At 40.2% G+C, this 72,015-nt stretch overlaps 1 protein-coding gene and 1 pseudogene across 7 annotated transcripts; one reads left to right on the top strand and one right to left on the bottom strand.

Annotated features, from left to right (window-relative positions):
- The first annotated feature begins 11,314 nt into the window (after nt 1–11,314).
- On the top strand, nt 11,315–42,312 carry LOC122452585 (complement receptor type 1-like). Of its 7 annotated transcripts, none has more exons than XR_006272759.1 (5): nt 11,316–11,381; nt 20,709–20,888; nt 23,795–23,984; nt 30,173–30,352; nt 42,045–42,312. XR_006272759.1 is itself a non-coding variant. In XM_043486359.1 (5 exons), the coding sequence occupies exons 2-5, from the start codon at nt 15,447–15,449 to the stop codon at nt 42,053–42,055; spliced, it is 405 nt and encodes a 134-aa protein (XP_043342294.1). In that variant the 5' UTR covers nt 11,322–11,381; nt 15,411–15,446; the 3' UTR covers nt 42,056–42,312. The 7 variants fall into 7 exon arrangements, 2 of the variants coding, with proteins under 2 accessions (XP_043342294.1, XP_043342295.1); XR_006272757.1 differs by having other exon boundaries at nt 23,795–24,088; XR_006272760.1 differs by lacking the exon at nt 42,045–42,312 and adding an exon at nt 34,147–34,212 and having other exon boundaries at nt 23,795–24,088.
- LOC122452283 lies at nt 35,612–38,394 on the bottom strand (annotated as a pseudogene).
- Nucleotides 42,313–72,015: the final 29,703 nt, after the last annotated feature.

The raw sequence follows: 72,015 nt of genomic DNA, 5'->3' as shown, positions 1-72,015 counted from the left end.
ATTCGAGCTTCAATATCAGCATCAGTCCTTTCAATGAATATTCAAGACTGATTTCCTTTAGGATGGACTGACTTGATCTCTTTGCAGTCCAAGGGATTCTCAAGAGTCTTCTCCAACACCACAGTTCAAAAGCATCAGTTTTTCAGTGCTTAGCCTTCTTGATGGTCCAGCTTTCACATCCATACATGACTACATGAAAAATCATAGCTTTGACTCTACGGACTTTTGTCGGCAAAGTAATGTCACTACTTTTTAATACACTATATAGGTTTGTCATAGCTTTTCTTCCAAGGAGCATGCATCTTTTAATTTCATGGCTGCAGTCACTGTCGGAGATTTTGGAGCCCAAGAAAATAAAGTCTGTCACTATTTCCATTGTTTCCCCATCTACTTGCCATGAAGTAATGGGAAGAAAGTAGGGATAACCACTAAACCATTCAGGTATGACCTAAATCAAATCCCTTATGACTGTACAGTGGAAGTGAGAAATAGATTTAAGGGACTAGATCTGATAGACAGAGAGCCTGATGAACTATGGACAGAGGTTCATGACATTGTACAGGAGACAGGGATCAAGACAATCCCCATGGAAAAGAAATGCAAAAAGGCAAAATGGTTGTCTGAGGAGGGCTTACAAATAGCTGTGAAATGAAGAGAAGCGAAAAGCAAAGGAGAAAAGGAAAAAATATTTGCATCTGAATGCAGAGTTCCAAAGAATAGCCAGGAGAGATAAGAAAGCCATCCTCAGTGATCAATCCAAAGAAATAGAGGAAAACAACAGAATGGGAAAGACTAGAGATCTCTTCAAGAAAATTAGAGATACCAAGGGAACATTTCATGCAAAAATGGGCTCAATAAAGGACAGAAATGGTATGGACCTAACAAGCAGAAGATATTAAGAGGTGGCAAGAATACACAGAAGAACTGTACAAAACAGATCTTCATGACCCAGATAATCACGATGGTGTGATCACTCACCTAGAGCCAGACATCCTGGAATGTGAAGTCAAGCGGGCCTTAGGAAATATCACTATGAACAAAGCTAGTGGAGGTGATGGAATTCCAGTTGAGCTATTTCAAATCCTGAAAGATGATGCTGTGAAAGTGCTGCACTCAATATGTCAGCAAATTTGGAAAACTCAGCAGTGGCCACAGGACTGGAAAAGATCAGTTTTCATTCCAATCCCTAAGAAAGGCAATCCCAAAGAATGTTCAAACTACCGCACAATTGCACTCATCTCACATGCTAATACAGTAATGCTCAAAATTCTCCAAGCCAGTCTTCAGCAATACGTGAACCGAGAACTTCCAGATGTTCAAACTGGTACTAGAAAAGGCAGAGGAACCAGAGATCAAATTGCCAATATCCGCTGGATCATTGAAAAATCAAGAGAGTTCCAGAAAAACATCTATTTCTATTTTATTGACTATGCCAAAGCCTTCGACTGTGTGGATCACAATAAACTGTGGAAAATCCTGAAAGAGATGGGAATACCAGACCACCTGACCTGCCTCTTGAGAAACCTGTATGCAGGTCAGAAAGCAACAGTTAGAACTGGACATGGAACAACAGACTGGTTCCAAATAGGAAAAGGAGTACGTCAAGGCTATATACTGTCAACCTGCTTATTTAACTTATATGCAGAGTACATCATGAGAAAAGCTGGATTGGAAGAAGCACAAGCTGGAATCAAGATTGCCAGGAGAAATATCAATAACCTCAGATATGCAGATGACACCACCCTTATGGCAGAGAGTGAAGAGGAACTAAAAAGCCTCTTGATGAAATACAGAGGAGAGTGAAAAGTTGGTTAAGCTACATTCAAGAACTAAATCACTGGTATCTGGTCCATCCCTTATGGAAAATGAGATGGGAGACAGTGGAAACAGTGTCAGACTTTATTTTTGGGGCCTCCAAAATACTGAAGATGGTGATCTGCAAGCCATGAAATTAAAAGATGCTTAACTCTTGAAGAAAGTTATGACCAACCTAGATAGCATATTAAAAAGCAAAGACATTACTTTGCCAACAAAGGTCCGTCTGGTCAAGGCTATGGTTTTTCCAGTGGTCATGTATGGATGTGAGAGTTGGACTGTGAAGAAAACTGAGCACCGAAAAATTGATTCTTTTGAACTGTGGTGTTGGAGAAGACTCTTGAGTGTCCCTTGGACTGCAAGGAGATCCAACCAGTCCATCCTAAAGGAGATCAGTCCTGGGCATGACTGATGCTGAAGCTGAAACTCCAATACTTTGGCCACCTCATGTGAAGAGTTGACTTATTGGAAAAGACCATGATGCTCGGAGGGATTGGGGGCAGGAGGAGAAGGGGATGACAGAGGATGAGATGGCTGGATGGCATAACCGACTCAATGGGCATGAGTTTGAATAAACTCTGGGAGTTTGTGATGGACAGGGAGGTCTGGCGTGCTGCGATTCATGGGGTCGCAAAGAGTCAGACATGACTCAGCAACTGAACCGAACTGAACTGAACTGAATGGGACCAGATGCCATGGTCTTAGGTGTGTTGTTTTTTTTTTTTTTTTAATTGGTGGTTAATTAGTTTACAATACTGTGATAGTTTTTGACATACATCAGCATGAATCAGTTATGGGTGCACATGTATCCCGCATCCTGAACTTGCCTCCCACCACCTCCACACCCCATCCATCTGGGTTGCCCTAGAGCAGCAGCTTTGAGTGCCCTGCTTCATGCATTGAACTTGCACTGGTCATCTATTTTACATAGGGTAATGTACACGTTTCAATGCTATCCCCTCCAATCATCCCACCCTCACCTTCTCCCACATAGTCCACAAGTCTGTTCTTCACATCTTTGTTTCTTTTGCTATATAGGGTCATCACTACTGTTATTCTAAATTCCATATATATGAGTTAATATACTGTATTGGTGTTTCTCTTTTTGATTTACTTCACTCTGTATAATAGGCTCCAGTTTCATCCACCTTATTAGAACTTACTCAAATGCATTCTTTTTTATAGTTGAGTGATATTCCATTATGTATATGTACCACAACTTCCTTATCTATTCATCTGCCAATGAACATCTAGGTTGCTTCCATGTCGTAGCTATTGCAAATAGTGCTGTAATGAACATTGGAGTGCATGTGTCTCTTTCTATTCTGGTTTCCTTAGTGTTTATGACCAACAGTGGGATTGCTGGGTTGTATAACAGTTCTATTTCCAGTTTTCAAAGGATTCTCCACACTGTTCTCCATAGTGTATGGACTAGTTTGCATTCCCACCAATAGTGTAAGAGAGTCTCCTTGCCATGCAGCATCTCCAGGATTTATTGTTTATAGATTTTTTGATGGCAACCATTCTGACTGGTGTGAGATGGTACCTCATTGTGGTTTAATTTGCATTTCTCCAATAATGAGTGATGCTAGTATCTTTTCATGTGTTTATTATGCATTTGTATCTCTTCTTTGAGGGAGTGTCTGTTTAGTTCCTTGACCCACTTTTTATTAGGGTCATTCATTTTTCTGGTATTGAGCTGCTTGTATATTTTGGAGATTAATTCTTTGTCAGGTTGTTTCTTTTTCTTTTTTTTTTTTAAATTTTTTATTAGTTGGAGGCTAATTACCTCACAACATTTCAGTGGGTTTTGTCATACATTGATATGAATCAGCCATAGATTTACACGTATTCCCCATCCCAATTCCCCCTCCCACCTCCCTCTCCACCCGATTCCTCTGGGTCTTCCCAGTGCACCAGGCCCGAGCACTTGTCTCATGCATCCCACCTGGGCTGGTGATCTGTTTCACCATAGATAGTATACATGCTGTTCTTTTGAAATATCCCACCCTCACATTCTACCACAGAGTTCAAAAGTCTGTTCTGTATTTCTGTGTCTCTTTTTCTGTTTTGCATATAGGGTTATCGTTACCATCTTTCTAAATTCCATATATATACGTTAGTATGCTGTAATATTCTTTATCTTTCTGGCTTACTTCACTCTGTATAAGGGGCTCCAGTTTCATCCATCTCATTAGGACTGGTTCAAATGAATTCTTTTTAACGGCTGAGTAATATTCCATGGTGTATATGTACCACAGCTTCCTTATCCATTCATCTGCTGATGGGCATCTAGGTTGCTTCCATGTCCTGGCTATTATAAACAGGTTGTTTCATTTGCTATTATTTTCTCCCATTCTGAAGGCTGTCTTTTCACCATTCTTAAAGTTTCCTTCATTGTTCAAAAGCTTTTTAGCTTAATTATGCCCCATTTGTTTATTTTGGCTTTTATTTCTATTATTCTGAATGGTGGGTCATAGAGGATCTTGATGAGATTTATGTCAGGGAGTGTTCTGTCTATGTTTTCCTCTAAGAATTTTATAGTTTCTGGTCTTACATTTAGATCTTTCATCCATTTTTAGTTTATTTTTGTGTATGGTGTTAGAGAGTGTTCTAGTTTCTTTCTTCTCAGGTGGTTGACCAGTTTTCCCAGCACCACTTGTTAAAGAGATTGTCTTCTTGCCATTGTGTATTTTTGCCTCCTTTGTCAAAGACAAGTTGCCCTTAGGTGCATGGATTATCTCTGGGCTTTCTCTTATGTTCCATTGATCTAAATTTCTGGCTTTGTGCCAGTGCCATACTGTCTTGATGACTATAGCTTTGTAGTATAATTTTAAGTCAGAAAGGCTGATTCCTCAAGTTTTGTTCTTCTTTCTCAAGATTGCTTTGGCTATTCGAGGTTTCTGTGTTTCCATACAAACTGTGAAATAATTTGTTCTAGTTCTGTGAAAAATACCATTGTTAGCTTGGTAAGGCTTGTGTTGAATCTATAGATTGCGTTGTATAGAATACTCATTTTTCACTATATTGATACTTCCAGTCCATGAACATGATATATTTCTAAATCTATCTGTGTCATCTTTAATTTCTTTCATCAGTGTTTTATACTTTTCTGTGTACATTTTATATCCTGCAACATTACTGTATTCATTGATTATCTCAAGTAGTTTTCAGTGGTATCTTTAGGATTTTCTATGTAGGGGGTCATGTCAAATGGTGAGAGTTTTTCTTCTTTTCCAACTTGGATTCTTTTTATTTATTTTTCTTCTCTGATTGCTGTGGTTAGGAATTCCAAAACTATGTTGAAGAGTAGTGGTGAGACTGGGCATCCATGTCTTGTTCCTGATTTTAGAGGAAATATTTTCAGTTTGTTGCCACTGAGGATAATGTTTGCTGTGGGTTTGTCACACATGGCTTCTATTATGTTGAGGCATGTTCCTTAAAATTGCTAACATCTGTTGGATAAATGAAAAAGCAAGAGAGTTCCAGAAAACATCTATTTATGTTTTATTGACTATGCCAAAGCCTTTGACTGTGTGGATCACAACAAACTGTAGAAAATTCTTCAAGAGATGGAAATACCGGACTACCTGGCCTGCCTCTTGAAAAATCTGTATGCAGGTCAGGAAGCGACAGTTAGAACTAGACATGGAACAACAGATTGGTTCCAAATTGGGGAAGGAGTATATCAAGACCGTATATTGTCACCCTGCTTATTTAACTTATATGCAGAGTTTATCATGAGAAATGCTGGGTTGGATGAAGCACAAGCTGGAATCAAGATTGCCAGGAGAAATATCAATAACTTCAGATATGCAGATGACACCACCCTTATGGCAGAAAGCGAGAAAGAACTAAATAGTCTCTTGATGAAAGTGAAAGAGGAGAGTGAAAAAGTTGGCTTAAACTCAATATTCAGAAAATTAAGATCATGGCACCCAGTCCCATCACTTCATGGCAAATAGATGGGGAAACAGTAAGAGACTTTATTTTTTGGTCTCCAGAATCACTGCAGATGGTGACTGCAGCCATGAAATTAAAAGGCGATTACTCCTTGAAAGGAAAATTATGATCAATCTAGACAGCATATTAAAAAGCAGAGATATTACTTTGCCAACAAAGGTCCACCTAGTCAAGGCTATGGTTTTTCCAGTCGTCATGTATGGATGTGAGAGTTTGTCTATAAAGAAAGCTGAGAGCCAAAGAATTGATGCTTTTGAACTGTGGTGTTTCTCCCTTGGACAGCAAGAAGATCCAACTAGTCCATCGTAAAGGAAATCAGTCCTGAATATTCATTGGAAGGATTGATGCTGAAGCTGAAACTGTAATACCTTGGCCACTTGATGTGAAGAACTGACTCATTGGGAAAGACCCTGATACTGGGAAAGATTGAAGATGGGAGGAGAATGGGACAAAAGAGGATGAGATGGTTGGATGGCACCACTGACTCAATGGACAAGAGTTTGAATAAACTCCAGAAGTTGGTGGTGGACAGAGAGGCCTGGCATGGATAGGGAGGCCTGGCATGGTGTAGTCCATGGGGTCACAAAGAATCAGATATGACTGAGCGACTGAACTGAACTGAACTGGTGTTCCTTCTATGCCTGCTTTCTGGAGAGTTTTTGGTCATAAATGGGTGTTGAATTTTGTCAGAGGTTTTCTCTGCATCTAGTGAGATAATCATATGGTTTTTATCTTTCAATTTGTTAGTATGGTGTATCACAGTGATTTGGGAATATCGAAGAATCCTTGCATCCCTGTGTAAAATCCCACTTGGTCATGATGTATGATCTTTTTAATATGCTGTGGATTCTGTTTGCTAGAATTTTGCTGAGGATTTTTGCATCTTTGTTCACCAGTGATATTTGCCTGTAGTTTTCTTTCTTTGGTAGCAACTTTGATTGGCATTAGGATGATGGTGGCCTTGTAGAATGAGGTTGGGAGGTCACCTTCCTCTGCGATTTTCTGGAAGAGTTTGATTAGGATAGGTGTTAGCTTTTCTCTGAATTTTTGGTAGAATTCACTTGTGAAGCAATCTGGTCCTGGGCTTTTGTTTGTTGGAAGATCCTTTGTTACAGTTTCTATTTCTGTGCTTGTGGTAAACTTGTTAAGATTTTCTATTTCTTCCTGGTTCAATTTTGGAAGGTTATACTTTTCTAAGAATTTGTCCATTTCTTCCAAGTTGTCCATTTTATTGGCATATAATTGCTTATAGTAATCTCTTATGGGGAGAAGGAATTGGCAACCCACTCCAGTTTTCTTCCATGGAGAATCCCAGGAATGGAGGAGCCTGGTGGGCTGCTGTGTATGGGGTCACACAGAGTCGGACATGACTGAAGTAACTTAGCAGCAGCAGCAGCAGCTGAGGTCTCTTATGGTCTTTTGTATTTCTGTGTTTTCTGTTGTGATTTCTGCATTTTTATTTCTAATTTTATTGATTTGATTCTTCTCCCTTTTTTTCTTGATGAGTCCAGCTGATGGTTTGTCTATTTTATTTATCTTCTCAAAGAACCGGCTTTTAGTTTTGTTGATTTTTACTATAGTCTTCTTCATTTCTTTTTCATTTGTTTCTGCTGTGATTTTTATGATTTCTTTCCTTCAACTAACTTTGGGGTTCTTGTGTTCTTCTTTTTCTAGTTGTTGTAGGTGTAAAGTTAGGTTGTTTATTTGATTTTCTCTTGTTTCTTGAGATATGCTTGTATTGCTATGACCCTCTCTCTTAGCACTGCTTTTATTGAATCTGATAGGTTTGGGGTTGTCGTGTTTTGATTTTCATTTGCTTCTATGCATATTTTGATTTCCTTCTGACTTCTTCCATGATCTGTTGGTTATTCAGAAGTGTGTTGTTTAGCCTCCATATGTTTGTGTTTTTAATAGTATTATTTTTTTTCCTATTCAGTTCAGTTCAGTTGCTCAGTCATGTCCGACTCTTTGTGACCCCATGAATCACAGCACGCCAGGCCTCCCTGTCCATCTCCAGCTCCTGGAGTTTACTCAAACTCATGTCCATTGAGTCGGTGATGCCATCCAGCCATCTCATCCTCTGTCGTCCCCTTCTCCTCCTGGCTCCAATCCCTCTCAGCATCAGGGTCTTTTCCAGTGAGTCAACTCTTCGCATGAGGTGGCCAAAGTATTGGAGTTTCAGCTTCAGCATCAGTCCTTCCAATGAACACCCAGGACTGATCTCCTTTAGGGTGGACTGGTTGAATCTCCTTGCAGTTGAAGGGACTCTCAAGAGTCTTCTCCAACACCACAGTTCAAAAGCATCAATTCTTCGGTGCTCAGCTTTCTTCACAGTCCAAATTTCACATCCATACATGACCACTGGAAAAATGATAGCCTTGACTAGATGAATTTGTTGGCAAAGTAACATTTCTGCTTTTTGTTATGCTATCTAGGTTGGTCATAACTTTCCTTCCAGGGAGTAAGCATCTTTTAATTTCATGGCTGCAGTCACCGTCTGCAGTGATTTTGGAGCCCAAAAATATGAAGTCTGACACTGTTTCCAGTGTTTCCCCATCTATTTGCCATGAAACAATGGGACTGGATGCCATGATCTTAGTTTTCTGAATGTTGAGCTTTAAGCCAACTTTTTCACTCTCCTCTTTCACTTTAATCAAGAGGCTCTTTAGTTCCACTTCACTTTCTGCTATAAGGGTGGTGTCATCTGCATATCTGAGGTTATTGCTATTTCTCCTGGCAATCTTGATTCCAGCTTGTGCTTCTTCCAGCCCAGCATTTCTCATGATGTACTCTGTATACAAGTTAAATAAGCAGGTTGACAGTATACAGACTTGACATACTCCTTTTCCTATTTAGAACCAGTCTGTTGGTCCATATCCAGTTCTAACTGTTGCTTCCTGACCTGCATACAGGTTTCTCAAGAGGCAGGTCGGGTGGTCTGGTATTCCCATCTCTTTCAGGATTTTCCACAGTTTATTGTGATCCACACAGTTGAAGGCTTTGGCATAGTCAATAAAATAGAAATAGATGTTTTTCTGGAACTCTCTTGATTTTTCAATGATCCAGCGGATATTGGCAATTTGATCTCTGGTTCCTCTGCCTTTTCTAAAACCAGCTTAAACATCTGAAAGTTCATAGTTCACATATTGCTGAAGCCTGGCTTGGAGAAATTTGAGCATTCCTTTACTAGTGTGTGAGATGAGTGCAATTGTGTGGTAGTTTGAGCATCCTTTGGCATTGCTTTTCTTTGGGATTGGGATGAAAACTGATCTTTTCCAGTCCTGTGGCCACTGCTGAGTTTTCCAAATTTGCTGACATATTGAGTGCAGCACTTTCACAGCATCATCTTTCAGGATTTGAAATAGCTCAACTGGAATTCCATCACCTCCACTAGCTTTGTTCATAGTGATATTTCCTAAGGCCCGCTTGACTTCACATTCCAGGATGTCTGGCTCTAGGTGAGTGATCACACCATTGTGATTATCTGGGTCATGAAGATCTGTTTTGTACAGTTCTTCTGTGTTTTCTTGCCACCTCTTCTTAATATCTTCTGTTTCTGTTAGGTCCATACCATTTCTGCCCTTTATTGAGCCCATTTTTGCATGAAATGTTCCCTTGGTATCTCTAATTTTCTTGAAGAGATCTCTAGTCTTTCCCATTCTGTTGTTTTCCTCTATTTGTTTACATTGATCACTTCCATTTTTTCCTGTTGTTGACATCTAATCTTACCACATTATGATCAGAAAAGATGTTTGATATTATTTTAGGTTTTTTTTTTAAATTTACCAACGTTAGATTTATGGCCCTGGATATGATCTATCCTGGAGAATGTTTTGTGTGCCCTTGAGAAAAAGGTGGAATCCATTTTTTTTTTTTTTTTAAGAGGGTGAAAAGGCCGGTAGATATCAATTAGGTCTAACTGGTCCATTGTATCATTTAAAGCTTGTGTTTCCTTGCTAATTTTCTATTTGGTTGATCTATCCATAGGTGTGAGTAGAGTATTAAAGTCTCCCACTATTATTGTGTTACTGTAATTTTCCCTTTAATACTTGTTAGCATTTGCCTTACATATTGTGGTGCTCCTGTGTTGGGTGCATATATCTTTATAATTGTTATATCTTCTTCTTGAATTGATCCTTTGATCATCATGTAGTCTTTCTTTGTCTCTCAACATGGTCTTTATTTCAAAGTCTATTTTATCTGATATGAGTATTGCTACCCCTGCATTCTTTTGGTCTCATTTGCATGAAATATCTTTTTCCAGCCCCTTACTTTCAGTCTGTATGTGTCACTAGGTTTGAGGTGGGTCTCTTGTAGACAGCATATATAGCGGTCTTGTTTTTGTATGCATTCAGCCAGTCTTTGCATTTTGGCTGGAGCACTTAACCCATTTACATTTAAGGTAATTATTAATAAGTATGATCCCATTACCATTTACTTTGTTATTTTGGGTTTGTTTTTATAAACCTTTATTCTTTCCTGTCTAGAGAAGATCCTTTAGCATCTGTTGAAGAGCTGGTTTGGTGGTGCTGAATTCTCTCAACTTTTACTTGTCTGTAAAGCTTTTGATTTCTCCTTCATATCTGAATGAGATCCTTGCTGGGTAGAGTAATCTTGGTTGTAGATTTTTCTCTTTCATCACTTTAAGTATGTCCTGCCATTCCCTTCTGGCCTGAACAGTTTCTATTGAAAGATAAGCTGTTATCCTTATGGGGATTCCCTTGTGTGTTATTTGTTGCATTTCCCTTGCTGTTTTTAATATTTGCTCTTTGTGCTTAATTTTTGTTAGTTTGATTAATATGTGTCTCGGAGTGTTTTGGCTTTGGTTTATCTGTTTGATACTCTCTGGGTTTCTTGGATTTGGTTGGCTATTTCCTTCTACATTTTAGGGAAGTTTTCAACTGTTATCTCCTCACATATGTTCTCATGCCCTTCCTTTTTGTCTTCTTCTGGGACACCTATGATTCAAATGTTGGGGCATTTAATATTGTCCCAGAGGTCTCTGAGGTTGTCCTCATTTCTTTTAATTCTTTCTTTCTTTTTCTTCTCTGCTTCATTTATTTCCACCATTCTATCTTCCATGTCACTTATCCTCTCTTCTGCCTCAGTTATTTTACTATTGGCTCCCTCCAGAGTGCTTTTAATCTCAGCTATTGCATTATTCATTATTGATTGAATCTTCTTAATTTCTTCTAGGTCCTTGTTAAATATTTTTGCATCTTCTCAATCCTTGTCTCTAGTCTGTTTATCTGTAACTCCATTTTGTTTTTAAGATTTTGGATCATCTTTAATATCATTGTTCTGAATTCTTTTTCAGGTAAACTCCCTATCTCCTGCTCTTTGCTTTGGTTTGTTGGGTTTTTATCATGTTCCTTCACCTGCTGAATATTTCTCTGCCCTTTCACTTTGTTTAGATTGCTGTGTTTGCAATACCCTTCCTGCAGGCTGGGAGTTCATGGTTACTCTTAATTGTGGACTCTGTTCCCTGTGGGTGGAGTTGGACCAGTGGTGTGTCAACACTTCCTGTTTGGAGGAGCTTTCATCTGTGTTCTGGTGGGTGGAGGTGGATCTCTTCTCTCCGGAGTGCAATGAAATATACAATGGTGAGTTTTGGGGTATCTATGTGTTTGACATGGCTTTGGGCAGCCTTTCTCTTAATGTTCAGGGTTGTGTTCCTGCTTTGCTGAAGAATTAGCATGTGTGTCTTGCACTGGAACTTGTTGGCTCTTGGGTGGAGCTTGGTTTCAATGTAGGCATGGAGACTTTTGGGTGAGCTCTTGTCTATTAATGTCCCCTGGAGTCAGGAGTTCTCTGATGTCCTAAAGTTCTGGAGTTAAGCCTCCTTTCTCTGTTTCAGTCTTTTTCTTACAGTAGCCTTAAGATCACTCCTTTTGAAGAGATTGGGATGCCTTTCTGGGTGCCTGTTGTCCTCCACCAGTGTTCAGAAGTTGTTTTGTGGAAGTTGCTCAACATTCAAATGATCTTTTGATTAATTTTTGGGGAGAAAGTGGTCTCCTCATCCTATTCCTCTGTCATCTTGGGATTGATCCCGATCTTAGTTTTTTGAATGTTTAGTTTTGTGCCAGCTTTTTCACTCTCCTCTTCACCTCTATCTACATATCTTTCATCTGCATATCTGAGGTTATTGATATTTTCTGCTGGCAATCTTGATTCCAGCTTGTGTTTCATCCAGCGTGGCATGTCACATGATGTACTCTGCATATAAGTTAAATAAACAGTGTGCCAGTATATAGCCTTGATGTACTACTTTCCCAATTTGGAAGCAGCCTGTTGTTACATGTCCAATTCTAACTGTTGCTTCTTGACCTGCATACAGGTCTCTCAAGAGACAGGTAAAGTGGTCTGGTATCCCCATCTCTTGAAGAATTTTCCAGTTTGTTGTGATCCACACAGTCAAAGCCTTTAGTGTAGTCTAATTTAGTAGCTTAAAATGAATTTTTTTTTTCCTCACAGTTCAGAAGACAGAAGTTTAAAATCAAGATGTCAGCAAGATTGATTTCTTTTCCTGGGAGAAAGAAAAAATTGTCCTATCCTTCTTTCCTACCTGTGGTGGCTGATGCAATCCTTGGCATTTCTTCACTTACAGATGCATTTCTCCACTATTTGCTTCCATTGCACATGCTTTCCTCCATGTATATCTACCCTTCTCTTCTCTTACAAGCTCTTTTTAGATTGAAGATCCACTCTGTTAATCCAAGTTGATCTCATTTCAAGATCCTTTACTTAATTATGTCTTCAAAGATTCTTTTCCAAACAGATTCTCATTCACAAGTTCCATGGATTAGGACATGAAATATCTTTTTAGGGAGTTGCCATTCAAACCACTACAATCACTGAATATGACTAGATTTGTCTATCTCTATTATTTTGCCTTCCTGCTGAATTTACTCTTTTATCATAATGAAATGCCCCTCTTTACCTTTCATAATATTTCTTTCCTTAAAATATATTTTTATAATATTAATATAGAAACATCAACATTCTTTCTTTTCTGATTTTGCATTACACATGTTTCAAATACTTTACTTTCATCCTTTCTTTGTCTTACATTTAAAATTTACCAGGGGATTGCCTGGAAGTTCAGTGTTTAGGACTGTTTACTCTCACTGCTGAGAGCCTGAGTTCAATCCCTGGTCAGGGAACTAAGTAAGAGCTTGCAAGCTGCCCAGCACGACCAAAAAATAAATTAAAATAAAATAAAATTTATTTCTTGTAGACATCATATTCTCAGATTTTGTTGTTTCATTCACTCTGAAAATCTTTGCCTTAAATTGAAATGTTTAGAATAATTCAAATTAATATAGTTACTTATATAGTGAGGTTTAAGTCTAGCATCTTGTTATTTATTTTTTGTTTCTTAAGTTTTTCCTTTATTCTTCCTTTCTAACTTTTTAATCATTTTTATTACCCTATTTTTTCTCCTCAAGTAAATTTTATTTGTTATTTTATATTATTTGTATATTTTATTTATTATCCTAGAGACTGCAATATAGATCCTTGATTTATTATAATTGAATTTATCTTAATTATAACCTGTTATAATTATATAATCTAATTTATTATAAATAATGATTTTACCACATCTCAAACAATGCAAGAACCCATAGCAGTTTTAACTCCATTTATGTCCTCCTGCCATTTCCTACTATTTTTTACATACATTTTGTATCTCACAAGACATTATAGTTGCTGCTTTTATAAAAGTGGTATTTATTTATATTTATCCACATGTTAACTCTGTTATACTTCTTCCATATTGCATTTCTATCAGTTCTATCTGAGACTATTTCCCTTCAGCCTAAAGAATAATTTTTAAGCATTTCTGTATTATAAGTCTTCTGGCAATACATGTTTTAAACATTTTTGTAAGTATGATTCCTTTGAAAGTTATCCTCTCTGTTTTCTGACTACTTTTAAAATTGTTTCTGATTTTTTACAATATTAATAATGCATCTAGGTAGGGATTTCTTTGCATTTGTTTTTTTGTGTTTGTATTGTGTTTCAAATTTGTGGTTCAATGTCTTTCATCAGTTTTGGAAAAATCTCTATCATTACTTCTTCACATGTTGTTTATGCACTGTTATCTCTCTCCCTTCATTGTGGGATGCCTTATTTTTCTATCTTAAACATGTGCTTATCCTTATTTTTCTATTCTACAAGACTGTTACTCTCCTGTCTGTATTTATGTTTCTTTTGTTGTTCTGTGTTTCTGATGTTTTCTTCTATCCTAATTTCCAATGATTAAAATTTTAACTATATCTAAACTGCCACAAATCTTATCCAAATTCAGAATTTCAGTAATTGCATTTTGTAATTGCAGGATTTTTATTAGGTTTTTTCAAAATTTGCCCTGTCACTTAAATTGTTTTTAATTGTTACCAAAAATTTCCATTTTGTGTATTTTATCCTTTATTAGTAATAGCAATATATATATATACACATATATATGTATATATATATATATTAATCTGATAACAAAAATTCCAATATCTGGTGTCCTGATGGGTCAATTTCCATTGTCAGTGACTATGCTAGGTCTTGTTCTTATTATTTTACTCCTTCAAGTACCTGGTTACCTTTAATTGTGTATCAGGAATTATATTTGCAAGCTTTTCTGTAGAAATAAATTCAAGGTTTTAGATGACTAATTTTCTTCCTGAGAGGGATTTTATTGCTGCTATTATTTCTGCCAGGTACCTGGCAACCCTAGCAATCTGAGACTTTAATTCAATTTCAAAAACTAATTTTCCTGGGCCACCATTGCTTGAAGAATAATGCCAATAATCTTGAGTCACAGAGCCTGGTTTTTTGAAGTCTCAATACATATCAGGAGATATTAATAAAATTTCTAATTTGAAGGCCCTGAACTGCAATTTTTGTCCTTTGACTCAAAGTGAAAGTGAAAGTTGCTCAGTCGTGTCTGACTCTTTGGGATACAGTCCAATGAATTCTCTGGGCCAGAATACTGGAGTGGGTAGCCTTTCCTTTCTCTATGGGATCGTCCCAACCCAGAGATTAAACCCAGGTCTCCCACACTGCAGGCGAATTCTTACTGGCTAAGCCACAAGGGAAGTCCACAAGTACTGGAGTGGGTAGCCTATCCCTTCTCCAGCAGATCTTCCCAACCCAGGAATGGAACTGGGGTCTCCTAAATTGCAGGTGGATTCTTTACCAACTGAGCTTTCAGGGAAGCCCTGATATCAGGAAAGCCTTTGAATAAATGAGCCTATCAAATGCCCCCTCCTGAATCAACTAGTTTTCCCAAGGGAAAAGCAGCCCAAGTGCTTGATTCTTTCCTGGATTTTCTCCCTCTATGAGACCATAGTCCCTCATTTGTTAGCACCCTGATACATATTTTATATTTCTCAAGCATTTGTAGTTTTTCTCTGGGGGTAAGTGGGAAATGGGTGGAAAGATATTTGATGTCAATTATTGAAATTACCAGAAGCAGAAACTTCCTTAAGAATTTTCATTTTTAGTTTTGTTTTAGAAATTTGGCCAATGTTACTTATTCCAGTTATATAGTGTTAGAAAAATACAATTGTTTCCATGTCCTGTTATGTGCTATGTCCTACTTTTACATTTAAAAGTGTATCTGACATTTCTTGCAGGCTACTCTATGATCACTTTTACGTGGGTATACTATTATGATGTCAAACTTAGGTTTGATAAAATTAATTGGTAAGTTTTGTCCTTTATTTCTTGTGAAACATCAAAATTACATTTAGAAGTATATACTACATGAAACTATGATATAAGTTCTTTGTGAACTTTTTTTCTATTTTTACAAGTTTCTTGGTCTATACTAGCTTTGTATATCTACTTTAGTGAATATTGCTAATTTATATTTCTATTTGCATCATTTAGATTTTCAAAATATTTAACATAGTCTACAACTTCATAAATATTCTCATGCTTACCCAAATATACTCAAATTGTATTTAGGCATGACCATGTAAATTACAACTTTGTAAAAGCTTATCTAGGTTAGCAAAGATTCAAATATAATAATAAAGGTAAAATAAAGATAGTTACAATTTAGTGACTCATTTGATTTCTCTCAATAGTCATTCACTGCTTTCTATTTCCCTAGTCATTATTTGTGGGCCACTCCCAGCCATTACCAATGGAGATTTTAATAGCACCAACAGGGAATATTTTAAGTATGAAACAGTGGTGACCTATCACTGCAACCTTGGGGAGAGAAGGCAAAAGCTGTTTGACCTCATGGGTGAACCGTCAATATATTGCAGCAGCAAAGACAATCAAGTAGGCATCTGGAGCAGACCTCCCCGTCAGTATATTATATCTAATAAATGCACACCTCTAGTCATTGAAAATGTAATAAACATGTCTGAGAACAAAAGTTTTTTTTTTTTTTTTTCTTATATGAAACCGTGAGTTTTATGTGTTAGTCTGGCTTTACCAAGAAAGGACTCTCCATTGTTCATTTCCAGGCCCAAAACGTGGGAGCTAGAGCTGACCAGTTGCTCAAGGGTTGAGTCTGACTAAGGGCATGAAGGTGCCTACAAATGACACAAGTTGTAGGAGAAGGATATTTGTGTTTGTCCTGGGGGGGTGGAGGGGAGATGTGTAGTGAGCAGTGTGTAAGAGTACATTTTCTTGGGAGGAAACATGAAATAAAGCATGTATATGCATATGTGTACATGTTCAAACTCAGAAGCAAAGATAAATCAGGGCAAAGAATGCACAAGCTCCTTGCAATTTTTATACACAAATTTTCTGCACATATCACCACTGATACTCTCTATAATCTTTCAGTTACTCCATTTTTTAAGTTGAAATAATCTTTTAAAAAAAATTCATTAGTTACTCTTGAGTACTGTAACTGCTAATACATAATGAGTCCTCTTGTTAAGCACCATTATATATAGTCTATGTGAAGTGAAAGTGAAAGTCGCTCAGTTGTGTCCAATTCTTTGCGAACCCATGGACTGTACAATCCAGGGAATTTTCTGTCAGAATACTGAAGTGGGTAGCCTTTCCTTTCTCCAGGGGATCTTCCCAACCCAGGGATCAAACCCAGCTCTCCTGCATTGCAGGCAGATTCTTTACCAACTGAGCTATCAGGTCAGCCCTTGCACTTAATTCTTAAAATAAAGGCATAAGGTAGTTATATTCTTTTCATGTTTTACAGAGAAAGTGAGTCTTAGAGAGGTTAGATAACTGTTCAAGATTATTTAGATAGTAACTATGGAGCTGACTGTGGCTCAGATCATGAACTCCTTATTGCCATATTCAGACTTAAATTGAAGAGAGTGGGTAAAGCCACCGGGCCATTCAAGTATGACCTAAATCAAATCCATTATGTCTATAGAGTGCAAGTGAGATATAGATTTAAGGGACTAGATCTGATAGAGTGACTGATGAACTATGGACAGATGTTCATGACACTGTACAAGAGACAGGTCTCAAGACCATTCCCAAGAAAAAGAAATGCAAAAAAGCAAAATGGCTGTCTGAGAAGGCCTTACAAATAGCTGTGAAAAGAAGAGAAGTGAAAAGCAAAGAAGAAAAGGAAAGATATACCCATTTGAATGCAGAGTTCCAAAGAATAGCAAGGAGAGATAAGAAAGCCATCCTCAGTAATAAATGCAAAGAAATAGAGGAAAACAATAGAATGGGAAAGACTAGAGATCTCTTCAAGAAAATCAGAGATACCAAGAGAATATTTCAAGCAAAGATGGGCTCAATAAAGGACAGAAATGGTATGGACATAACAGAAACAGAAGATATTAAGAAGAGGTGGCAAGAAAACACAGAAGAACTGTACAAAAAAGATCTTCACGACCCAGATAATCACAAAGGTGTGATCACTCACACTTACCTAGAGCCAGACATCCTGGAATGTGAAGTCAAGTGGGCCTTAGAAAGCATCACTATGAACAAAGCTAGTGGAGGTGATGGAATTCCAGTTGAGCTATTTCAAATCCTGAAAGATGATGCTGTGAAAGTGCTGCACTCAATATACCAGCAAATTTGGAAAACTCAGCAGTGGCCACAGGACTGGAAAAGGTCAGTTTTCATCCCAATCCCAAAGAAAAGCAATGCCAAAGGATGCTCAAACTACCACACAATTGCACTCATCTTACACACTAGTAAAGTAATGCTCAAAATTCTCCGAGCCAGGCTTCATCAATACATGAACCATGAACTTCCAGATGGTCAAGCTGGTTTTAGAAAAGGCAGAGGAACCAGAAATCAAGTTGCCAACATCTGATGGATCATTGAAAAAGCAAGAGAGTTTCAGAAAATCATCTATTTCTGCTTTATTGACTATGCCAAAGCCTTTACCTGTGTGGATCACAATAAACTGTGGAAAATTCTGAAGGAGATGGGAATACCAGAGCACCTGATTTCCCTCTTGAGAAACCTGTATGCAGGTCAGGAAGCAACAGTTAGAACTGGACATGGACCAACAGACTGGTTCCAAATAGGAAAAGGAGTACATCAAGTCTGTATGTTGTCACCCTGCTTATTTAACTTATATGCAGAGTAAATCATGAGAAATACTGGGCTGGAGGAAGCACAAGTTGGAATCAAGATTGCCAGAAGAAATATCAATAACCTCAAATATGCAGATGACGACACCCTTATTGCAGAAAGTGAAGAACTAAAGAGCCTCTTGATGAAAGTGAAAGAGGAGAGTGAAAAAGTTGACTTAAAGCTCAACATTCAGAAAACTAAGATCATGGCATCCGGTCCCATCACTTCAGGGCAAATAGATGGGGAAACAGTGGCTGACTTTATTTTTCTGGGTTCAAAATCACTGCAGATGGTGCTTACAGCCATGAAATTAAAAGATGCTTGCTCCTTGAAAGAAAAGTTATGACCAACCTAAATGGCATATTGAAAAGCAGAGACATTACTTTGTCAACAAAGGTCAGTCTAGTCAAAGCTGTGGTTTTTCCAGTAGTCATGTATGGATGTAAGAGTTGGACTATAAAGAAAGCTGAGTGCCAAAGAATTGATTCTTTTGAACTGTGGTTTCGTAGATGACTCTTGAGAGTCCCTTGGGCTGCAAGGAGATCCAACCAGTCCATCCTAAAGCAGATCAGTCCTGGGTGTTCATTGGAAGGACTGATGTTGAAGCTGAGACTTCAATACTTTGGCCACCTGATGCAATGAGCCGACTCATTGGAAAAGACCCTGATGCTGGGAGGGATTGGGGGCAGGAGGAGAAGGGGATGACAGAGGATGAGATGTTGGGTGGCCTCACCGACTCGATGGACATGGGTTTGGGTGGACTCCGGGAGTTGGTGATGGACAGGGAGGCCTGGCATGCTGCGGTTCATGGGTTCGCAAATAGTTGGACATGACTGAGTGACTGAACTGAAGTGAACTATGGGGAGGACCAGAACCCAAGTCTACCTGATTCTAGAGTTGGGAAAATAAAAAAAAAAAAAAACTAGTTTATATATTTCAAAGAGTGAGGGGTTTAGTGCAGGTAATAAGTGTTAAAACGGCAGGAAGAGCTAAAGGAGGCAGGAAATGTTACCAGAGCTCAGGAACCTGCTATTTCCTCTGGACTAGAGCACAGGTGCCTGAAACTGTCAGTGAGCAAGTATTTCCTTCAGCTGCTCATGCTGCAGAAGCTGCCACTGCTGCTGGAAGGTAACAGGTTGCTGGAGCATGCAGTCATTGCCATTGCTGGAATTAAAGTTGCTGCTACTAAGAAAGGGCCAACAATTGCCACTTCCTGTGCCCATCTACAAGGTGACTTCTATCATCTTCCTGCCTTTTAATTCAGTATATATGCCTCCAACTGTCAGCTTAACCAGGACACAGCTGACAAGAAAGACAATCAATTTTAGCTTTTGGGCTTGTAGCCTCAGCAGTCAAAGGAGAATGCAAAAGTGTGAGGCTTAGTCAACAGAGATTTAACCAGCATGGTACTTAAATATCACACCACAGTGCACTTATTAATCAAGGGAAACAAGGGACTGATTAGCCCTGAAATTCGATATTACAGCATCAGAGTATTTACAAAGTCCTTAAAGGGGTAATTTATTCTAGTGCAATACCCCATTTTATTCTTGAGAAAATTAAAGTCTAGGCAGAGAAACTGACCTGATTTAAGCCATACAGAAATGATTTTTCACGTTACTACAGTTTTACTGTAGTTTTTACACAGTACTAAATTTAAGAGATTTTAATTTACATAATTTAAGTGTATTCTGATTCTGGGTTCAAACCAACTGTATATAGAGACAGAGACTCAGATACAAATTATGGTATGGAATATGCAGTCTTATTGTGAGGACTGTAGGCTTTTTAGAAGATTTCATTCAGATTATATCTCACTGGAATGAAATGAATGGTTGAGGAGGACTTGTCTCTATAGAGTGCAGAGAGGAGACCGATTTTCTCTGCCAAACCATGGCAGGTGGCCACTGCAGAGTTGGAAAGAGATGTCTGAATTTTGTTGGTCACAGCATAGTGTGATAAATGATTGGGCAATATGTTGGATGAGATTTGGGCACAAGCATTTCTTACTGCCAAAAATGTGGATGTAAATTGGTGATGCCTTTCTAGAAAGGAGGTATGAAGATATAAAAATCCATCAACCTAACAACTATATACTGAGTGAACAGTGATATTAATAGAACATAATGTGGATGGGAACTGCCTGCTATGTCATCTCAGGAGTGTACTTTAGATGGAAAACCATGAACCGAGGTTGTCTCAGTTCTAGTCACTGTTCTGAAGTGTATCAGCTCTTTTAACAAGAGTGTCTCTCTCTCTGTTTAAATTTGCCATCAATAAAATGTTAGTCTACCACAACTGTTAAAACATATAGACTTATGATTATGAGTCTCTTGGCTAGCTCATCAATGAGGAGAAGTTATTTTCCCACAATTAAGAGCACTTTGTTTCTCTTTCTCCAGTATGTCAGCCACCTCCAGAAATGCTGCATGGCAAACACACTCCAAACCACAAGGATGACTGTTCTCCTGGACAGGAAGTGTTCTATAGCCCGGCTATGATCTCAGAGGGTCTGCTTCTCTGTGCTGCACATCCCAGGGAGACTGGAGCCCGGCAGACCCGCAATGTGCCCATACTCTCTGGTTTGCAGACCAATCTCTTTGTCCCTCGTGGGAAAATCCCATTCCTGTGGTTTTATTTTTTATTTTTTTTCCTAGTGAAATCTTGTGCTGACTTTCTGGGCTAACTTCCTAATAGAAGTGTACTTTTCGCACTTAATTTCCACATTGTAGCCAAAGTAACCTTCATTTGTGATGAGGGGTGAGTGTGAGCTGATTGGCCTGCTGAATGCTGAAACTGAGCTTCATTTAAAAAAGGGTTTATGATTTTGAAAAAAAAAAAAGGAAATATTCAGGGGTACTAAATTTGGGAAGTGTATATGGAAAGTAAGACTGAGGAACAGGTGGAACTAATAACATGAGATATGAAGGAAAACCTGAAACATAAATGGCAAGTTCAAAAACACAAGTACAGCTACTAGTTATGAGCATATATAGGTGACACATTAAGTGAAGAAATCATACTCTCCAAGCATAAAAGAAAAAGAGCAATTTTCAGAGATCCAGAAAAAGATTGTTATGTAGGAAAAGCTTATTAAAAATAACTGAGACCATTTAAGAATTATTTCAGAAATCTTTTAACCATCAAAAATAAATTTTGTAGTAGGAGTGGAAGTATAATTATAGTTCATTCAGTCATATGTCACCTGGTTCGTAACAGGCTAAGGGCTCTGAAATGGGATTATGGTGGTTGATGTTAATGTTTTAAGTAAGGTCATTCACTTGTTTATCAGAATATTAGGCCTTTCACAGAATGCACATCTCTACATGGAAAGTATAAATCATGAGCAATAAAGCGCCTGATCTCAAAATGTTCCAAAGAATCCTTGCCAGGAGCCAAATACCAGCAACTAATAAATTTAGGAGCCATGAGGGCCGAGTCTTACCTGGTGACTCAGTGATAAAGAATCTACTTGCAATGCAAGTGATGCAAGAGACATAGGTTCGATCCCTGGGTCAGGAGGATCCCTTGGTGGAGGAAATAGCAACCCACTCCAGTATTCTTGCCAGGGAAAAATCCCATGGACAGAGGAGCCTGGTGGGCTACAGTCCATAGGGTTGCAAAGAGTTGGACATGACTGAGCGACTGAACACACACACACACACACACAAGGGTCCAACATACACTGAGAATTTTGGAGGATTTTGTATCAGAATTATTTCCAATCTCCTTTAATTTTTGCTCCCAGGATATTCACATTTACTCTTTTGTAGCCCAACATGCTGTTGTGAACTTTCTACATCACCACCACAAATATAGAGATGAAAGAATAGTCACTGTTCTCTGTCCAGTTATTCTTTGCTTTATTAATCCAAACTGGGAGCTGTTTTACTAGCTGTTCCAGTGCCTTCACTTGGAGGATGTTTTATTATAATAATGACTATGAGATGATTTATCAGCATTACCATGGGATGCTCAGAGAGAGACTGATTTCTCTGAGTCTGGATCCAGATTCAAGGAGATGGCAGCTATGCTACAACTGTCTTCTTCATCTTAGGCTGGGTCTGTATAATGTGACCATTTAACTCTGCTTTGCTGTTATCCCTCACCCCTCCGGAAGCTGTGACTTTTCAAGACTGATGTGGCCTCTGCACCCCTGCCACCTGCTGGTTTCGCATCCTCAAAATGATGAGGTTTTTGCAAACAAACTGGCATTTTGGTTTAAAATGTTCCCATAGTCACAAATATTTACTTCCTTAGATTCCAATTAAAAGGCAGTTCTGCTAGTTACTGTGTCTTGGTTGGAATGGAAAGCCTTTGAAATAGCAGTGCTTCAGTGAATGTGCATAGAAGGGATAACACTGAAGGCCAATCTCTCCCTTTAATCTGTTTGTAATTTGACTCCTGGCCTCTCCAGCAGTTATTTCTCTATTTTCTAATTCTAAATACGACAAGTATTTGCTTGTTTTATGAGTATTTTATTGTGATTCAAATTGTTGTAATTCACTTTCAAGTGCATCATATGTTTTGGGAACCATCCGCTCAGGCTCTGCCATTTAGAATTCTCTGTTTGACATGACAAATCCTGCTGTAGTTTGCCTCTAAATCAGGAAAGATTAGCTAATGTGAGGCTTTGACCAATTTCTTTTTTCTTTCTTCTGTTTAATGTCATCAAAGTACTCTATGGTTTTTGCATTTGCTAATATACAAGTATAAAACATTCATTCATTTAATTCAATTTATTGAGCATGTATGCTGTGTTTGATGTTCTTCCAGGGACTGGTGCTATAGCAGTGAACAAGATGAGCAAACTCCCTGTCCTGTGTTATTCATACTTAAGTGGAGAGGTGGCACAAGAAAGAAAAAAAATTAAAGTAATTTTTACGGAGATGGTAGATCAGAGCAGTGCAGGAATAAGGGGAAAATGGGGAACAGCATTACACAGGCTGAGCTGTTTAAGACTCCTTAAATTCTTGGAACTCATATCTAGGTAATTATGTTGAAAGATTCAGAAACAATAAGCTGATTAAAACATGAGTCTCCAATATGCAATGATTAGATGATTAGTATATGTGTAATACATATGTAGAAATCTTTCCTGAGAATGTAAGCTCCTGGGAGGACAAGGAATTTATCTGTATGCTTCACCATTTTATCACCAGACCCTGATGAATGACTGACATAAAATAAGTACTCAATTAATATACATTGAGTAAATGAATGACTTATCCTCCAAGAGATTTGCTTCTTTAAAAGTTTTGGTACTTAAATAAAGGTGTAAATTTCTCTTATTCAGAATACTTAAAAGCCTGGAAGATTCAGGATAAGCAAATTCTTTTATACAGTTTTGATTAAAAATTGAGATTGAAATCTCAGTTGATCTAGTCCATTCTGTGTTTTTAGGTAGTACCAGCCATAGCATCCTATGAATGCAGATTACCTCTGGTGAAAACTCTTCAATAAAACCTACCTTTTACCTTCTTTACAGAAATTTTCTGTCCAAATCAACCTGATATCCTTAGTTGGAGACACAGAAGAAAACCTCTGGAAGTCTTTCCTTTTGGAAAAGAAGTAACTTACATGTGTGACCTGCATCTAGAAAGGGATGGACTTCAGCCCCACTGGGGAGAGCACCATCTGCAGCACCAGTGACAGTCAGGGGAGAGGAATCTGGAGAGGTCCTGTCCCTCATTGCGCACTTCCAGCTTAGTGCTCACTACCCCACATTCCAAAAGGCTTCAGAATATCTAAACAAGACTCTCCAAATTTCCGTAATTACAAGGTGGTGTTCATTTGTGCACTTGACAAAATTAAGTGCTAGATCAATAATAAATAGTTTTAAGAGACATCGACATGTAAGATTCTGATGATCTTTGGTTCTAGTCACTCAGTCGTGTCTCTCTGTGACCCCATGGACTATAGCCCACCAGGGTCCTCTCTCCATGGAATTCTCCAGGCAAGAATACTGAAGGGGGTTGCCATTTCCTCCATCAGGAGACCATGACCCAGGCATCGAACTAGGCCTCCTCCATTGCAGATTGAGGAAGCAGGTGTTGTGCTATACAATACCTCCTTTTAGATGATTTTATTTGTATATTTAGCTCTGTCGGGTCTTGGTTGCAGCTTGAGGAATCTTTGAAGGGTCAGGTGGGATCTTTTGCTGCCATGCACAAGCTCTTTCATTGTGGAGCCACGGCTCAATAGCTGCTGTGTTGGGCCCCAGAGCACAGGGTTTCGGTAGCTGTGATAAGCAGTCTCTCTCGTTGTGGCACGTGGGCTCCAGAGACACATGCTCAGTGATGTTGGTGTTCAGCCTTGTTGTTTAACGGTGTGTGGAGTCATAGTTCCACAATCAGGGATGGAACCTGAATCCCCTGTATTGCAAGGATGATTCTTAACCACTGGACCACCAGGAAAGTCCATCTAATTAGAATTAGAAGGAAAACATTGTCAAAGTATAGGAACTGAAAGGAAATATCTGGCATAAACTGACCATCTTCAAAGATTTTGGAGAGAAACACAAACCAGCAGAAAACAAAGCCTGCAAAATTGCTATTAATAGCCTGTTTGGCTGAAGAGCACTGTGCATTCCCTGTGAAAATTGGGCTACATTATAAACTAAACACAAAGATTGTTTTAGCCAATATGGGCTATGTGTGTGCATGCTCAGTCGTGTCTGACAGACTATAGCCAGTCAGGCTCCTCTGTCCATGGAATGCTTCAGACAAGAATACTGGAGTGGGTACCCATTTCCTTCTCCAGGGGATCTTCCTGACTCAGGGACAGAACCTGAGTCTTTTGCATCTTGTGAGTTGGCAGACAGGTTCTTTACCATCTGAGCCAAATTCTAAGTGACGAGAAGGCGGAATTGCTTCTTAGCTCCACACTAATTTCAGCTGTTGAAGTTTTCCTTCTCTGGTGAAAAGGAAAAAAAAAAAACAAAGAAACATAAACTCAATCAGAAAATGCAAAAGAGAGTGTGTGTCTAAGGAGTGGAGAAGGTTTCCTAAGGTAATCAACACCATAAAGATATGAACATTCAGAAAGCAAAGACAGAAGGAGACAGGGAATTTTTGAAGTGACTCTTTCACATAATATTCACTGCTAAGATCTCTGAAAGAAAAGAGCAGTTCTTGAAGGAAACAGACCAAGAACAGACACTCAAGTCATTTTTGTCCTCACTCTTCTCCAGAAACACCATGGTTTCAACTTGGGGTTTCCTAATGTTCAGCTCAGTTCAGTTGAGTCGCTCCATCATGTCTGACTCTTTGGGACTCCATGAACTGCAGCATGCCAGGCCTCCCTGTCCATCACCATACCCTGGAGTCCACCTAAACCCATGTCCACTGAGTCAATGATGCCATCCAACCATCTCATCTTCTGTCATCCCCTTCTTCTCCTGCCCCCAATCTTTCCCAGCATCACGGTCTTTTCAAATGAGTCAGCTCTTCGCATCAGGTGGCCAAAGTATTGGAGTTTCAGCTTCAACATCAGTCCTTCCAATGTATATTCAGAACTGATTTCCTTCAGGATTAACTGGTTGGATCTCCTTGCAGTCCAAGGGGCTCTCAAGAGTCTTCTCCAACACCACAGTTCAAAAGCATCAATTCTTTGGCGCTCAGCCTTCATTATAGTCCAACTCTCACATCCATACATGACCACTGGAAAAACCATAGCCTTGACTAGACAGACATTTGTTGCCAAAGTAAAGTCTCTGCTTTTCAATATGCTGTCTAGTTTTGTCATAAATTTCCTTCCAAGGAGTAGGTGTCTTTTAATTTCATGGCTGTGATTACCATCTGCAGTGAATTTGGAGCCCAGAAAAATAAAGTCAGCCATTGTTTCCACTGTTTCCCCATCTATTTGCCATAAAGTGATGGGACTGAATGCCATGATCTTAGTCTTCTGAATGTTGAACTTTAAGTGAACTTTTTCACTCTCCCTTTTTACTTTCATCAAGAGGTTCTTTAGTTCCTCTTCACTTTCTGCCATAAGGGTGGTGTCATCTGCATATCTGATGTCATTGATATTTCTCCTGGCAATCTTGATTCCAGCTTGTGTTTCATCCAGCCCAGCGTTTCTCATGATATACTCTGCATATACGTTAAATAAGCAGGGTGACAATATACAGCCTTGATGTACTCCTTTTCCTATTTGGAAACAGTCTGTTGCTCCATGTCCACTTCTAACTGTTGATTCCTAACCTGCATATACGTTTCTCAAGAGGCAGGTCAGGTGGTCTTGGTATTCCTATCTCCTTCAGAATTTCCCACATTTCCCACATTTATTGTGATCCACACAGTCAAAGGCTTTGGCATAGTCAATAAAGCAGAAATAGATTTTTTTTTGAACTTTCTTCTTTTTCAATGATCCATCGGATGTATGCAATTTGACCTCTGGTTCCTCTGCCTTTTCTAAAACCAGCTTGACCATCTGCAAGTTAATGGTTCATGTATTGATGAAACCTGGCTTGGAGAATTTTGAGCATTACTTTACTAGCATGTGAGATGAGTGCAATTGTGAGGTAGTTTGAGCATTCTTTGGGATTGCCTTTCTTAGGGATTGGAATGAAAACTGACCTTTTCCAGTCCTGTGGCCACTGCTGAGTTTTCCAAATTTGCTGACATATTGAGTGCAGCACTTTCACAGCATCATCTTTCAGGGTTTGGAATAGCTCAACTGGAATTCCATCACCTCCACTAGCTTTGTTCGTAGTTATGCTTCCTAAGGCCCACCTGACTTCACATTCCAGGATGTCTGGCTCTAGGTGTGTGATCACACCATTGTGATTATCTGGGTCATGAAGATCTTTTTGTACAGTTCTTCTGTGTATTCTTGCCACCTCTTCTTAATATCTTCTGCTTCTGTTAGGTCCATACCGTTTCTGTCCTTTATTGAGCCCATCTTTGCCAGAAATGTTCCCTTGGTATCTCTAATTTTCTTGATGAGATCTCTAGTCTTTCCCATTCTATTGTTTTCCTCTATTTCTTTGCATTGATCACTGAGGAAGGCTTTCTTATCTCTCCCTGCTATTCTTTGGAACTCTGCATTCAAATGGGTATATATTTCGCTTTCTCCTTTGCTTTTCACTTCCCTTCTTTTCACAGCATTGGTAAGGCCTTCTCAGACAGCCATTTTGCTTTCTTTGCCTTTCTTTTTCTTGGGAATGACCTTGAAACCTGTCTCCTGTACAATGTCACGAACCTGCATCCATAGTTCGTCAGGCACTCTATCAGATCTAGTCCCTTAAATGTACTTCTCACTTGCACTGTATAGTCATAAGGAATTTGATTTAGGTCATAGCTGAATGGTTTAGTGGTTTTCCCCACTTTCTTCAATTTCAGTATGAATTTGGCAATAAGGAATTCTTGTTCTGAGCCACAATCACTCCCAATCTTATTTTTGCTGACTGTATAGAGTTTCTTCATCTTTGACTGCAAAGAATATAATCAATCTAATTTTGGTGTCAACCATCTGGTGATATCCATGTGAAGAGTCTTTTCTTGTGTTTTTGGAAGAGGGTGTTTGCTATGACCAGTGCGTTCTTTTGGCAGAACTCTATTAGTCTTTGCCCTGCTTCATTCTGTACTCCAAGGCCAAATTTGCCTGTTGCTCCAGGTGTTATTTGACTTCTTACTTTTGCATTCCAGTCCCCTATAATGAAAGGGACATCTTTTTGGGGTGTTAGTTCTAAAAGGTCTTGTAAGTCTTCATAGAACTGTTCAACTTCAGCTTCTTCAGCATCACTGGTTGCAGCATAGACTTGGATTATGATGATATTGAATGGTTTGCCTTGGAAATGATCAGAGATCATTCTGTTGTTTTTGAATTGCATCCAAGTACTGCATTTAGGACTCTTTTGTTGATTATGATGGCTACTCCATTTCTTCTAAGGAATTCCTTTCCACAGTAGTAGATATAATGGTCATCTGAGTTCAATTCACCCATTTCAGCCCATCTTAGTTCACTGATTCCTAGAATGTCAATGTTCACTCTTGTCATCTCCTATTTGACCAGTTCCAATTTGCCTTGATTCATGGACCTAACATTCCAGGTTCCTATGCAATATTGCTCTTTACAGCATTGGACCTTGCTTCTATCCCCAGTCCCATCCACAACTGGGTGCTGTTTTTGCTTTGGCTCCATCCCTTCATTATTTCTGGAGTTATTTCTCCACTGATCTCCAGTAGCATATTGGGCACCTAGCGACCTGGGGAGTTCATCTTTCAGTGCCCTATCTTTTTGCCTTTTCATACTGTTCATGGGGTTCTCAAGGCAAGAATACTGAAGTGGTTTGCCATTCCCTTCTCCAGTGGGCCACATTGTCAGACCTCTCCACCATGACCCATCCGTCTTAGGTGGCCCCACATGGCATGGCTTAGTTTCATTGAGTTAGATAAGGCTGTGGTCTGTGTGATCAGATTGGCTAGTTGTCTGTGATTGTTTCCTAATGTGCCTGTTTACAAATACAGAGACCTAGTTTAGATTCACTGAATTAACAGCAAGAGGCAATCACCTAAATTCTGAGATTTTTTCCCCCCCACCAGATTGAGGGAAAATGGAGAAGAGGGAGTCGGATGAGATGGTTGAATGGCATCGCCGATGCAATGGACATGAACTTGGGCAAACTTCGGGAGATGGTGAGGGACAGGGAGGCAAAGAGTCAGACGTGACTGGACAGCTGAATAACAACAACCACCTGTACTGAGATGGCAGCCATCATTTTATCAGGTAGACTTTCTAGACCAGAGATCTGCCAGACCATCTTCATGTTCATTTGGTCTTTTGTAGTTGTGGTTTAGCCACTAATTCGTGTCTGATTCTTGCAACCCCATGGACTAAGAACCTACCAGGCTCCTCTGTCCAGTAGATTTTATTTATAAGGGGGAACTCCTTGAACTAGAATCTAGTTATACCTAATATTCAAGTTCTAAGTTAAAAAAGAAACTGGCAATACAGGTCAAAATATATCCAGTAAAGGATAAATAAATGGAAATATATTGAAAATAAATCAAATTTTAATATTGAGGAAACGTATTTAATTATGTTGAGGAGATGAGAAATTGGTTTGCAGATCTTCAGACAGAATTGTCTGGGTGCAGAATTGTATCTAGCATAACTTTCACTATATGAAAAAAAATTGAAAGGGAAGAAGAGGAGAGCTCAATAGAAACTAAAGGAGAAATTATCAAAGCAAAGAGGAAATGATTTCTATTTTTCAAAGTATATATACATTTTATGATTTCCTTCTAATTGAATACAAAGTGAGTCTTTACTCATTGAGCCTAGAGCTATAGGCACAGGGTTTTAAAGCTAAAGCTAGACTTTGATTCAACATACACATCAAACCATGTTTTCTTATAATAACTGTTGATTTGTTGTTGGTGGTGGTTTTATTTTGAGGAGATGACATTTATTATTGTATTGTTTTGCGATGGCCTTCCTAGGAATCAGACCTAGAAAGCTAGTGATTGCTTCCAAGTTTCAGAAAACATCTTGAGTTCTGCATTCATGCTTATAAGCCCTCTACTGGGGTTTTGATGCACTGAAGTACACAGACACCAAACCAGGTGGAAGCTGGGCAGAAACACTCTCCCTGTCTCCCTGAAAATGTGAAACATTGAATGGGAGCTGTCTTTTACAGTAAATGATATAAATAGAAAGTCCAGAAAGCAAAATAGACTTCCAGATAGTTTGTTTTCTAATGGATATATGCTAATGAAAATTCCCCTTCAAAGATTACAAGAACACTATCTTTCCAAAATAAAAGTTTATTTTGTGTGACCTCAAATCTAATACTAGAGAAAGAATAATGGCATTAGGTATATTTTTTTAACTCTTATGTTCTTTACTTTTTGGTCCCTAGGTCACTGTAATGCCCTAGGTCATTTCCAATTTGCCAAATTGAATATCCAAACCAATGAAACAGAGTTTCCCATTGGGACATCATTAATGTATGAATGCTACCCTGAGTACCACAGGAAATCATTCTCTATCATGTGTCTACAAACTCTCACATGGTCAAGTGCCAAAGATGTCTGTAAATGTGAGTAAACCCGTCTTTGGAGTGTTCCCATGATGTCAAAGTATCAATAAGATCATATATGTTTTTTTCCAAATTTTAGTGATAAGGAAATTTTGTCAAACATGTGCAATCAGGTGGATGTAAGAGTTGGTCTTACAGGTTATCTCTAATGATTTGTTGAGATGTTTATTTCATAAGAAAGTTTCAAGAAATATTTGCAGGAAAACTCCATTTGTTACAGGGAAGTAAATAATGAATTACTCAAGATAAGGAAAAACATATTTCAGGGGATGCAAACTGTTTGAATAACTGGGAAAGAAAAATTACACTGGTGGGACATAAGTCCACAAATAACTTTATATTTTAATAAGAGATTAGAGGCAAATCTAGAGTGGAGATCTCTTTGAAAGTGATGCTTAGTGGGTGGCTAATTCTGAGGCAGTCTGGCGAGGTTCTGCAGGATGTAAAAATCTATAGAGCCATCAGAATTCCATGTGCTATTCTGAAAGTAATAGACAGATGGGAATACCTTGTTATACACTATCAAAAGTTCAGATTAGTCTACCTGACTCCAATTCTGTTTCCTTCCCAAGGAAAATCATATTAAACTCCTCCAGATTCTGTGAATGGTGTGGCTCACAGAGATACAGACACCCACTTGGATCCAGAGTCAATTTTTCTTGTAATAGAGGGTGATTTGCAAGCAACAGCTCTTGGTTCAAGAGTAGCAGGACAGAAATTCTACTTTCTGGGCATATCTCAGAAAGGAGGACTAGGCTGTTTCCATCTGCTCTTAACCAAGTTGAAGACAGATTTTCAATACCTAATTGAAATGAATAAAGGTATGATAAGATTTGAGAAAAAAATCTGTATCCTTGCTGGAAACCAGAGCAGTGCATACAACGAAAGTCAGGTATTCACTAGGTAGAAAGTAAGAAAATGAGAAACGTGGAGAGGGCACAGGCCAACCATACACGGAGCCCGAACCCAGAGACGACATTGCTGTAAGAAAGAGAAGATCATGAAGCAACTGTGTAGAAGGCAGATCTTAAAGCTGATGTCACTGCTTGTTTGCTAGGGCTGCCATAACAACGTGTGACAAACTGGGTAGTTCAGAACAACAATAAATTTTATTCTTTTACAGTTTTGGAGTCTAGAAGTAAAACATCAACGTGTCAGCAGAGCATGTTCCCTCCAAAGCCTCTGAGGGAGGATCCCTTCTTGATTTTTTTTCGTATGATGGTAATCTCTCCTTGGCCTTTTACATCACTCAGGGTTTTGTCTCCGTCTTCCCATAGCCATCTTTGCTCTGTGTCTGTACCTTCATATGACTCTCTCCTCTCTCTGTGGGTCTTGATGTCCAACTTTCTTTTTTTTAATAAGTACTCCAATCTTTTCAATTAGGGCCCATCCTAATGACATCATATTAATATGATTATGTCTACAACTACCTTATTTCCAAATAACATCACATTCATGGGCATTGGGGGTTAGATTTTCAACACACATTTTTAGGGAACACTATTCAACCCACAACAGAGATCCTGTGAAAATGTCAGGCCTTATGTTTTCTGGGTAGCAGTCCCACCTTTGGTGCTTATTATTGCTCAGCATATGGTGCAATCTCAATCTCACTCCCTGTGGGAGCTGCTGAACTAGTTAGAGAAAATTGGTGAATCTATACTGTCCTGATGAACACCCCAGAATAGCTTATGGCCTTCAGCAACATTGGTAACAAAGCCTTTACTGATCATAGAATCTATAACCCAACAAAATAAAATTAGGATAAATGTAAACACTTCTTTCTCCAAGTGCAATGTATACATTCTCTGATAGTACCCTCTTTTTTTGTGTGTTAGTGAATAAAAGTGACCCTCTCAATGGTATAAACTAAAAACCATTGATCTTATGATATATTACAGGTTTGCATATGAACCAAAAACACAGATGTCAGACTAAAAAATCTGAATAAACACACTAAATATTGTAGAATATTGGAGACTAATAAAAAAAAATCAAATTCCCCTAGAATTAAGCAAAAGGAGAAAGAAAAGAGAAACTATGTATAAAAGAGTAAGATGATTCAAAATACATGTAACAAAAGTTCCTGAAGGGAAAACAGTAAGTCCATACCTAGCCATTACTAGAGAATATTCTGTATCTCAGGGAAAAATGAGAAAAAAAATTGAGTGCAGATGGAAAATTAATAAACATAATATCTGCAAAAGAAATTAATATACATTGACATCACATCAATCTTTCATAGCACTAATTTGCAGAAGATAGAGTTTCTAATGTTTTATTAACATCTAGAGACTACACATGTACATTAAAATATAAGCAAAGACCCAAAAATAACACTGTATACTTTCCAGGAAGCATACTTCCTGGGATAAAGAAAAGATAAATTCATGCAATCATAAGTATTTTTAAAGGATAATGATGAGTACTGGTTAGATAGAAAATTGGCAAAAACAAAACTGGCAGAAACAAATTTCAAAAAATGTTATGTTTTCATCAAAGTTATAAAAGTAAATACAATAACAGAACTAGTTGTTAAATAGTGAAACTTTGCAATGAAATCATAATTTAAAAACCATTTTTAAAGTCATAAACTATATCCATAAAACTAGAAAATGAAAAAAACAAACAAAACAAAACACAGGCAACACTTTTATTATATAAGAGATGGATTGTTGCTGAGATTCAGTCACTAAGTCATGTCCGACTATCTGAGACTCCATGGACTGTAGCACACCAGGCTTCCCTATCTCTCATTATCTCTCCAAGTTTGAACAAACTTATGTCCATTAAATTGGTGATACCATCCAACTGTCTCATCCGTGGTCACCCTCTACTCTTTTTGCCTTCAGTCTTTCCCAGCAGCAGGGTCTTTTCCAATGAGTCAGTTGTTCTCATCAGGTGGTCAAAGTATTGGAGCTTCAGCTTTAGCTTAAGTCCTTCCAGTGTGTATTCAGGGTTGCTTTCCTTTGCTGTTGACTGGTTTGATCTCCTAGTTGTGCAAGAAACTCTCAAGACTCTTCTCCAGCACCACAATTCAAAAACATCAATTCTTTGGTGCTCAGCCTTCCTTATGGTCCAACTCTCATGTCCATACATGACTACTGGAAAGACAATAGCTTTAACTAGATGGACCTTTGTCAGTAAAGTGATGTCTTTGTTTTTTAATATGCTGTCTATGTTCATATAGCTTTCTTTCCAAGAAGCAAGTGATTTTTAAATTTCATGGCTGCAGTCACCATCCGCAGTGACTTTGGAGCCCAAGAAGAGAAAATCTGTCACTGCTTCCACTTTCCCCCCTTTTATTTGCCATAAAATGAAGGGACCAGATGGCACGATCTTCTTTATCTAAATGTTGAGTTATAAGCCAGCTTTTCATTCTCCTCTTTAACTTTCATCAAGCTGGTCTTTAGTTCCTCTTTGCTTTCTGCCATTACAGTGGTGTCATCTGCATATCCAAGGTTATTGATATTTCTCCCAGCAATCTTTCTTTTTTATAAATCTATATAGCTTTATTAAGACAAAAAACTGACAGTGTTGATATGAAGTTTACATTTAAACAAAAGTTTTCACAGAAACCTAACACATGTGGTGCAGACGGTAAAGAATCTGCCTGCAACGTGGGCAACCCGGGTTCAATCCCTGGGTTGGGAAGATCTCCTGGAGAAAGAAATGGCAACCCACTCCACTACTCTTGCCTGGAGAATCCCATGGACAGAGGAGCCTGGTCCTCTGGGGTCGCAAAGAGTTGGACACGACTGAGAGACTTCACTTTTCACTTTTTTTTTTTCTAGATGCAGGTCTAGGTGATGTCAAGAACTGATGGATCTCATGATTCAAGACAGAGTTTTGGATTTTAGTTAATTCTTAGGATTAAAAATTTTGTTTTGCTTTAAAGTGAACCACTGCCCCAGTATGAAAATTAAATCTTCTCCTGAGACCAGGGCTTTTGAAATCATTCAACTCTTGAACTTGTGCTGTCAGTGACTGAACCCTGCCACAAATGGTTTCAAAGTTCAAAAAACAGAGGTTCCAAGAGTTTTCCACCCTATGATCAATGGCCCTTGTCTCTCCCTACTCACCTCCCTCCTATACCACTCTCTGCCCTTCCCTAAATACTTCACCAGTGGCTTGGATGGAGAAGCTGATATTTATAACTTCAAAATAGGAAGAGAAAGGGTCTTGTCAATTTCATGAATTAGCACCACTAAGACAGAATGATCTGCCTGTGTATACACTCCAATAAGACTTTTCCTCCTCAACCAGTTTCTATCCCCCAAATTGCAGCTTTGGTAGCTTCTTAGTCCTTTGTTGGGAACAGCATTAATCTCAGTCAGGGAATACCTTGGCTTCTAAATTTCAGGCATTCACAGCTTTTAAACAGTCTTTCACACTCATTTAGGTTGCCAATGACATTTTTTGAAGGGATACAATATTATGGACACAGAACCCAATCATCATTAGTTGTTCTTTCCTTTGTTTCACCGTTTCTCCAAATTTTAACAAAAATGATACTAACCCATCTCCCTTCTTTCCCACCCCATCCCACCCACCCCAAATAATACACCAGTAATAGACAAAAAAATACACACATGCTACGCTGTACAAATGCAGAGTTAACACTCTCGGGAAGAAGGCTGTGTGGGTTGTGGAGATGCTCCTTGAAGATCTACAGTATCTCTTGCTCTCCCATATCCCATTCTGCATTTTGTCCTTCATAGGAGGCCCTTTGCTTTTTTTCTTTTTTTTAAGCAAACTTCAGAACAGGTTGCCTTGAAACACTGATGCTCCTTCCCCTCCACCAGGATGGGTGTACAAACTATACAGCATGGAACAGCTTTTTTTTTTTTTTTCCACTTATTTTTATTAGTTGGAGGCTAATTACTTTACAATATTGTAGTGGTTTTTGTCATACATTGACATGAATCAGTCATGGATTTACATGTGTTCCCCATCCCGATCCCCCATCCTGATCCCCGCTCCCACCTCCTTCTTCACCCAATCCCTCTGGGTCTTCCCAGAACCAGGCCTGAGCACTTGTCTCATGCATCCAACCTGGGCTGGTGATCTGTTTCACTATAGATAATATACATGTTTCAATGCTGTTCTCTTGAAACATTCCACCCTCGCCTTCTCCCACAGAGTCCAAAAGTCTGTTCTGTACATCTGTGTCTCTTTTTCTGTTTTGCATATAGAGTTATTGTTACCATCTTTCTAAATTCCATATATATGTGTTAGTATACTGTATTGGTAAAGCACTTGGGCTGCTATAGGGCATAGAAACTATACTGGCTCTTCAAAGGACATCTTCTTAAAACAAGTAGAATTCCTTATTTCCCCACTTTAAACTGACAGTCGGATGTGACAGGGGCTGGTATTCAAGAGAGTTAATTCTTGTCATTTTTTTGTCAACATCCTCTGAGGGGCAAGAATGCCATGTCAGCCTTTCCTCATAGGAAGGATATGACAACCTGTGGGCACTTGACATTGGCTTCCTTGGCAGGGCCCAGGGCAGCCTCATTAGAGTTCATTTCATCAGGAACATGAGTTCCCCACTGGAGTCCATATCTCCAGTCATCCACTCTGGTTCCAAGGCTTTTCTGACTCTTTTTTTTCCTTCCCTGGTTTGCTCTCCTCCCCCTTATCTTCCGAATCAGAACCGGCTTTGTGCTTGCCTCCTTCTGATTTCTCTGTCTCGTGTGCTGTTTTCTGTGACTGCAGAAACTCAGCAGTGAGGTCAGGGCAATCTGGGCTCTCTTCTGGCTCCCACGTGTTATCCTCACCTGAGAACCCTTCCACTTTAGGAGATACTCCACTGCCCTTTGCCACTCCATGTCTAGAACTTTTCCACCACTGTTCTTCCTCTTCTTTTAGCACCTCCTCCACTTTCTTCTTGTGTTGCTTTTTTCCCCATAGTGCCCACCAGCTTTCTGGTGTAAAAGATGATGCCGCTCAGGTCTTGCAGTCGTCAACCCTCCCTATGCTGGTTCAAGCGTCCAGGCTGTCCCGTCAGTCCTCTTCCCAATTCACTATGTTTCCTCTCCAGCCCAATCCCCCAGCCATCCACCCAACCCACGTAGCATTGTCTTGGTCTATTCAGGCCAAAGAGCTGCCCTCCTTTTCCCAGCAATCTTGATTCCAACTTCTAACTCTTCCAGTCTGGCATTTTGCATGATGTACTCTGCATATAAGTTAAATAAACAGGGTGATAGTACACAGCCTTGTTATATTTCTTTCCCAGTTTTGTACCAGTTAGTGTTCTACGTAGGGTTCTAACTGTTGCTTCTTGATCTGCATACAGGTTTCTCAGAAGACAGGTAAGATGGTCTAGCACTCCCATCTCTTTAAGAATTTTCCAGTTTGTTGTGATCCATAGTCAAATGTTTTTACATAGTCAATGAAACAGAAGTAGATGATTTTCTGGAATTCCCTTGCTTTTTCTATGATCCAACAGATGCTGGCAATTTGATCTCTGATTCCTCTGCCTTTTCTAAACCCAATTTGTACATCTGGAAGTTCTCAACTCAAGTACTACTGGAGCCTAGCTTGAAGGATTTTGAGCATAACCTTACTAGCATGTGAAGTGAGCACAATTGTTCATTAGTTTGAAAAATCTTTAGCACTGCCCTTCTTTGGAACTGGGATGAAAACTGACTTTTTCTGGTCCTGTGGTCACTGCTGAGTTTTTTAAATTTGCTGACATACTGAGTGCAACACTTTAACAGCATCATCTTTTAGGATTATATCTCAGTGGGAATTCCATCACTTCTACTAGCCTTATTCATAGTAATGCTTCCTAAGGCACACTTAACTTCACACTCCAGGATGTCTGGCTCTAGGTGAGTGATCACATCATTGTGTGTGATCTTTAAGACCTTTTCTCTACAGTTCTTCTGTGTATTCTTGTGACTTCTTCTTAATCTCATCTGCCTCTTTTAGGTCCTTACCATTTCTGTCCTTTATTATGCCTGTCCTTGCATGAAATATTCCTTTGATATTCCATTTTTCTTGAAGAGATCTCTAGTCTTTCCCATTCTATTGTTTCCTTCTATTTCTTTGCATTGTTCATTGAAGACAGCCTTCTTATCCCTCCTTGCTCTTCTCTGGAACTCTGCATTCAGTTGGGTATATCTTTCCCTTTCTCCTTTGCTTTTCACTTCTCTTCTTTCTTAATCCATTTGTAAAGCCTCCTCAGGCAACCACTTGCCTTCCTGCATTTCTTTTTCTTTGGGATGGTTTTGCACACTACCTATTGTACAATGTTATGAATCTCCACCCATAATTCTTCAGGCACTATCTACCATATCTAATTCCTTGAATCTATTTGTCTCCTCTACTGTATAATCAAAAGGGACTGGTTTACATCAAACCTGAATGGCCTAGTGGTTTACCCACTTTCTTTGGTTAAGTCTGATTTTGCTATAAGTAGTTGATAATCTGAGCCACAGTCAGCTCCCAGTCTTGCTTTTTTCTGACTATATAGAACTTCTCCATCTTCAGCTGCAAAGAATGTAATCAATCTGATTTCAGTATTGACCATCTGGTGATGTCTGTTTGTAGAGTTGTCTCTTTTGTTGTTGGAAGAGGGTGTTTGCTACAACCCACGTGTTCTCTTGGCAAAACTCTGTTAGCCTTTTCCCTGCTTCATTTTGTACTCTCAAGCCAGATTCACCTGTTACTCCAAGTATCTCTTGACTTCCTACTTTTGCATTCCAATCCCCTATGATGAAAAGGATATTTATATATTTTGGTGTTAGTTCTAGAAGGTCTTCTAGGTCCTCATAGAACCATCCAACTTCAGCTTCTTTGGTGTTAGTGGTTGGGGTATAGAGTTGGATTACTGTGGTGTTGAATAGTTTGCCCTGGAAATGAACCGAGATCATTCTGTTATTTCTGAAATTGCACCCAAAAGTGTGCATTTTGTAGTCTTGTTCATTATGAGTGCTACTCCATTTCTTCTATGGGTTTCTTGTCCACAGTAGTAGGTTTAATGGTCATCTTAATTAAATTCACCCATTAAACTAAATTAAATCCCCACCCATTCCCCATTCAACCATTAGTTCACTGATTCCTAAGATATCGATGTTTACTCTTGCCATCTCCGGCTTGACCACATACAATTTGCCTTGATTCATGGACCTATCATTCCAGACACGGATAGACAATATATATTTGGACACCAAAATGGAGAAAATAGGTGAATACCTGTGTCGTTTGTGTAAATAACACACATGAAATAAATTCCTAATGGAAGAAAAAATGGGTTATTTATCTTCCAAATTATTAGAGCAACTAAAAGAGGTACCTATTTGCTTCAGGTAGGAAATAAGAAAGAAAAGAGAATAGCATGGATAGTATCTGTCACTTTTGCCAGAAATAAGCCCCTTTATTGTTTGGGGGCAAATCTGCTTTTCGTTGTTACATGCTTACCATTGACTGTTATTCAGGCGCATAATGAAGTGATGACAAAATCAAGGTAAAACATATCATTCAGTTCAGTATATTGGTATGGTTTAAAATCACTGTTGAAAAACAAAATTTTCCAAGTAGGATCAGAAAAGTATCACAAATCTTGTTGCATTTACAAGAAACTTGCCTAAACTAAAATGATATAGCAATGTTAATATACAATATATCCAGAACATGCAAAAAAAAAGGGGGAAAAAGTGGCAATTCTACTGTAAGAAAAAACAGATTTTAAGGAGAAAATTATCAGAGAGGTCTATCTACAAAAGGATTGTTTTATTTTTGAACTGGGTACAATCCAAATGAAACCAAGAAATTAAGAAGCAGAGTGAGCCATAAGAAATTAAAGATGAAATATTTCTTCAATAATGAGAGGATAGAAAAAGAGAAATAATAAAAGCCAGATAAAATACATGGAGTTCAGTCTAGTTCTTGAACTTCTTTCAGACTGTAGCCTTTCACATTTGTCATGGAAATATGCATGCTGAGGAAGTTAGTGGAGTGTGTACAACATAGTTTTTTGTTTTTTTTTAAAAAATCTTTGCCTCTAGCTATCAACTCATTGGTCCATCAGCTGCTGAATGTATTCTCTCAGGCAATACTGTCTTTTGGGATTTGGAGACACCAATTGTGAACATGAGTTGAAATCCCTAGCCCCTTTTATTCCATGCTGTATTCTAGAGTTTCCCTCTTGGATTACAAAGAATAAATTTCATTCCTTTTGGCAAGAGTATCTCTCTGATATTTGAAGAAAACACTCGCATCCTTAAAGGTACTCACAATGTCCCTAGCATCTAGTTCCTCCTGTTTTTTTCCACATTCTGGGGTATCATTAATTTTAAACAAAGTCTTGAACTTTTTTAGAACAGTCCCCAAACTCCTCTTTTGTTGGTTGAACAGCTTCCAGTTTGATACTTATTCTCTCCAGTGAAGGAAATGAATCCAAGACTAGTGAAACTGTCTTGCCTCCTCTCTGTCAACTCTTAATCCCAACACATCTGTTCAAGACCTGGGCTTTCCCTGCTCTCTTATTCTTTGTCTAAACAGTGACATGATATGTCTCCTATGAGCTGTTTGAAATATGAACTCCTTACACTTCAAGACATATAAAGGAAGAAGTACTTTGCACATTAACAAAGGGTATAAAGAGGATATAAGCCTGGGCTTGGTGATAATGTAAAGAAATCAACATTCTCTAACTCAACTGGCAGTAGCATGGTTGGTGATGAATTTTCTAACAGACCAGGACACAGCATATATCAAAAAACTTTAACTGTATGCCTGTTGTTAATCCAGAAATTCTACAATCTATGACTTTAAGAAATTGCCATGAGTTTTTACAAGGACTAATGTATAAATTTTACCTTCATTATTATTTTATGATAGCGAAAAATTAAACAGAATTGAAATATTGTGCACATTCTAAACAACGTCTGGAAATGATCTGCTAGAAGAAACAATGCACATGTTCTAATAAAAATTTAAAATATATGTGTATGGCTGTGTCCCTTCACTGTTCATCTGAAACTACCACAACATTGTTAATTGGCTATACCCCAATATAAAATAAAAAGTCTAAAGTTTGGAGAGAAAAAAATAAATAAAAATAAGACTTTAGAAGCAGCCCTTAAAAAAATGAGGAGCTTCATTAGACGAGAGAGAGAAAACTATTCTAAATGTAATCAGACAGTATGATTGTACTCTTAAACCGTCCTCCAGTTCAGTTCAGTTGCTCAGTCATGTCCAACTCTTTGTGACCACATAGACTGCAGCACTGCCAGGCTTCCCTGTCCATCACTAACTCCTGGAGCTTACTCAAATGCATGTCCATTGAATCAGTGATGCCATCCAACCATCTCCTCCTCTGTTGTCCTGTTATCCTCCCACCTTCAGTATTTCCCAAAATCAGGGTCCATTCCAAGGAGTCGGTTCTTCACAATAGGTGGCCAAAGTATTGGAGTTTCAGCTTCAGCATCAGTCCTTCCAATGAATATTCAGGACTGATATCCTTTAGGATTGACTGGTTGGATCTCCTTGCAGTCCAAGGGACCATCAAGAGTCTTCTCCAACAGCACAGTTCCAAAGCATCAATTCTTCAGTGCTCAGCTTTCTTTATAGTCCAACTCTCACACCCATACATGACTACTGGAAAAACCATAGCTTTGACTAGATGAACTTTTGTTGGGAAAGTAATGTCTGCTTTTTAATATTCCTTAGGTGACAAATATATCCTAAAAATATGTTATCTGTATGTGTTTGTCTACTTAAGATTACACATTAAATATATTTGATATATAAATAAGATGGCACATTATGTAATATGATATAATAGTTAGCAATGTTTCTTTCTAGATAATGGACTTAACATTGATTTTTATTTAAATTTTATAAATTTTCCACAGTAATTATGAAATTTTTTTGCAGTATGAAATATTTTCTTAACCAAAAATAAGCAAATGTCTGCTTTAAGATATTCATGCCAAATGTGATAGAAATATTTTATATGCTCTTGAATGATTTAAATTAACTAAGAATTGTCTGTTACTTAAATATTAGGTGAAACCTGCTGATAGCCTTATCTGTGTTTCATATCTTTTCAGCAGTAGTTTTTGATGTAATTTTTTCCCTCTTTTTATATGCTACCTCATCTTGAGTCAATACTGGGAAAATATATTTTTATTTCTAACATCCTTATTTTGAAAATTAAGCAAAGTGGAAACATTCAATCATTTTTATTATTCTGAATCTGTAATTGTTGTGTTTGTCCTGTATAATGCTGTGTATTTGTGCTTTATCTATTTTTATTAGTCATGCTAGAGCTTTTGATTTTTATTCATTTGATAATCTATGCTGTATGTTATACATATTAAAAGCCAATAGAATAAATTCAAATGCTCTCTACAGAGAATTAAATTTTAAAAAGTTAAATAACATACAAATTCTCACCTAAAATAAGAAGTATGTGGACTATAATAATATGTGGACCCATTTATTGAAATAGCAATACTTGAGAGGATCAGAGATCATAATATTGAGGTTACCTAATCTGCAATCTTGTGAAAACATATCTGTACATTAGCAAATATTATACAAGTGCATAAATGTTCTCAATATTGACATTTGATCACTTTTTAAGCTAGTTACCCAAATTTGTAATTAAATATAGCAACAACAACAACAAAAAAAAAAAACCCACGAAGTTTTAACTTGCCTCTCTGTTTCCTAGGCATTCCTTGAGGGCCACCCCCAGCCATCACCAATGGAGATTTCATTAGCCCCAACAGAGAATATTTCTGATGCAGAACAGTGGTGACTTACCACTGCAATCTTGGAGAGAGGAGGAAAAAAGTGTTTGACCTGATGGATAATTAAGGAGTCTTTTGGGCCTAGAAAAGAGAACAACAGTCTCAAAGGCCCCTTGCTGAATCATCTAACTTCAGAGAAAACAAAGCATAACTTTAATTCCATCCTGATCCTCCAGGCCAGTTGCATCTATCTGGGACTTATCACCCCCTGTCCGGAAACCTACCACCCCCTACACCCGCCCAGAAGACTTATCACTCCCTGCCCAACTACAAGTGTCATCTCAACAAAAGAATATTCAAAATATCCCGCCTGATTGATGTTTCCCTTATTGCTTCCACAAACCTCCCTATAAGTATGAAGCCTCCCTGATCCCTTTCGGTGCTCAGCCTGGTCGTTAGGCCGACTGTCGCCCCTCCTTGCCTGAATAAAGGTAACCTACTTCTGTTGAGGTTGTCTTTCCTTTTCTGCCTCGCTGGAACTATGCCTTACATTTTTGGTGCCGAAACCCGGGAGGGGGCGAGGCACTCGTCTCATTCTCTCTCATTTGCTCACTCTCCCTCCCTCTCACTGTTTCCCCCTTTTCCCGGAGTCTGGGAGCGCAAACATCCTCCGAGCTCACTTCTCTGCCAGGGCTCTTAAGTTCCCCTTGGGGATGCCTAGTGCCTTCGGGAGCGGAGCAAGCCTTGTGCTAAGGCCTTATTGATGATTTGCCTACCCCCAGGCCTTGGCTTTACCCCGTTTTCTCTCTCTCTCTGACGACCTCCAGAATAGGGACCTCTTGCCATTCGACCGCTCTACATGCAACACTCCACTCAAGCCGGCCCCTAGATTAAGGTAAGATCCGATCCGGACGGAGTTCTAGAGGTGCCCTAGAGCTCAGTCCTCTCCGGGTCCCAGGGACCCCCGGCCCAGGGCCACTCTGTAGGCGTGGGTGGGGGACGCTCCACCTCGACACAGAGCTCTCTTCTCCTAACTCCTATTGCGACTGCGGGTGACGACTCGAGTTCCCAATAGGAGCCTCTGCTTGCCTTTCAATTATGGGGTCTGGCCAATCTGTCCCAAAAGATTCCCCTCTGGCCTGTGTTCTCAAAAATCTCAAACCACTCTCACTCACTGAACTCAAAGCTAACCGCTTAAAGCAACTCTGTACACAGATTTGGCCTCAATACCAATTAGACAATCAAGACCGCTGGCCTGAGGTCAGCACATTTGACTTTAACATTCTCCAAAGCCTCACTGACTTCCTTAAATGGAATGGCAAGTGGTCGGAGATCCCCTAAGCCCAAGCCTTTTGGGCCCTTCGGAGCAGGCCCTCCCTATGCCAGGCCTGCTCCACCCATGAGGTCCTTCTATGCACCTTGCCTCCCAAGCAAAAGGGCTCTTCTTCCTCAACTAACCACAGACCGCAACCTTCTGCACCCCCAGAGTTTGACCCCGCGGACGAGGCCCCTCCTTACCCGCCACCCCGCCGCCCCTCTCCGTCCCCTTCATCCAACTCACCTACTGGCATTGAAACCTCTCCTGACTCCCCCTCATCCCCGCTACCCCATCTCCCCGACTCCCCTCCCCTCCTTCCTTCCCCATCTGCCACACGGTCACGTACCCAGCACATGTTTCCCCTGAGAGAGGTGGCAGGACCAGAGGGCCCCACCCGAGTCCATGTGCCATTTTCATTGTCAGATATGAGCCAAATAGAAGAAAAATACTCATATCCATGTCAATTATGATAAAGTTAGGGAAATCACCCAAGGGGCAGATGAAAATCCAGCCTTATTCTTGGCAAGCCTCACAGAGGCAGTCCAAAAGTATACCAACCTAGATATCACTACCCCTGCTGGGTTACTCTACCTTCACATTCAGTTCATCAGCCAATCTGCCCCTGACATCAGACGCAAGCTTCGACAACTAGAAAAGGGCCCTGAGACCCCCCAAAGAGACCTTCTAGAAGTAGCCTTCAAGGTGTTCAATAATAGAGAGGAGGAGGCTAAGAGAGAAAAAGAATGTGAGAGAAAAGCTAAATATGCCCTTTTGGCAGCAGCAATTAAAGAGATCAGCCTGGCCCGAGTCATCCCAGAACGGGGCTTAAGACTCCCCCTGGACCCTGCTTCCGATGCAACCAGTCAGGACACTGGGCAAAGGCATGCCCAAACCCGCGGGCCCCCACAAAAGCATGCTCAACCTGTGGCCAATGGGGACACTGGAAGATGGACTGTCCCCGGGGATGCCCTGGCACCCCTGGGGAGGTCCCCACCTCCCAGACCTGGAGAGTGGAATGTCCACAGGAACGCCCTAGCGCATCTGAGGAGATCCCCACTTCTCCCTGGAACCCCAGCCCAACTCTACAAGAGTTGTTCCAATGACGGGGCCCGGGTTCCAGCCCCCCGGCCCGTGTCCTGAACACGAGCTCGGAACTTAGGGTAGACGGGGTAGTGGCCGGAAAAAAGACCTCTTTTATAGTAGACACTGGGGCCACTTTCTCTCTCTTAACTTCCTACTCTGGCCCAACTTAAGACTCAGAAATCACAATCAAGGGGGTCTCTGGAGTTCCCCTAAGGCCAAAAATCAGCCCTCCATTACTCTGTCAATTTGGAAAATCAACCCTTATACACTCATTCCTCATAATGCCTCAGTGCCCAATGGCACTTCTAGGGAGAGATTTGTTATCCAAATTGGGGGTCTTTATTACCATACCCACCCCCCCCTCGATACAGTCTCTATATTCTGCATGCAGATGGCACCTGGACAGTCCCTATCCCTCACCCTGACCTTCCCTTGGATCTACCTGCCTTAGACCCCCAAGTCTGGGACACTGATCCCCCATCAATAGCCAAACATCATCCCCCAGTCCACATTATCCTAAAAGACCCCTTGACTATAATCACCCAACAACAGTACTCTCTCACCCCGGAGGCCCACGAGGGACTTAAGCCTATCATAGACTGTCTTCTTCAAGCCTCTATTCCTAATTCCTACCCATTCACCACACAACACCCCTATTCTGGCAGTAAAAAAGGGACCAAACTCTTGGAGGACCTGAGAAAAATCAATGAGGCTATTATGCCAACATTCCCAGTAGTCCCTAACCCTTACACCCTTCTGTCTACCATACCCCCGACTACAACCCACTTCACAGTATTAGATCTCAAAGACGCTTTTTTCACCATCCCCCTCCACCCCCTCTCCCAACCTCTTTTCGCCTTCACCTGGCAAGACCCCGAGACTCACGTTTCCCAACAGCTAACATGGACAGTTCTCCCCCAGGGGTTTAGAGACAGTCCCCACTTTTTTGGACAGGCTTTACAAAAAGACCTACAGACACTCAACCTAGCCCCGAGTCATCTCCTCCAATACGTAGATGACCTCCTTTGTAGCTCAACCTGAAAACTCTGCCTCCAATATACTGCCAAACTCCTTGGGGACCTGGGATCCTGGGGTTATCGGGTATCCCAATCTAAGGCCCAAATAGTCCAGACAAAAGTCACCTACCTGGGACTTTCCATATCCCATCAACAAAGAACTATTCCCCCAGATAGAATCCAGGGCTTATTAACTGTCTTCTTCCAAAAACAAAAAGAGAACTCTTGTCTATCCTCGGCCTCCTAAATTTTTTCCGTATCTGGATCCCCAACTTCTCCCTCATTGCAAAGCTGCTCTATGAGGCAACTAAAGGATGTTTGGATGAGCCCCTCTTTAATCCTTCCTCGCTGGCCAATCCTCTTCGCCAGCTCACCCAGAGCCTCCTCCGAGTGCCAACTCTCCACCTGCCAGATCACACCAGACCATTCTTTCTCTTTGCCCATTCCAACCAAGGACAGGCCCTGGGGCTTCTATGTCAGCGGGCTAGAGACACCTGGGCTCCCATAGCCTATCTGTCAAAACAGCTGGACATGGTGACCAAGGGGTGGCCTCCCTGCATACAGGCCATGGCTGCTATCGCAGCCCTCGTACCCGAAGGAAATAAACTCTCTAGACATGCCCCTTTAACAGTGTGTTCTCCACACACCTTCTGAGACTTGCTGTCACATCAGGCTTTCCTCTCCCTTCCCCCTTCCAGGGTACAGGTGCTACATGCCTTTCTCCTCGACCCTCAGCTCTCATTCTCCCCCTGCTCTCCCTTTAACCCTGCCAGCTTATTACCCATGTCCTCTACAACAGACTCCCTCTTACATAGCTGCAGCCTAACAGTAAATCTTACCCAAAATCCCTTCCAACATGTAACAGATCAGCCCATCCTAGACCCAGACACCCCACACTGGTTCTTTGATGGCAGCTCTCAAAAATCCCCACCATTTGCAGCAGGATATGCCATCATCCAGGGGGACCTTCATCACAATCATAGAACCCAGACAATTAAAACTTCACCGCTGCCACCTCACACCACCTCCCAACAGGCAGAACTGATAGCTCTCACCAGAGCTTTAACTCTGGCTAAAAATTTAAGGGTTAACATCCACACAGATTCCAAATATGCCTATAACATACTTCACTCAAACATCCTAATATGGAGAGAAAGAGGTTTCCTAACCCAAAAGGGATCCCCTATTATTAATTCAGACCTGATTCACAAACTTCTAGAGGCAGCACTCTTACCAAACAAAGCCGCTGTCCTCCACTGTAGGGGACATCAAAAGGGAAGTCTCATATCAGCCTACAACAATGCTGCAGACCAGAAGGCAAAGGAGATAGCCCTGTCCCATCCCTCCCTCCAGTCCCCTGTCATCTTAGCTCTGACTCCACCCGACCCTCCCACCACCAGAGAAATCTTCTCTTATCTATACTCACTTTTTCATCCCTCATCCAAGACACTCCAACAGTTCCTCCGTAACCACTATCCAATGCTGACCAACAATATTTAGATAACCTTACCCGCTCCTGTCAAACATGTCGACGTACTAACCCCAATTCCAACCTTAAACTGACATCCTTTCCAACCCATCAAATGCGAGGCAGCCTCCCAGCACAAGATTGGCAGATAGACTTTACTCATACGCCCCGGGTCCAGAAAGTCAGATACCTACTAGTCCTTGTGGACACCTTTTCGGGATGGGTAAAAGCTTTTCCCACTACAAACAAAAGAGTCCACACAGTGGCCCAAATCCACCTCATAGAAATTATCCCCAGGTTTGGCCTGCCGTCATCCCTACAGCCTGATAATGGCCCAGAATTTACATCCAAGGTCACCCAACAACTTGTCCAATTCTTACAGATACCCTGGAAATTTCACATTCCATACCATCCCCAGTCCTCAGGAAAGGTAGAAAGGATGAATAAAATAATCAAAGAAACCCTTACCAAAGTAACCCTCGAGGTACATCTGGATTGGACTAAACTTTTGCCAATTGTTCTCCTCAGAATACGGGCTTTGCCCAGAAAGCCCCTGGGGCTGAGCCCCTTTGAGGTGATGTATGGAAGGTCCATGTTCCCTCCTGGACTCCCCGCTGAACCTCCTCCCATACCAAGCTCCCCTCTGCTGGCGCAACTCTGCAATGCCCTCTGGAAATATATCAACCACAATCTGCCTGCCCCTGACCCCCAAGCCTCCCTGCCCCCTTTACAAATTGGGGACATGGTCTATCTGTCTGATAATCCCCAGGGTGACCTAACCCCAAAGTGGCAGGGACCATTCAAAGCCATCCTCCTTACCCCAACTGCAGCTAAACTCCAAAAGGTCACCTCCTGGGTACACCTGTCTCGTCTAAAACGGGTCACCTCCAATCCTGCACTGCCCTCCTTAAGTGACACCTATCAGGTCTCCCTCACAGCACCCACCTCCTTAAAATTCACCCGGTGACAACCCCTGTCAACCATTGGAGAGGACACTGAATGACCTGGACTCTCTTCAACCTACAACTGTTCCTGACCCAACTACTACAAGACCTCTGGATCAGCACCCCAACAGGAACTTCCTTCAAAGACCTGACTACACTGGTGTCTCAACTGTGGCTCCGGGGAACCTTCTACAACCTGACTCCAGATGAAATTGATTTCTTTACTCTCATTCTCTACATCATTCTACATCCTAATGAGCACTGTTCCTCCTCAGATTCAAACAACCACCAACTTGGGGCCTTCTGCCCCTCGCCCTGACTGGTCTCTCCCTGTCTCTCTAACTATAACTGCACTCCTAATCTTAATCCTTGCTATAGGCCTAGTAACTGTCTCCCCTCAGGACTGGCCACCTAGCCTTCGTCTTTCCGTGGGTATTGCCTACGTTGCTAGCTGTGTTCTGCTCCTAGGGCGCTATTTCCTCTGCACTGCCTAACGAACAGCCCATGACTCCTCTGCTCCTTATCCTTGCTGCACTCCCCAGCCTTCTGGCCACTCCCTGCCTCTGCTCAGACATTTATTCCTACGTACATTCCTCATGTTATAATACAGCTCCAAAACCATGCACCATGAACCTCGGGGGGGGGAAGTCCAAATCCCTACTCACTGTTAAAGTACAAAAGAGAGTACCTGCCATAAGCCAAATAGAAGAAACAAATGTTTCTATCCGATTACCCACTGGGGGTACTCAGATGGGGGTGGGGTACTAGATCAAAATCGAGAAAAGAAACAAGAACAAGTCATAAAGAATATAATATCCCGGTTACAGGTGACCCCTGAGCCTTACAAAAGCCTAGACCTCCTTTCCCAATTACGGCTTCTCCTAAAACCTCCCTCTGGCAACCAACACCTTACCCGCCTTCTCAACTCTTCCTTCCAATTCTTCCAGTACACACAACACACATCCCAGTGTTAGATATGCATGTCACTGTCTCCCTCACCACACGTAGCAATTCCCTTACCCTCATCCTGGCTGTCACAGGGCAACTATACCTCCCCTTCCCAACAGAAAACTACACAACTCATTGGGCCAGTCTCTGACAATGTCCTACTCTCAGCCTCTTCAAACCTAACCTGTATTAACTATTCTAGTCCCAACTACATTGGTCTTACAAACTCAGCTCCCTCCTTCTGTTCCACTTGGGTTCTCTGGAACAGCACAAATAATTGCACCAATCCAGGAATCTTCATTCTTTGTGCGACCTATGCATATTCATGCCTCCCCTTAGACCCCCCTGGACCCTGCATCTTGGCCTTCCTGACCCCAGGCCTAACATTCCTCAAAGAGGAAGAGATAGTGTTAGAAAACGCCGCGGGAGGAAAAAAGCCGCCTCTAAGGACCGGTGGTAAAGGCCTTTATTGAGCGGTTGCTCTCGGGCAGAACTCCCGGGAGCAGGTGAGCGAGGAGACAAAGGGAGTCTGCGAGGTATGAGGGGTGGAGAGGGGTTTTATAGCCAGGGCCGGCGTTTAAGCCAGGTCTTTTCATATAAGGAAGAAAGTGCGGGCTACAGCGGCAGTTGGTGTCCGAGGGCTCCGGGTCGGTACCTGATTGGACCAGGCTGCAGGGGGTCGGTTCCCAGAAGTTTAGCCAGCCTCCGGAATTTGCCTTGCGGCACTTTTCCGGGGCATGTCTCAACATACCCAACCTTTCATCCCGGCCTTTTTGTTATAGGACAAGGGGCGCCGGTTCTCTCTGGCTATTTCCTACTGAACGGGGGCGGCGAGGGGTAGGGGCCAGCCGGGACGAAAGGTCAGCTTATGCAGGATTGTGAGGTGGGTCTATGTCTTCTTGATTGAGTCGAGTGTAAGCTGTTAGGAGCATGGCCCGTCCGGTCGCAGCCTGCGCTATTTCTTGGACCCATTGAGTCCGGTCCGGAGGGGGCTTTCTTGGAGCTATCTGCGCCTTTAGTCTAGGTCTGATGATTGGGGCCGATAGGGGATGTGGAGATGCCAGTTGATGTCCAGGGCCGTAGCCACCTGCTGGGAGATCTTATGAGAGGATATTTCCATCCCATCGAGGATACACTCTATCATATAGCATACCCGCAGCTGGCCGCCACCCCCTTCCTGGTAGTTCCAATCAGGGTCGGTGTCAGGAACTGCCTGAGCTCCCGGGGGACCCTCGGGGGAGGGGTTGGCACTGTGCCGCTGATCGACCTTAGCCCTGGCTGCCGTCCAAATGCCCTGCCTCTCTTCGGGGGTGGTGGTAGATCCAAGGATGACATATATGTCCTGCCATGTTAAGGCATAGGCGCGGGTCAGACCAGTAAACTGCTTAATGTACTGAGTGGGGTTGGAGGAAAAGGATCCCAGCTTGGCCTCAATCTGTGCTAAGTCCTGGAGAGAGAAGGGGACGTGGAGCTGGGCCAGGCCCTCGGCTCTGGCCACTTGTCTCAAAGGGAGTAGCGGAGCTGGGGGATGGGGAGGGGAGGCCCCTGGAGGGTTGCTATGGGAGCGAGTGTGGGAGCTAACCGGAGACAAGACGGGAATGACGGGGGGAAGAGGAGGATACAAGATAGGGTTAAGGGCCGGAGGATCTGGGGCCAGCGGTGGAGTCTCAGGGGCGGGAGCAGAGGCAAAAGGGGCCGGAGTAGGGTTAGAGGGGGAGGGGTTAGGAGGGGCTGGAGTGGAGGGGGAGGGGGTAGGAGGGGCCGGAGTGGAAGGGGAGGGGTTAGGAGGGGCCGGAGAGGAGGGGGAGGGGGTAGGAACTGGAGAGGAAGGGGTGGGGGCCATGGGAGAGGTATAGGGAGGGGGGGCCACCAGATCTTCTGGGGGAACAGAGAAAGCAGAGGACTCAGAGACGGGAGGAGTCGGCTTAGGTCAGGGGGGTGGAGTCGGGGGGCCATGGTGAGTAGGATTTGGCTAGGAGTGCACGGGGTGCACAGGGTGGGGCGAGAGCGCAACGCCCAAAAGGCCTGAACATAGGGGACCTCAGACCATTTTCCCGTTCTCCAGCAGTAATTATCTAAATCACGGAGGACATCAAAGTCTAGTGTCCCTGTGGCTGGCCATTGTGAGCCATTATCTAGGGAATACTGAGGCCAGGCCTGTGAACACAGAAGAGTGAGCTGCTTGGGGCGGATATCTCCCTTTAGTCTTAGAGTCCACAGGTTAGCCAGCAGACACTCTAAGGGGGTGGAGTATTGGGGATCAGGTTTGGAGGCTGTTGATCCCATCACGACCACGGGGCGTGGAGGCAACCCCCGCTGTCCGAACGTCTTCGGACGAGTCAAGCGGAGCCGGAGGTCCGTTTAGTCGCGGGGAACATCTTCCTCACGACTGCAGGGACCCGGAAAGGCCGAAGCCGGAGGCCGAAGCCGGAGGTCTACTCAGCCGCTGGGGATGTCTCTCCACCAGCTGGTGACCGGGAGGGCCCAGTAAGTGCGCACCCGTTACTGGGCCCTAGGAGGTGGTCGCCAGGGAGGGCAGGCCCCAAAGCTGAAGGGACTTACTCCGTATCCTGCCATCCGGGGAGTTGGTCAACCGCCTGGGTCCGAGGCTTCTGTGGCGGTGGAGCTCGAGGGGGCCTCAACGGCGAGTGCCGGGGGCCCTCACCTCGAGCCCCACGTTGGGGCGCCAGATGTTAAAAAAACGCCACGGGAGGAAAAAAGCCGCCTCTAAGGACCGGTGGTAAAGGCCTTTATTGAGCGGTCGCTCTCGGGCAGAACTCCCGGGGGCGGGTGAGCGAGGAGACAAAGGGAGTCTGCGAGGTATGAGGGGTGGAGAGGGGTTTTATAGCCAGGACTGGCGTCCAAGCCAGGTCTTTTCATATAAGGAAGAAAGCGCGGGCTACAGCGGCAGTTGGTGTCTGAGGGCTCCGGGTCGGTACCTGATTGGACCAGGCTGCAGGGGGTCGGTTCCCAGAAGTTTAGCCAGCCTCTGGAATTTGCCTTGTGGCACTTTTCCGGGGCATGTCTCAACATACTCGACCTTTCAGATAGAACAAATAGTTTACCCCCAAGGGGAACTTTCCCACAGAAAAAGGCGAGCTGTCATAGCCCCCCTCCTGATTGGGACTGGCATAGCAGCAGCCCTAGGCACCAGGATTGGAGGCATCTCAACCTCTGCCCATTTCTATTGCAAGCTGTCCCAAGAACTTAATGAAGACATGGAGCAGGTAGTAGAGTCCTTCGTTTCAATCCAAAAACAAATTAACTCATTAGCTTCTGTGGCCCTACAAAATAGGCGAGCCCTGGACCTTCTCACTGCAGAAAAGGGAGGGACCTGCCTTTTCCTAGGAGAGGACTGCTGCTATTTTGTTAATGAAACGGGCATAGTTCAGGGCAGAGTCAAAGAACTTAGAGACAGAATTGAATGCTGCAGAAAATAGTTACAAAACCTCTACATTCCCCAAAACATGTTCCAACAGATCCTCCCTTGGCTGCTCCCTTTCTGGGACCATTAGTATTTATCACTCTATTTCTCTTATTTGGACCCTGTCTCTTTAATCTCTTTCAAAGGTTTCTCCAAGAACTGATTTGGGCCATCTCTCGAGATCAGGTCAAGACCATTCTTCTTCTCGAGAGCCCACCCCAAGCTCAGAAAAAGGAGACTGTGGGCCCTAGGACGATCCTCCATTCCAGACCTAAAACCGTCGCCCCTATCCAGCAGGAAGTAGCCAGAGAGATACGGTGCCCTTTTTCCCATTTTTTTTTTTTTTTTTTTTTATGATTTCAGGGTCTGGAATGAAGGAGTCTTTTGGGCCTAGAAAAGAGAACGACAGTCTCAAGGCCCTGCTGAATCATCTGACTTCAGAGAAAACAAAGCATAACTTTAGTTCCATCCTGATGCTCCAGGCCAGTTGCATCTATCTGGGACTTATCACCCCCTGTCCGGAAATCTACCACCCCCTACACCCGCCCAGAAGACTTATCACCCCCTGCCCAACTACAAGTGTCATCTCAACAAAAGAATACTCAAAATATCCCGCCTGATTGACGTTTCCCTTATCGCTTCCACAAACCTCCCTATAAGTATGAAGCCTCCCTGATCCCTTTCGGCGCTCAGCCTGGTCGTTAGGCCGACTGTCACCCCTCCTTGCCTGAATAAAGGTAACCTACTTCTGTTGAGGTCGTCTTTCCTTTTCTGCCTCGCTGGAACTATGCCTTACAGATAAGATGTCAATATACTCCACCAGCGAAGACAATCAAGTGGACATCTGGAGTGGACCTCCCACTCAGTGCATTGTACCTAATAAAGGCACACATCCAGTCATTGATACTCGATGGACATGAGTTTGAGCAAGCTCCAGGAGCTGGTGATGGACAGGGAAGCCTGGTGCGCTGCAGTCCATGAGGTCGCAGAGTTAGACATGACTGAGTGACTAAATTGAACTAGTCATTGAAAATGGAATAAAGATGTCTGAGAACAAAAGCTTATTTTCCTTACATGAAACTGTGAGTTTTAGGTGTCAGTCTGGCTTTACCATGAAAGGACCCCCCAAGGGGGCTAGAGTTGCCCAGTTGCTCCAGGGGTGAGTCTGACTGAGGCTGTGAAGGGCTTAGGAATGTCATTAAGTTATAGGATGGTTGGGAGATTCATGTTTGCTCTGGGGTATGGATGTATGGTGAGCAGTGAGAGTAATGTGGGGAGAAGAAAAATGAAATTAAGAAAACTAGTGCACTTATGTGTAAATGCTTTCACTTTTTTGAAGCAAATGCTTGATGAATCAAAGAAGGATTTATTCGGGGAGTATCATATTGGGGAATTCTCAAGGCAAAGTATCAGCACAAATATCTCTCAGTTGTATTGAAGAATGATGTGGAATTTCTGGTCAGGCTTGTAACAAATAATCTTGAATCTTGAGCATTGCTTTAGTAGAGTGTGAGGTGAGTGCAATTGTGTGGTAGTTTGAGCATTCTTTGGCATTTCCTTTCTTTGGGAGTGGAATGAAAACTGACCTTTTCCAGTCCTGTGGCCACTGTTGAGTTTTCCAAATTCGTTGACATATTGAGTGCAGCACTTTCACAGCATCATCCTTTAGGATTTGAAAGGTTGTTGCTGAATGATAAGACGAGTTTTATTAAAGTATAAATGAGATAGAGAAAGCTTCTGACATAGGCATCAGAAGGGGGCAGAAAGAGTACCCCCCTGCTAGTCTTCAGCTGGATGTTATATAGTCACTCGCAGTCTGTTAATGAAAAGAAAAGAATGTCTTAAAATTCAGAATGGCACCAGGCCCTTCATCCATAAGTTGCATTTTGTGATAATTTTGGCACCAGATAATTCATCCCAGGCCATAAAACGATTGACCTGAATCTTGTAGAAGGGCAGATTACCACACAAATAGTTTCATTTACATAGATTAGGGGAACAATACCTGAGTATAACATACTGGTTTGTCAAGTAGTTTGAGCCATTTGGCAGAACTTAGAGTCTGGGGTAAATGCATAGCACATTAACATAGCTTTAAGATAAACATTTCCATAAGAAAAATGTATTGGTTAACTCAAGGTTTGAGAATAGTTAGCTTCAGGTGAAACCAGGTGTCATGGCAACACAGCATTTTAAGAGAAACCTCCTTTCAAATTTGTATAGAGAAGAAAAAAAAATATTGCTAATTTGTTTCCTCCTGCCGCTTAAGAGAGATAAAAATGTCTGACACTTGCAGCCTATTTCCTCCGTTTAGAGACTCCTGGCCTTCCTACCTGTTACCCTGTTAGATTTGAAATAGCTCAACTGGAATTCCATCACCTCGACTAACATTGTTGAAATAGTGCTATTCTTTTATCCACAACAGCAAAATTAGCTTTGACATTCGAAGATTAAATAAATTGTCTAAATTATGTGCTGCTACTGCTACTGCTAAGTCACTTCAGTCGTGTCTGACTCTGTGCGACCCCATTCCTGGAATTCTCCAGGCAAGAACACTGGAGTGGGTTGCCATTTCCTTCTCCAAAATTATGTGCTACTAAGTGGCATACCCAGGAATAGAATGCAGTGTGTCAGCCCCTGGAAGTTGAATCCTCTTGTTCTGGAAATATTTTTATTGGAATCTGTCATAGAAAGAAACTGGCTTATGAAAAAAGATATCATAGCCTCAGAATAGTGACAAGGATTTAGAGATTGTCTGTTTTGGTTCATTTCCTACATTACATCATTAGGAATCTGAAATGGAAACTGCAAGTAACTTGCTCAAAGATAAACAGATTTTTCCATTCATCTTTAATGTGATACATGTTAATTGAAATTCAAATATGTTCTAATGCCCTGAATACACATTGAAAGGTCTGTGTATGGAGGCAGCTACATTTTGACCTGACTGGTCTCTAAGAAATTTGTCCTCTCATTACAATGATGGGCTTAATTAGGGGCTTTTGTTCTCAATACCTGGTTTTGTCTTTATATGCCACAATAGCTGGCATAAGAAGAACTTGTAGAAGTGGATTGGTAAATGTTGTGGTTGATACAAGGGCAGAGAGGGATCTTACAATTTTTCCACAAACTCATATTAGCCTTGTACAACAAATGAGAGGGCACTGGGGAGGGCAAAAATATAGATATAATATAGATTATTACTACACTTTTGTCATAAAAGTGCAAAAAAGGAAAGAGTTAGGGGAAATCTGTCAATAGACTGAGGCTCAGGAAACCTTCCCTACCTGTAAGAAGAAGGTATAAATTGGGTTGAATTTCTAGAAAATATGTGAGTGGATTAGCCAATACTAATATTAATACTAATAACTCTATACTGGATAGCCAACAGTGAAAAGAAGAGACCAACTAAAGGATTCCAATAAGGTCCCTAATCTCCAGATATAATACCTCAAATATCCAGAATACAGTTGAAAATCACTCATCATACCAAAAGCCACGAAAACCCTAACAGAAAGAAAACAATCAACAGAAGACAACACTGAGATGTTGTCTAGAGTTTTTAAAACTGTTATCCAGTAATTTCAATCTCAGTGTTGTCTTCTGAGACAACATCTTCAGTCATGTCTGACTCTGTGCGACCCCATAGATGGCAGCCCACCGGGCTCCGCTGTCCCTGGGATTCTCCAGGCAAGAACACTGGAGTTGGCTGCCATTTCTTTCTCCAATGCATGAAAGTGAAAAGTGAAAGTGAAGTTGCTCAGACGTGTCTGACTCTTCCCGACCCCATGGACTGCAGCCCACCAGGCTCCTCTGCCCATGGGATAAAATTCAAATTGAAACTATAATACAATATCACCTACCATCAGTCAGAATGATTATCATAAAAAATCCACCAACAATATGCTGGAGAGGGTGTGGAGAGAAGGTAACCCTCTTACACTGTTGGTGGGAATGCAAATTGGTACAGTCACTACGGAGAACAGTATGCAGGTTCCCTAAAAAACTAAAAATAGACGTACTATGTGACCCTGCAATCCCACACCTGGGCATATATCTGGAGAAAAACATGGCCCCAAATGACATTTGTTCCCCAGTGTTCATTGCAGCACTGTTTACAACAGCCAAGACATGAAACATGGAATCAGTCAAAATGTCCATCAGCAGAGAAATGGATCAAGAGGATGTGAGATATATATATATATATATATATATATATATATATATATATAGATAGATAGATAGATAGATAGATAGATAGATAGATAGATACATATATAGATACACATATATAGGGATTCCCTGATAGCTCAGTTGATAAAGAATCTGCCTGCAGTGTAGGAGGCCCCAGTTCGATTTCTGGGTTGGGAAGATCTGCTGGAGAAGGAAAAAGCTACCCACTCCAGTGTTGTGGCCTAGAGAACTCCATGGACTGTATAGTTCATGGGGTCATATTGTCACCTTGCTTATTTAACTACTATGCAGAGTACATCATGAGAAATGTGTATCTTAATAACTAAAAATGTGTATCTTAATAACTAATATATATATATATGTATATATATATATATATGTATATATATAATGCAATATTAGTCAACCATTAAAAGAAGTGAAATAATGTCATTTGCAACAATATGGATGGACCTAGAAAGTGTTATACTGAGTGAAGTTAAGTCAAACAGAGAAAGAGAAAAATCATATGATATCCCTTATAAATGGAATCTTAAATGATATAAATGAACTTATTTACAGAACAGAAACACATTCATAGGCTTAGAGAAGGAACTTACGGTTGCTGGGATGAATGATGGGGGAAGGGATAGTTAGGGAGTTTGGGATGGACATGAACACATTGCTGTATTTGAAATGGATGACCATAAGGACCTACCGGATAGCCAGGGAACTCTGCTCAATGTAATGTGACAACCCGGGTGGGATGGGAGTTTGAAGGAGAATGGATATATGTATATACATGGCTGCGCCCCTTTGCTGTTCACCTGAAGCTGGCACGGCATTGTTAATTGGCTATACCCTAATACAAAATAAAAAAGTTAAAAAAGGTACATCAAAATCAAATTGCCAGAAATTTCAGGGAAAAAATCTCAATAACTCTTGATAGATGCCATGCTTTTTTTAGAAAAAGTGTTCAAACATCAGCATCAGTAGAGTTTTTACCCATGACCATAGAGCCAGGAGGAAGTGACAACAGCTTTCCAATGCTGGATGAAAAGAACCGGCAACTCCAAATTCTATAATGAGTGAACTATCCTTTAGGAATAAAAGGAGAAAGAAAGTCATTCCTGGGCAAAAGAAAACTGAGAGAATCTTTCTCCAGCAGACCTATACTTGAAGAATTTTTCAAATAGAAAGCAAAACAGAAAAAGGATTGAGATTTTAGGAAGAAAAAAAAAAATGGAATTGATATTTAAAAAAAAATATGAGCAAATATAATGTCTATAATTTCCCTACTGATTTGATTAGATTATGATTGTGCAAAATTATCATTTGATATGGTGCTCTATGGATGTAGAGAGAATACTACAGATGTTTATGCTAAAATCTTGGGGAGAATAAATAAATGGAAATGGAAGTAAGCTTCCCACATTTCATCTGAAGTGGTAAAATGTCAGCAACAGTAGGGAGTGATAAGCTACCTTTGTGTATCTTAATAACTAATGCAACTACTAATAAAACCATGCAAAGTAACACAGATGTATCACAGTTAAATTATTTTATAATGTTCAGAAATTCACAGGGAGTACCAGAAAACAAAGTGGGATTGAGAAACAGAGGAAACACATATAAAACAACAGTAAAATGGCAGACATTATCACTAAAATAGTTAATAGTTACTTTAAATGTAAATGGTCCAAATAGATCAATTAAAAGACTGAAAATGGCAGGGTGGACACATAAACAAGTCTCAGCTGTATGCTGTGTACAAGAAGGTGACTTCAAACATGAAAACGTGTCAAGTGGAAGACTACAAAAAATACACACCAGGCAAAAGTTAACTTGAAAAACTAGAAGTGGCTAATGTATTTTTTGGTTGGATTCCCTCCCTTCCTGAACTCTAAACACTGAAGTGTCCCAGGACCAAGATTCAGACTACTTATATTTATGTGTACACTAATTCTCTGAATGAGTCCAGCTAGTTACATATTTTTAAATATCACCCATATGTGAAGATCTCCAATTTATGTCACATTCTGTGACCAGGTCCTGGCTGCCTATTCCATGTCTCAAAGCAGAATTTCTTGGGCTATGTTTAAAATGGATGGGCTCCAATTTCCTGGGCTCCAATTTCCAGCACTGGAAAACTGTTGTCACTTCCTCCTGGCTCTATGGTCATGGATGAACACTCTATTGATGTTGATGTTTGAGCACTTTTTCCAAAAAACGTATGGCATAATATCTATCAAAAGTCAAATGTACTTATACAAGTCAAACGTATCTTTAACATATTTATTCTTCAAGAAGTAACTGTCTTAATATTTGTGATAGGAAATGTTCCATGATGCCAACTGTACAAATCTTGCTAACTCTCTCATGTGAAGTGAAGTGAAGTGAAAGTTGCTCAGCCATGTCTGACTCTTTGTAACTGACCCCCCCCCCCGCCCCCCATGGACTATGCCTATTCCATCGAATTCTTCAGGCCAGAATACTGGAGTGGGTAGCCTTTCTCTTCTTCAGGGGGTCTTTCCAACCCAGGAATCAAACCCAGGTCTTCTGCATTGCAGGCAGATTCTTTACTGGCTGAGCCATAGAGGAAGCCAAAGAATACTGGACTGGGTAGCCTATCCCGTCTTTAGCAGATCTTCCCAACTCAGGAATGGAACCGGGGTCTCCTGCATTGCAGGAGGATTCTTTACCAACTGAGCTATCAGGGAAGTCCAACTCTTCCATAAAATAAATATCAAATAGTTATTCAGTTCACAATATAACTAGATTTTAAGCACCATCTTTAAACAAATTAATTAAAAAATAAAATTATTACAGAAAAGCTACTTCATCATGTATTTATAATAACAGATTTTTGTCCCTAATATGTATTCTAAATTGATTATAGGGATGGATAAGATAGTTTACCTTTGCACTGAGGTGGTTTTGCCCAAGCTCAATTTAAACATATCACATCTATCTCTCCCAAGAGGTCATAATTCCTGATGCATTCATAACATACTCTCTCACCACTCTGATATCTAGACTCCTGATTTTGTATAATATCACTTTCCACTTGAGATGAATTCACACAGGAAGCATCTGAATAGAAAAGAAAAAAAGTATTTCTAATATAATGATCATCATAAACAGCAAGGAGGAAATGGGATGATGTCAAATATATTCCATGGTCGTTTAGATTCAATAGTTAATCTGTCATGAAAGACTGCTAGTTTCAATCAGTTTACATGTAAGATTAAGGGAAAGGAAATAAAGCAATGTTTTTCAGTATGAATTAAGTTTCTGTACATTAAATCTCTCCCTTATCCTTCACTAGAAATTTGATACACATTTTTTAGGTCAGCGAAAATAAGAGCTTTTCTAGAAATCTCTTAAGGATAGTAATGTAACAATTATAAATTATATAAATTCAATGTGAATTTATAAGCCGTAAGAAAAACATAATAAAAAGATCATTTGACATTATGATTTGGTTTACATTCATCCTGTTTAAGAGCTGTAACTTAGTACAGCCACTATGGAGAACAGTGTGGAGATTCCTTAAAAAACTGGAAATAGAATTGCCATGTGACCCAGCAATCCTACTGCTGGGCATACACACCGAGGAAACCAGAATTGAAAGAGACATGTGTACCGCAGTGTTCATCGCAGCACTGTTTACAATAGCCAGGACATGGAAGCAACTTGGAAGTCCATTGGCAGGTGAATGATAAGACAGCTGTGGTGGACATACACAGTGGAATATTACTCAGCCATTAAAAAGAATGCATTTGAATCAGTTCTAATGAGGTGGATGAAACTGGAGCCTATTATACAGAGTGAAGTAAGTCAGAAAGAAAGACACCAATACAGTATCAGTTCAGTTCAGTCGCTCAGTTATGTCCGACTCTGCGACCCCATGAACCGCAGCATGCCAGGCCTCCCTGTCCATCACCAACTCCCAGAGTCCACCCAAACCTGTGTTCATTGATGGCATCAGTGATGCCATCCAACCATCTCATCATCTGTCATCCCCTTCTCCTCCTGCCTCCAATCTTCCCCAGCATCAGGGTCTTTTCCAGTGAGTCAGCTCTTCACATCAGGTGGCCAAAGTTTTGGAGGTTCAGCTTCAACATCAGTCCTTTCAATGAACACCCAGGACTGATGTCCTTTAGGATGGACTGGTTGGATCTCCTTGCAGTCTAAGGGACTCTCCAGAGTCTTCTCCAACACCATAGTTCAAAAGAATCAATTCTTCGGTGCTCAGCTTTCTTCATAGTCCAAGTCTCACATCCTCCACATGACCACTGGAAAAACCATAGCCTTGACTAGACGAACCTTTGTTGGCAAAGTAATGTCTCTGCTTTTTAATATGCTATCTAGGTTGGTCATAACTTTCCTTACAAGGAGTAAGCGTCTTTTAATTTCATGGCTACAATCACCATCTGCAGTGATTTTGGAGCCCAAAAAAATAAAGTTAGTCACTGTTTCCACTGTTTCTCCATCTATTTCCCATGAAGGGATGGGACTGGATGCCTTGATCTTAGTTTTCTGAATGTTGAGCTTTAAGCCAACTTTTTCACTCTCCTCTTTCACTTTCATCAAGAGGCTTTAGTTCTTCTTCACTTTCTGCCATAAGAGTGGTGTCATCTGCATATCTGAGGTTATTGATATTTCTCCTGGCAATACTAATGTGTATATATGGAATTTAGAAAGATGGTAACGATGACCCTACATGCAAGACAGCAAAAGAGACACAGATGTCTAGAACAATCTTTTGGACTCTGTGGGAGAAGGCGAGGGTGGGGTGATTTGAGAGAATAGCACTGAAACATGTATATTATCATATGTGAAACAGATCTCCAGTCCAGGTTCAATGCATGAGACAAGGTGCTCAGGGCTGGTGCACTGGGATAACCCTGAGGGATGGGATGGGGAGGGAGGTGAGAGGGGGGGTTCAGGATGGGGAACACATGTACACCCATGGCTGATTCATGTCAATATATGGCAAAAACCACCACAATATTGGAAAGTAGTTAGCATCCAATTAAATAAATTAATTAAAATTTAAAAAGAGCTGTAACTTTAGGCCTTTAGAAAAGTAAACACAGTAAGTACTCTTTCAGTTCAGTTCAGTTCAGTTCAGTCGCTCAGTCCTGTCCGACTCTTTGCGACCCCATGAATCGCAGCACGCCAGGCCTCCCTGTCCATCACAAACTCCCGGAGTTTACTCAAACTCGATTATGAATTAACATACTCTGAAGAATACCATAGTTGAAGAAAGAAGATGATTAACTAAAAGATCCAAACATAAATTATAGAAAAATAAGTGTAAATTTACAAAACTACTCTTTAATGATATTAATGAGCTTAGTGGCAAATGCTTAAGGACACCCTAGTGAGTGATGTGTAATTCTTCAGTGATATTAACAGCATGTAAGGTACAAGAGGCTATTGCCATGGCTTCTAGACTGAAATGTGCACAGAATCCCTTGCTAATCATTAAAATAGTGTCAGAATTGCAGTCCCAGTGGTTTTGATTCATCAGATCTCAGTGAACCTGTGAATCTGCTTGCATATCCAACAGTTTACAGAATATGCTGGGATTACTGTGCCTGGACCGTGTACTGGGCTATAGAATTATTGGGCTATAGACGGACCGCTGAGTACACAATTCCATCCTTTTTTATGTGTGCGAGCATGCTCAGATGCTCAGTCATGTCTGACTCTTTGCGACCTCATGAACTCTAGCCCACTAGGCTCCTCTATTCATGGAATTCTCTAGGCAACAATACTGGAGTTGGTTGTCATTTCCTCCTCCAGGGAACCTTCCCGACCCAGGGATCAAACCATGTCTCAGACACTGTCAGGCAGATTCTTTACGACTAGTGCCACCTGGGAAACTCCCATCCCTTTTTATGCTCAGGCATAAACCTTCTTTGACCTAGCTTAAGAATAATCTATGTCTTTCTAATGATTGTGGAGGCAATTCTCCTCACTGTGTTTCTTAATACATTTTAATACATAAATTTTAAAATTTTACCTAAGTACCTTTGCATGCTGGGCTTCCTGTCCATTTTCTCTTAATACACTGTAAAATATTGAATCCATCCAACTGATAATATGGTCAACATTTAAAAGCCACTTGTTCTCCTGACCTACATGATTTCTTCTCTCAACCTATGAGGACTGCATCATCAAAGCTGGGCAGGTTAACACAATCTGTATCTGAAAGAAAAAGAATATGTATTTGTTTAATACATCTTTAAAAATCCATGGCTGATTCACGTCAATGTATGGCAAAAACCACTACAATATTGTAAAGTAACTAGCCTCCAACTAATAAAAATAAATGGAAAAAAATCAATAAAAAGAAAAAAAATACATAGTGGTCAATAATTATATTCCAGAAAAAATAGGTACATATCAAACCAATGAATATTGTATAACATTTTTCTTATAACTTAGATGTCAAAAATCTTGACTCAGTCACATTGATTGTCTCTATATTCATCAAAATTATTAAAAAGGAATGGTGATGTTCTAAGAGAGAGGAATGCATACTTCTCACATTTAAATTATTTTTCCCATTTGCAAGTCACCTACATTATGAATGTGTTTTTATTTCTTGCTTCTATCAAAATCTGTTACATTGAACTCTGTTAAATATCTTATAAAATTGCATATTATAAAGAAATGATTGATAAATTAATAGCAAATGGAGTAGTGATAAGACTGATGAGCAGAGGTCAGCCATGATAAAGGAACAGAGACAAGAAATCTGAGAATGTATATCAGAGGATGTCCAAACTACATCCAAGATGATGTGAAAGTGAAATAATTTAAGCTTGTGTTACCAAAATTTTATTATTTAGCTTGTTAAGATGAGACAATTTGAGACAATCAAACTTTCACTATTACTAGAGTTATTAATTCTCTACCAGAATTCAGAACTTTCCATAGATACCTTGTTAGATTCTGGAATTATTGGTTAGTTTCATATTTATACCATTTATGCTCTGAATTAAAGATATTTGTCAGCCTTAGAATAGAATGAAAAACACTATACTTATGCATTCTGGTGAACAGAATCATTTTCCTCCTAAATGTCCTATAGATGGATGTGAGTCCCTCTATCCCAAACCCCTCATCACTGTTTTAAGTAACTTCTCCATATCTGTAACTGTCTCTCTAATGAGATATAGCACCATTCTAAATATAAGCTGGAAGTCCACTAGGGAGTCCTAGGAATACATGAAAGAATGATTTCATGTTTCACTAACTCTGAAACTTACTTTGATGAACTGCTCATCATATTTGGTAGTTTTATTTGAAAATAATGAGTGATTATACTATAACATCTAGAAAATCAGAGAGAAGTAAAAGAATATGTCCTAAAATTACCATTCTGATGCTGGTCCAACCATCCCCTTGAGCACAAACTTGAAACTAACAGCACTGATACATAAAAGAGATTATCAGTGCTTCTCTAATCAATCATGAGTAATAAAAAAACATGTTAGGACTTCATTACCTTAGGAAAAGTACTATATATTGTAAGAAATTAAAGGGACATTGTAGGAAGAACATAAGAAATTTTTCAGAAAAAAACTTGGTGGCCATGCAAATACTGCAAATTCTATGAATAGGTAGGACTGTGAATATGTTTACCTATATGAATAGTTAGTTTAATTTTATTACACATGCAGTGCTAATATTACAAAAAAAAATTGCCAGATTGAAAATGGATTCTATATGGAACCAATTAAATTAACACAAATGATTAATTGGAATATGCAAAAATCAATTAAGTGCATAAATATAGAAATTACATATTAAAACCTAAAAGTGTTAGTCACTCAGTCATGTTCAACTCTTTGCGACTCAATAGACTATAGCCCACCAGGCTCCTCTGTCCATGGAATTTGCCAGGCAAGAATACTAGAGTGGGTTGCCATGTCCTTCTCCAGGGGATCTTCTTGACCCAGGGATTGAACCCAGGTCTCCCACATTGCAGGCAGATTCTTTAGTGTTTGAGCTACCTGGGTACATTAATTCCTAAATAACTTTTAAATAAATAAGTGATTTGATATATTTAGAAATCTAAAGGAACCTGTCTCATGACTTTGACTGCAATTAATTAGTTTCAATGAGTGATACTGAATATAGAAATTTGGTTTGCATACTGTCCTCACCTATACACTGAGGGGAAGGGCTCCACTTGCCCATATAGCATGTTATTCCATCTTCTTCAGATATCCTGAAGCCTTCTTCACAAATAGAACTTAACTTGGTGCCGTGTGCATACAGCCTCGGTTCATGTCATGTGTTTCTCTCCTTTCTTCTGCAGAGCTAGATGATTTAACGGTTCCACGGTCTATTTGAGGTGGTTGAAAACATGGAATTTTTTTCTACATGAAGAACAGAGATCAAAGGGTGAAGCATAAATATAATGTTTAAATTAAAATAAAATAAGAATAAGTTGAACAAGTTAAAGAGTTTTAAGACTGACAAATAATTGAAACTTGCAATTCATTTGTCTCCATAAATACTCTTGTACTATCCACTTGTTCAGTATGCTCCTGCATTCTTTTTTAAATGAATTTTTTTAATTGAAATGTTGGATGTATAACAGTATGTTAACTTCACATGTGCTACAAAATCATTTGACTTTTCCATACATTATAAAATGACTACCAGTATCTAGTAACAATCTGTCCCTATACAAAGTTATTACAATATTATTAACCATATTCTGTATGCTGTATATTATATCCCCACGGCTTCTTTATTGCATAACTGGAGTTTGTACCTCTAAATCCTCTGCATCTATTTTGCCAACTCCCACCTCCCTTCTTGCAACAACCCATTAGTTCTGCACCTGTGTGAGCCTGTGTTCCTTTAATTTTGTTTGTTTTATTTTTATCTTTCACATACAAGTGACAACATGTGGTATCTGTCTTTTTCTACCTGACTTACTTCACTTAGCATAATACACACTGGACCCATTCATGTTGTTCCAAATGGAAATATTTCCTATTCTATGGCTTAGTAACAGTTCATTTTTTTGTGTGTGTTTATCCATTCATCTATCAATGGGCTGTTGGGTTGCTTCCTATCCTTACCTATTGCATGTAATGCTGCAATGAACACTGAAGTGTTTATATCTTTTTGGATTAGAGTTTTTGGTTCCTTTGAAAAATGCCCAGAAGTGGAATTGATAGATTATATGGCAGTTCTACTTTTAACTTTTTAAGTAAACTCCATACTCCTTTCCACAGTGGCTCTATCAATTGATAATTCCACCAACAGTGCACAAAGACTCCCTTTTTGCCACATTTAGCCAATGATTGCTATTGTTTTTTTGATATTAGTCATTATGACAAGTGTAAAGGGACATCTCACTACAGCTTTAATATACATTGACCTGAAGATTAATGATGTTGAGCATCTTTTCACGGGTCTGTTGGCCATCTCTATGTCTTCTTGGAAAAATAATCTATTTAGGTCTTCTGGCCACTTTTTTTTTTTTTTTTTTAGTTGAGTTGGTTTATTTATTTGTTCTTTTTTCTGATGTTGAGTTGCATGAATTCTTTGTATAGTTTGAATATTAATTGGATATATCCTTTGCAAAATATCTTCTCCCATTCAGTAGGCTGCCATTTTCATTTTATTGATAATTTTCTGTGCTATGGGAAAGATTTTAGTTTGATGTACTCTCATTTGTTAACTTTTACTTTTGCTTCCCTTGTCTGAGGAGACAGATCCCCTCCAGATCAGTTCAGTTCAGTCACTCAGTCGTGTCCAACTCTCTGCAACCCCATGGACTGCAGCATGCCAGTCTTCCCTGTCCATCACCAACTCCCGGAGCTTGCTCAAACTCATGTCCATCGAATCGATGATGCCATCCAACTATTTCATCCTCTGTTGTCCCCTTCTCCTCCCTCCTTCAATATTTCCCAGCATCAGGGTCTTTTCAAATGAATCAGTTCTTCACATCAGGTGGCTAAAGTATTGAAGTTTCAGCTTCAGCATCAATCCTTACAATGAATAATCAGGACAGATTTCCTTTAGCATTGAGTGGTTGGATCGCATTGAAGTCCAAGGGACTCTCAAGAGTCTTCTTGAACACCACCATTCAAAAGCATCCGTTCTTCAGTGCTCAGCTTTCTGATAGTCCAACTCTCACATCCATACATGACTACTGGAAAAACCATAGCTTTGATTAGACAGACCTTTGTTGGCAAAGTAATGTTCTCTGCTTTTTAATATACTGTCTAGGTTGGTCATAGCTTTTCTTCCAAGGAGCAAGAGTCTTTTAATTTCATGGCTGCAGTCACCATCTGTAGTGATTTCAGAGCCCCGCCCCCCCCCCTCCAAATTAAATCTCTCACTGTTTCCATTGTTTCCCCATCTATTTGCCATGAAGTGATGGGACTGGATGCCGTGATCTTAGTTTTCTGAATGTTGAGTTAAGCCAGCTTTTTCACTCTCCTCTTTCACTTTCATCAAGAGGCCCTTTAGTTCTTCTTTGCTTTAAAACTGATGTCAAAGAGCATATTGCCTATGATTTATTCTAGTTTTATGGATTCAAGAGTTACAATTAAGTCTTTAATTCATTTTGTTTATTTTTGTATATTGTGTGAGAAAGTTAGCCAAGATTTATTCTTTTGAATGTAACTCTCCAGTTTTCCAAACACCAGTTATTAAAGAGGCAATCACTTTCCCACTATATTCTTGCCTCCTTTGTCATAGATTAATTGGCCATATAAGTGTGAGCATATTTCTGAGCTCTCCATTCTGTTCCATAGATATATGTGCTTGTTTTTGTGCCAGTGTCATACCATTTTAATTATCACAGCTTTGTAATGGAGTTTGAAGCCAAGGAGTCTGATTTCTCCAGTTCCATTTTTCTTTTTCAAGATTGCTTTGGCTATTCTGGGTCTTTTGTGCTTCTGTACAAATTGCAAATTTTTTTCTTCTAATTCTGTGAAAAATGCCATTGGTAATTTAAGAGGGATTGTGTTGTCTGTAGATTGCCTTGGGTGGCAAGGTTATTTTGACTATACTAATTCTTCAAATTCATGAAGATGATTTCTTTCCATTTGTTTCATCATCTTCAGTTTTTTTCATCAATATCTTATAGTTTTCAGAGTACAAGTCTTTTACCTCCTTGGTTAGATTTGTTATTAGCTATTTTATTCTTTTGATGCAGTTGTAAATGGGGTTGCTTTCTTGATTTCTTTTTCTAAAAATTTGATGTTCAAGAATAGAAATGTGACATATTTCTGTATATTAATTTTTATCTTTCAAATTTAATGAATTCATTTACTAGTTCTAATAGCTTTTGATGGTTTTTTTTTATGTACAGTATTATGATATCTACAAATAGTGACAGTTTTACTTTTTTCTTTCTAATTTGAATTCCTTTAATTTATTTTCTTGTGTGATTGCTGTGTCTAGGACTTCCAATACCATGTTGAATAAAAGTGGAGAGATTGGGCATCCTCATCTTTTCCCTGGTTTTTAGGAAATGCCCCTCAGCTTTTCACTGTTTAATGTGATGTTGGCTGGATGTTTCTCATGTGTGGCCTTTATTATGTTTAGGTATGTTTCCCCACTACCCACTACATGGAGAGCTTTAACATAAACAGATATTGAATTTTGTCAAAAGTTTTGCTTGCATCTATTGAGATATTTGTATTATTTTTATTCTTCAGTTTGTTGGTATATATCACATTGATTCACTGATATTGAAACATACTTGAATCCCTGAGAAAAGTCACAGTTGCTCATGGTGTGTAATCCTCTCAATGTATTGTTAAATTTGGTTTGCTAATATTTGATTGAAGATTTTTATACCTATGTTCATAAATGACACGGACTGTAATTTTCTTTTTATGTAATGTCTTTGGTTTTGGCATTAGGATGATATTAACCTTGCAGAATAAGTTCAGAAGTGTCCTTCTTCTTCAATTTCTTTTGGGAATATTTTGAGAAGAATAAGTGTTAACTCTTGTAAATGGCAGAATTCACCTGTGAATCTGTTTAGTAATGGATTTTTGTTTCTTGGGTTTTCAAATTACTAATTCAATTTTAATATCAGTAATCAGTCTGTTTATATTTTCTATTTTTTTCCTGATTTAGTTTTGAGAAATTGCATATTTCAAGGAACTTATCAGTTTCTTCTTGGTTGTCCATTTTATTTGTGTGTAATTTTCACAGTAATCTTATAATTCTCTATATTTCTGTGGCATCAGTTGTAACCTTTCCTCATTTGTTTCTGATTTTATTGATTCAAACCCTCTTCTTCCTCTTGATGAATCTTTCTAAAGGTTTAGCAACTGTGTTTATCTTTTCAAATGATTAGCTCTTGGTTTCATTGATATTTTCTATTTTTTTAGTGTCTATTTCATTCATTTTTCTTCTGATCTTTGTTGTTTCTTTCCTTCTACAAACTTTGGGTTGTGTTTATATTTCTCATTCTAGTTTCTTTAGATTTATATTAGATTGCTTATTTGAGATTTTTCTTCTTTTCTGAGGTAGGCCTGTATCACTATAAATTTCCCTCTTAGAATTGCTTTTGTTGAGTCTCATATATATTGGATCATTAGTTTCCATTTTCATTTGTTTGCAGGTATCTTTTATATCTTCTTGGATTTCTTCAGTGATCCCTTGGTTGTTTTGTAACATATTGTTTAACCTTTAGCTGGTTGTACTTCTGGCAGGTTTTTTTTTTTTTTTTCTCTAATAGTTGATTTTTAGTCTTGTACATTTGTACAACAAAAGACTCTTGTTATGATTTCAGTGTTCTAATAACTCTGCATTTCTGTTCCCCACCTCATATTTTATATCCTTCTGTTTTGTGTTTCTGAAGAAGGAATTCATAGGGCCAGGACTCCATCTCAGGCCTATCTGTGCTGATCATGCTCGGCTGCCTCTCCAGTGGACTCTGAACTCTCTGCTTAGTGCCTGTGGGAACGACAATGGAAGGATAAGACCCCTTCCGGACAGGGGAATCTTGAAGATCACATCCAGGTTACTCATCGCCTAAGAGGAAACATACCGTAATCACCCCTGTCTCCGGACAGGTCATAAACTTTTTCCGTATCTATCGGGATGTAATCACAGGCTTATTGATTATTAACTGGTTGGAACGTGACCACAAGCTTATTGATTATTAACTGTTTGGAATGTAACTGCGGGCTTATTGATTATTGACTGTTTGAACACAAAACACGTGAATGACGGGGTTATTGTAGTTGTATTTACCCTACCTTTGTTTATGTAAGTCTCAAGGGAATTGGGGTGGTGGGTTTGGACACGTACACATGGGGTATAAAAGATTTTCACAAATGCTGGTCGGGGTCCTTGGCTAAGAGGAGACTCTGCCTTGGGCCCACCGGTGTAATAAACTGCACTCCATTATCTGTATTGTCCTTCCGAGTGAGTTTGTTTCCCGGAAAGCATGGCTATAACATTTCTACTAACTACTTATTGTGAATACAGATAATGTTACTGTTTTTATTTTTTAATCTTCCCACTAGCACCTACTACCTTTACTATAAGTTTGCTTTTACCAGTAAACTTCTTTCTTTTGTAATTTTCTTATGTCTAGTTGCAGTCTTTCCTTTTCATCTTAGAAAGGCCCTTTCATATCTCTCGTAAAGTGAGTTTAATGCTGCTGAACACATTATTCGCAGATTTCTAAAACTGTTGATCTATCTTATGATAGTCTTGCTAGATATGGTAGTTTTGGTTGTAATTTTTTTTTTTCCTTTCATCACTTTGTGTATGTTGTGTCAGTCCCTTGTGGCCTGCAAAGTTTCTGCAGAAACTGCTGATGGTCTTATGATGAAAGGTTGTTGCTGAATGATAAGATGCGGGATTCTTGGCCTCTGGAGGAGATGAATTCAATCCAGGGCCAGAGATGAGGCTGGATTGCTCAGAGCTTTTGTGTAATAAAGTTTATTAAAGTATAAAGGAGATAGAGAAAGCTTCTGACATAGGCATCAGAAGGGGGCAAAAAAGTACCCCCTTTGCTAGTGTTAGCAATGGAGTTATATACTCCCCAGTGAATCCAAAGAATGTCTGGAGGTTGTAAAGACCTCACTAGACCTACTCCCATAATTTACATTTTAAGATAACAGAGTTGGCCAGAAGGTCTAATCCAAAGATTGTCCTCAGGCAGGATACATCCTTGTAAAGACCAGGCCTACTCCCATAATTTATGTTTTAAGATAACAGAATTAGCCAGAGGGTTTAATCCAAAGACTGTCCTCAGGCAGGATACATTATTGTTATATAGTCACTCACAATCTGTTAATGAAAAGAAAAGAATGCCATAAAACTTAGAACGGCACCAGATAATTCATCCCTGGCCATAAAACAATTGACTTGAATCTTGTAGAAGGGCAGATTACCAAATAGTTTCATTTACATAGATTAGGGGAACAATACCTGAGTAAGTAGGTTGGGCCATTTGGCACAACCAACTTGAAGATAGAGTCTGGGGTACATTAACATAGCTTAAGACAACATTTCCATAAGAAAAAGAAATGTATTGGTTAACTCAAGGTTTGAGAGTAGTTAGCTTCAGGTGAAACCAGGTGTCATGGCAACACAGCATTTTAAGAGAAAGCTCCTTTCAAATTTGTATAGAGAAGAAAAAATATTGCTGGTTTGTTTCCTCCTGCCACTTAAGAGAGATAAAAGTGTCTGACACTTGCAGCCTCTTTCCTCCATTTGGAGACCCCTGGCCTTCCTGCCTGTTACCCTCTCAATGAGTCTCATTGTATGTAACTAGTGGCTTGTCTCTTGATGCTTTTAAGATTCTCTATTTTTATTTTTTTCTATTTAAATTACAATGTGTTTTGGTTAGATCTGTTTTGGTTCATCTTATTTGGGAACCTGATTTCCAGGCCTGGAAGTCTGTTTTGTTCTCTAGGTTAGAAAGTTTCATCTATTATTTCTTCAAATAAGACTCTGTCTCTCTCCATTTGGGATTCCTATAATGAGAATTTTGCTGCGTTTGCTGTTTCCCAAATGTCCTCCATTTTGTTTAGTGTTATTTTCTGAGATTTCATCTTGTTCCTTCTTTTGGAATGTATTTCTTTGTCTCCTCATTTTACCTAATTCTCTATGCTTTTTTCTAAGCATTAGGTATGTTCCTGAGCTTGGAGACGTGGTCTTATGTAGGACAAGTCTTTGGGGCCCTGCAGCATGCTCCCCTCTGTAGGATCTGTACAGAAGATCTAAATGCTATAGGGATGTCCTTCTGTTGCAGCAAGGCCAACTACTGTGGGGACACTGGTAGGCGGGGCTAGCACCCCAACCTGGTCGGCTATCAGACTGCATTATGCAGTGCCTGCAGCCTACTATTTGGCAAGATGAGGTCCTGGGAAAGCTGGCTGCAGGGCCCAAAGGTACCTGGGCTGGTGCTGTCATGCCCAGGAGCAGGATGAGATCCAAGTGTAGCAGCTGGGGCCCAGTGGGGCCAGGGATTGGCACTGTCATACTTGTGGGTTGGTAAGAGTCTGGTGCTAGTAACCTACAAGGAGAACTCCAAAGTGGCAGTTGGCAATGGC

The sequence above is a fragment of the Cervus canadensis genome, chromosome 13, assembly GCF_019320065.1.
Source record: "Cervus canadensis isolate Bull #8, Minnesota chromosome 13, ASM1932006v1, whole genome shotgun sequence".
NCBI classification, from domain to species: domain Eukaryota; kingdom Metazoa; phylum Chordata; class Mammalia; order Artiodactyla; family Cervidae; genus Cervus; species Cervus canadensis.
Note: the sequence above shows the minus strand (reverse complement) of the source record. Positions and strands in the feature narration are given on the sequence as shown.

Coding starts and splice junctions, on each gene's coding strand:
- LOC122452585 (XM_043486359.1), top strand. CDS start 15,447: ATGATGTCAAACTTAGGTTTGATAAAATTAATTG. Junction 15,481..20,708: donor AGGTTTGATAAAATTAATTG/GTAAGTTTTGTC, acceptor CTCTTTCTCCAG/TATGTCAGCCACCTCCAGAA. Junction 20,889..30,172: donor CAATGTGCCCATACTCTCTG/GTTTGCAGACCA, acceptor TTTGGTCCCTAG/GTCACTGTAATGCCCTAGGT.